The sequence below is a fragment of the Calidris pugnax genome, unplaced genomic scaffold (assembly GCF_001431845.1).
Source record: "Calidris pugnax isolate Ruff unplaced genomic scaffold, ASM143184v1 scaffold44, whole genome shotgun sequence".
NCBI lineage: Eukaryota > Metazoa > Chordata > Aves > Charadriiformes > Scolopacidae > Calidris > Calidris pugnax.
Genome location: NW_015094506.1, coordinates 33056666 through 33128141, shown reverse-complemented (window position 1 = coordinate 33128141; position 71476 = coordinate 33056666). Strand labels below are relative to the sequence as shown.

Below are 71476 nucleotides of genomic sequence, written 5' to 3'. Positions count from 1 at the left end.
TTTTCCTTCTGTGTCTCAAAACCCATCTATCACCTGTGATCAAGTTATAAAACTGCTCTTCTTAATGACTTAACAGCCAGAAAAAAAATCCACTCCCACGCACATCGTCTGTGGTAAAAACCTGCATAGCTTGTGTCATTTGGCATATAAAGAAGAAATTATATTCTATCTTTATTATAAATGCTGGATTCTGTGATATTCTGCTGATATTATTCTATAAAAGTAGATTTTCAGTATTGCTGAAAATATCCTGTAGTAATTAACTAATTAGAGATATTTGAAATCTCTCACTGACATTCTAAAACAGCCAAACCTCACTAATTAACACTAATGATCAGGGGGATCAAATTAGTGAATAATAGAACAAATACATGAACAAAGCAAGGTAATGTATCAACCAAAGGTGTTTGTTAATTTATTTGTCAAGAACAGTTTCATTTCCTATGCAATGGTTTATGATTTGAGTCAAATAGAATTCTTTTTTATTACCTTGGCAAAATACTTCCAAAGTGGCAAATGCCGGTCTGTTAAAACTGGGACATCCTTGAGAAATGTCTGACCACAAGAAAAACACTTAGGGAGGAAAAATACATGGATTCCTAGATCTTTGGCATCCTGCCAAAGGTTACACTGCCCTGTCCAAACTAGTGTCAGACAGAAACACTGGTTCTGTCTCCAGATAATCTGGCATTCCCATACAGCAGAATTCAGTGTTATCCGGATATTAGCTTGGGTCCTCGATGCGGTACCCACCAGCCGATGCTTGCGTGAGTGAGCCTGGGCAACGTGGAGTGCCCTACCCGTAGTGCTTTGTGGTCCCAAGCTGGCTGGTTCAGAATGGCCTTGTGATGTACAGTTGCACGCCCAGAGACAACCAGCAGCCTGGCAGCTCTCAGGACTCCAGCAGAGATTCAGGAAAGCTTGAGAGAACCTTCTGCATCCTCTTACTGTAAATATGTACATATAGTGATGGCAGGATTCCCCCATCTCCATGCTGGCCCCATGTACTGTCCCTGGGGCTGATCTGGACTGCTCCATTCACTCTAAAATTAGCAGAACAACTAATTTCCATTTTTCTAAACTAAAAATTTAGTTTAGAATTCTTTTTCCATAGCAACTGTTTAAAATCCTTTTTTTTTTTTTAATTCCTGAAATGACAGAATTTCAAGAATTGCAGTACATGATAAGTTATAATGGTAACAGTACACCTAAGCCCTAAAGCTCAAACTAAAACTTACCATTGTAGAAAACCTGAATTTTCTTAACATGCCTGTGGTCTGAACTTGCTCTCATAGGAATGTCTCTAACTTTATCAGCTGGACAGTGAAGGATCTATTGGAGCACACAACAGCTTGCATCTGGCATAAAGTATCTGTGTTACCTTTCAGACAGGGTAATTATTGGAAATATGTGTTCCAGAGGGATTTGATTATGAAGGAAATTTAGAAGAAAATTCATTTTTATGTAAAAATTGTTATTTATGCAAAGTGCAAGTTAGTAAAATTTCACTTTAACACTTCTTCCCAAGACATGATTGCTAATCTGGTGTGATAGTGAAAAGGCAAAATAGAGACCATACATATGAAAATAGTAGGACATAAGGTGATAATTAAATACAAATATTGAGTTGCTACAATCACTGTGTAAGAGAAGTGCACCACTGAATTTACCTGCTCTTCCAGCAGTTCTATCATAAACCTATGCTGATTTACAGCCAAAAAAGGGAAATTGATGGTGGAAGTTGTGCCCATGGAAGCTGAACAGAAAGACAGCTGGAGGATGTCTAGACAGATGGGCAGGGACTGTCTACGGCTTCTCTCCCGTGCCCTAGCACGGAGCCACGAACAGCTTCACCCCAGGAACCACACAGCTGTATCTGTGAAATGCAGAGCTGTGGGCAGCCGGAGCAGACACGGCTGTGCTGTTCTAGACAGGAACGGGACCCCAGCCTGACCTTCTGCAGAGATTTCTCTGCTGGGTGACAGCACCATGTCAGCAAAGCAGCAACACCTTGCCTGGGGTCCCAGCTCACCCAGTGGTGCTCCCCAGCCTGAGAAAAGAGCTCCTACACGTGGCAGAGCTTCACACCAGAGATGAATTAGCCCCCCCGAGCCTCACACCCCTCTCTTCTTTATTAAATGGGGCATATGCACGGACTGTAAATAAACAAATTCACCGGGGAAATTACTTTCTGTGTCACTAACTTTCCTACAGCCTCTCCTTCCAGAGGCCTGATAAGACTGGTACTGAGAAAACAGGCAAAAATAATTAACCTCTCTGCCCTTCCAATTTATTGGCTGTGACCATCCTCCCTTTTCTCTGGCTAAGAGGTATAGGTTTGTGAAACAGCTTTTCTATAGTTTACCACTGGTCACTGCATGAGAAATTATGAGATCTACTGATGCAGAAAGAGCTTATAATTAACTATCTGAGATGTTCAAAAAGCTGAGCTAAGGGGTCAGAGGACACCTCAGCCCTTATCACGTGTCCAGGGAAAATGACCAGCTCAGTGACAGAGCCCAGCCTCCTGCTGGCAACAGTCTACTCTAGAAAGATCTAACCCTTAGCCAGTAAAGTATTTTGCATGTGGAAATTCTGTTGCAATGCTCCAGTGAAACTTGCATTGAACAAATGCAAGTTTGCCCTTCTAGTCAACCAGACGCAGAGCTTTATAGATATTCACAGATGACGCGTGACACAGCTCCCAGAACAGCCATCTGCCTCTAAGCACATTTTACCATTATTTATTCAAACAGGTGTGGAACTTGTTCCAAACCTGTGTTACAAATAATCCTCTCAAATAACACAATTCCCTCTGTACGCAAAGGAAGACATGGGCACCTTTGTTCCAAATCTTCCGTAGATTGTGACCAATGAATTGTGGAAATTGTCAGGAAGAGTTCTACAGTAACCGAGGGTTTCGTGTTGAAGTCAGTGCTCTTCCCCTTACAGCTCTGTGCTATGCCCTAGGCTGATCTGCTGTATCTCTATTTTTCCTCATAATTACAAAACCAACAAGAACAATAGCTCCATGCTTCCAATGGTGGTATAGGAGTTCTTGTTACTCTTCCACACCTGCTTTTTAGCCAGAGAAAAGACAGAAGAGATCAGAGGGCACCCAGGCTGCTGTGATGCTACTGGAGTTGTGCTCAGTGATGTCACACATCACACAAGCAATGACAGAACTGAGGGGTTTTTGGAGGGGGAGAGAGGAGCTGCTGAAGTGAAGGGGGAAGTGGAGCCTCACTGGGGTTCGTGGGTGGCACTGCTTTCTGGAAGCAGGAGGGGTGACCACAGCAAGTGAGAGGCTTGGTCATCACCAGGTGACCAAGGAGACTGCTTTCCTGCAGGTGTATCGGAGGTACCGTCTGCAGATCTCAGGACGATGCTCTTGGAGAAAGAGACAAGGGGAGTGCTGATTTGGAGGATCTAGGTTGTGTGGCTGCATGTAACCCAGGCAGGGACAAAGGGACCCATTTCCCAAATTATCGCAATGAAAACAGGACGGGTGGCCTGCCTGCTAGATCCCAGAGACTGTGGGGACCAGAGTAACCCCACTGGTTATGCCTGCTGGCTCTGTGGACAATGACTGTTCATACTGGGATACTGACTGGTCTGGGCGTTCTAATTCCCGTTTGCTCTGACTCACTGAGTTTCAAAGCCTACATTCAGCCTGCACCCAAATGCTCTGTGTCTGAGGTGCCTGGGGTGTTACTTCAAAGGTGACCAACCTTGAAGAAGGTTGTTCCCTTAAAACGCAGAACAGTTCTGCTTAAGGTGGAAACACAAACTTACTGCTCCTCATCTTTACAATAAAGACTAATCCAAATGACTAACATTTTACAGACTGTATTTATTGGTCTCTTTTAAACATTTTTGTATTGAGTACCCCGTATCCAATTTCCTCTCTTCCAGTTTCTTTTTCTTCATAAAGCAGTGTGCCCAGGTGGCCGAGAAGGCCAACAGTATCTTGCTGGGGGACATGGTTTACTGATATTTTTTGTCAGAGTGAGGTTGATGGCTGGACTAGATGATCTTGAAGGTCACTTCCAACCTAGATGATTCTATGATTCTATATCTGGTTTTGTCTGCTTTCTTTAGACTGGCACAGCTGGTAAGTAACTTCTGTTGCCAACCAGCTGAATTTGAACATACAATGCACAATATAAAATGGAGTCCAGTGTTATTAATCCTAAATAATCTGCTGTACAGCTAGTTATCTAGTGAGACACAATTACTCCAGGGCTGTTTGACAGACATAGCACAACTAGCAGTTCAGTGGCAGATCATAGTCACTGGAGACCTGTGCAAAAAAATGCATCAGGAAGAAATCATTAAACTTGTATACTATACTGAAGCCTACATACAGTACTTTTGTGAGAAAGGAGAAGTGGTCAGCCAAGTGAAAACCCAGGAAATGCTAAGATGCATTAAGCTGATACTAAATATATGGTAATCTAGTAGTTCTTTTGTAGACGTGCAGGTTCACCTACAGCTGCAGGTCACTAGAACTTCAGAAAGCAAACAAATGCACAATATACAAACAAAAAAAATATCTGGTGGGAACTAGAGAAATTCAGTTACCTAGCTGGCATTCCTACTGCTAGGGTGGGATGTGACTAAGGCAAAGCTTCTTGCAGACCAAGTGCTGAACAAGGCAGACAAACTCTCCCTAGAGGAGAGTGACAATAATGGTGACATTTTTCTTTATTTACTGTGGTCAAGCCTGGAGACATATTGCTGAGATGAAGTAGGATCAAGCCTGAAAGTAGGAAAGTAAAATGTATCACATTTCTCTAAAAAGATTATTGTTTCTTTAAAAAAACAAAACAAAACATATATCCGTAACATCTTTCCTTGGGGACAGACATGATCAGCCTGGTGAAGAGGCTGACAATAGCCATCAGATCCCTGGGAACAGCACCAAGGCTCACTGCTGACCCCCTCTCCGTCACTCGTACCTGCAGAGTAGAGCCTTTTGACATGTAATAGTACTCTAAGATGGATGCTACCTGTGATGAACAAGGCACTTCAATCATCCCTCTCTGACTTTTATATAAGAAAAAATCCTTCTTTCTCTCCCTCTTTCCTCCAACTTGGAACAAGGAGAAAAATTATTCTTTTCTGGATTTGATCTTTGCTGAATTGGAATCAACTATTACAATACTGAATTTGGTTTTTTGTGTGGATTTTTTTTATTTTTTTCTGTATAAACAAAAAAGGAACAGAGATTTTTTCCCAAGTAGTTTACAGCCACAATTCCTCTGAAAACAAACAAGGTTTATATTCCAAAGCTAGTTACACATTTTAAATAGCCTATCAATTGTATTTTATATACATACTTACTCAACTATATTTGTGCATATGTATTATGTATATAAAGCAAGCCACAAATAGTGCAAGGTGTATAAAATGGCTACTATAATTTGAAATGTATAGCAACAGGCAGGGAAAGCTCCAGTCTTTGTAATAAAGAAGAAAATCATTGATCTGTGATTACCCACTTAAAAATCTTGTTAGCAGAAACTAACCAGACAAAAAAGTATATAGATGGCATAACAGTGGTACCCAGAGACGGAACAAAGAAATGCACCCAGTTATTTCACATCATTTGTAAAATACTTTTCTTAGACAATTAATATTTTCATCACCAAAAGTAATCCTTTCATTAGCTCATGTAAAATTCACACCCTGTATTTTCTTTCATTAACATAACATTATTTAGCATTATCTGCAAATACAGTAATCAATGTTTTTAAAAAGCTGATGCTGAAAAATAAACTAAATCTACACTTTCCAGTTTGCATACTGCATGGGTAATTCTTTTCTTATCTGCCTTTTAATTACATTGATAAAATGTGATGGCCAATTGCAATCCTGCAATCTGGGGGAATGTTGCACTATCTTTCATTAGGCACCTTAGTATTCGTTGCTTATTTATCTCTTACTCTAGTCACTGAAAAGACAGTTGTCCTTCCAATAATTACTGGTAGGTCAATAAAATTATAAGTGTCCCTTTTTCCAGTTATGGGTTAGACTTGTATTGGGACAAAACCTAAATTATTATAATTGTACCATAGCAGTGGAACACAATGCCTTCTTCAGCGAGTTCTGTACAGCCATAGCAAGCCAGTTTGCTATTTAAATATGAAATGAGGAACAACAAGTGCTTATAATAACTGAAAAGATGGGGAAAGGTGGAAACAAAGAGCTAATGGCATTCAGCACCTTATCCAATAGCAAAACAATCAAACACCAATAGAACAGTAACTGTCTAGCTCTAACAATAACAAATACAGCCGGCTGAGCACCCGCCGCAGAAGAAGGGTTATTTTTACCATTTCTAGTTACTCATTTTAATCTGTCATAAAACAGCCTCACTTCAAGAGAAGAATTTGCCACTTCTTTATATCACTCCTAAGGTACGTGACAGTTTCTCAGCTTCTCTCAGATACTTAAGAGACCATTATCAGTCAATGGCAATGAATGAAGGCTGAGGCTTAAACCAAAACAAGGTTTAATGGTTAAACGAACCTTTTACTTTCATTCTATGATATTGTAATTTTAAACTAAGCAGCTTGAAAATTATTTATAAAGGAAAATTATTTTAAGAGTATTGTAAACCAATTTCCTTGGACAGGAGAAGAAGCTGAAATTTAATTGCAAAAAAATCCCCCAAATCTAAACATCATATGCATAGAGGCTTTGATACAACAGAATAACACTTCAGTCAGATGGGAAAACTTCCAAAGAGAAGGTGGAGGTAAAAGAACATAATTCCTTAATCACATCACACCACTTTAAAGATAAAGAAGGCTCTGCCCCCAGCTTGGCACACTATGTAACCATGTCCTGCAGTAAATAAAACAGGGCCGATAATCAGGAAATTTGGCTTCCTTACTGGGACTATTTCTGTGAGTAATTATGTAACATTGATTTTTGTTGGGCTCATTATGCATTAGCACATTAATTCTTTGACTATGAAAAATTACTATCTCAATAATAAAATACACATTGAAGGTATCTTTGCTATTGCTGTTTTCTCTCTTTCTTTGCTAGCTTTCTTAAAATCCAGCTTAAGTTCTTGTCTTGCACTAATAGATTTTTAGAAATAAAACACTTGTCCCAAAAAGAAGCATGGAAAAGACATTATTTCTTTATAGTGTGCAGCATTTGGGCTATGACTACTCACACCTCCCAGATTCAACTGGAGTGGTGAAGGACTTTTCCACTTCCAGCTGCTGATTACTGGCCCACTGTCAAAATTACTATCCCACAGCTGGGTGTAAGCAAAAGTTAATTTTTGCCAACAGCAGCAAATATCCCCATCTAGAGCTATTACCTCAAGCCTGAGGATTGTTTTGCGGAGTACTTCTTCAACTGGTTCAGGCAGAATCCAGTCGACCGTTTTAAAAGGGAAAGTCCACCAGGGAATGCTCACACGTACCACAGAGGCAAAAGGCAACCTCTTTCCTTCCGAGTGGAAGGCAAGTGCAAGCAGCTGGAGGCGAGATCACCCTAAATCACCACAGATGCTTGCTAAACAAACATCTATCAACTAGACATCTGGAAACCGTGTACTAATTGGGCAGTAGCCATCTGTGAGGTTTCCATAGGGGAAAGCAAATTAGCAGGCTTCACACAAGGGAGAGGTGAGCCACGAGAGCTCAGTGGGGAAACAGCTCTGTAAGATGCTCATCAAATGAGGTGGGATTAAGGAACTGTCCTCATGACATCCTAGTGAACAGGGTGAAGATATTGTTAAACAAGCTCACTTGCTTATGGGAGCAATATGGTTATGGAATCATAATCTGATTATGCTAAGAAATCCATCATACCATGGAATGTAGATCTACCTTAGTTCTCCATCTCCAGTGCAATGCTGCTTTGAGCTCTATTGCCTTTGACTGGACTGTATTCTGCAGAGTGTTTCTACATCTTGGGAAATAATGTCTGCCTTGGAGCAAAGAAAAATGCATTGTCAAAAAAGCCTGCTTACCAAAGTGCACTGCACAGCACTCTTCAGACATTATAACCTACTGGAGAGTACTTCAGTGGAGGCCATTTTAGTGTTGTTCTGCAAGATTGCTCCTGAGTATAGTTCCAGTAAAGCTGTTTAGATAAAGGATCACTCCAAGGTCACTACTCGAGACATCAGAGCATGCCTGAAACATGCCACAAATAGCTACACTTTATGTCATGTCTACTCCTGTGTGCAACATCTACCCCGAAGCACCTGGGGCATAGCTGCTATGGCCTTTTGGCAGCTACCACCCATGCTGAAGATTGCTAGTAGTTGCTTTAGGTCTCAGTACCTCAGCAGTAATATGGATCGATATTATTTCTATCATACTTGCAAACTGTGGGGGACTGTAGCATCCTTTATATGTGGGGTGAACAAAAGTAGGCCTCTAATTTCTGGATGTGAAAAGACATTTTTCATAGCTTCACTTCAGGAGCTAGAACAAGCCATCAATAAAGACAAAGTCATTTCATAAGACTCAGCCTGCTTCAAAAGTGGGTGGAAGCTCAGGAAGGTGGCCACATGCCGTCCCTACAGACCTGCAGGACTGCAGTTCTTTCAGTGAGTAAAATTCCTCTAAAGCAATTTGGCACTAGTGTCCTGGAGCTGGTTTAACTACCTGCATCCCCAACACAACTGCTGCATTTCAGAGACACAGCATACCTAATTGTGCTGATGGAACAAACACTCCCATTGAAATATGACTTTTCATTTTAGAGGTCCCTCAATGTCACCTTTCAGGATTCACCCCCACATCAGCAACAAGGCATCCACAGGATCACGAGGAGTATTTCCTCATGTAACTCCAAACTCCATTAAGCTTCAGAAAAGCACTGATTTTGAGCATTCCTGTAGTTTTACTTGACAGTGGATAATTCCCCCAGTCTGACTATTTCAGACAAAGCTAGTCTCCTGGCGCTTCATCACAGCAGTGATCGTTTGACCTTGCTGCTTGATGGCAAAGTCCTACAGCACTATTTTGCACCATGCCTAGAAAGTGTGATTTAAGAGGCAAACAGTACAACAATATGTTGCTGCCACTAGATGGCAAGAACTGCACATGGAAAGCTGCAAACACGTTTCTGAAAGGAAAACTCCAGTCTCTTCAGGCAGGGGTGTTCATTCCTTCCTGGGGCTGCACGGGCAGGAAGGTAACACGATAGCATCAAAGCCCTGTTTCAAGCATGCACTGTGGCCTTGGAAAAGTTGCATTGGGTCCCAACGCTGCTTAATTATCCACCTCCCTCTGCATTGAGCTGTGCTGTAAAACTAGGTCCCCACCAAAAAAAAATTAAAAAAAAAAACCAAACCCTGCAGCTGGAGCCCCCACAGGGGACATGGGGAAGCTTTGAGGACAGAACTCAACAGAGTTCAGGAGTCTGGCTCTAAGAGACTGTGAAGCTCTGTGGAGAATGCGAAACAAGGGGGCAGGGGGAAATCCTTAGCCATTTGTAAGGATTTACTCCTCGAAACTCCTTGTTGTACTGTGGAGTGATTATGGGATGAACCACAGAATGTGGACAGAGACGTAACCAACACAAAATTACCTCACCCACCCTAAACCTGGGGACAGACTGCGCTATGAGGGTCACTTGGGTAAACACTGGTACCAAACACTAACTACCACAGTGACAGTGTTATAAGATTTCTTTCTCAAACATACTGGGTAACAAATTTCCCAACCTATCTCCCGATCTACGTGGCACCATCTCCTTTGAACACTAGGCTGGGCAGTGATTCCTACTGCCATTGCATCTCTGTCCTTGGGGGCTGAATGATTGCAAGGCTCGCAAGTTACACGGCAGCAAGGATGCCATACATCCTGTAGCAGGTGCACTACAGAGGACCATATTACTGGTAAGCTTCATTTCATCTGGCACAGAGCACATTCATCCTCTTTTTGCACCTGCAAACTTTCTTCCCAACAAAATTCCCTTTCCATACTTCTTCGGCTTAACAGCCTTTGGAAGGTGTTGCAAAGAAGAATGACACAAAAAAAAGCAGATTGATGAGGACCTACTCTCACCTGCACTAGGGCCGTGCTAGGGCCACTACAGGCATGTCAAAGGAAAGACAGCTTGCGTGAATCTAGCTGCTGAGTAATAGATTTTAGTCCTTCACAGTACGTAAGGACTAAATCACACCTTCCTTGTGCTGACCCCTGAAAAACCACAAAAGTTCAGCCTTGAGCTTTCTACTCTGCGGCTGAGGAAGAGGACACGGGAACTGCTGGAGGTGGCAGCCCCTTATAGCATCCCTTCACAAACACCAGCTGTATTATGTCAATTAGGGAACTGTTCTAGCCTCTCACTATTTTCTCCACTCATAGCTGTACTGATCCGCTTACAATTATACTCCTTCAGCATGATGTAATTTCACATGCTGCTGCATTTTCATACACTAGCACCTTCTATATCATAGAATGGTTAGAGTTGGAAGGAACCTTAAAGACCATCAGGTTCCAAGCCCCCTGCCATGGGCAGGGACATCTCCCACTAGACCAAGTTGCTCAAAGTCCCATCCAACCTGGTCTTGAACACTTCCAGGGAAGCGACATCCACAACTTCCCTGGGAAACCTGTTCCAGTGCCTCACCACCCTCACAGTAAGGAATCTTTCCTTAAAAGCTAATCTAAATCTTCCCTCTTTCAATTTAAAACCATTACCCCTCGTCCTATTGCTCCACTCCCTGACAAAGAGTCCCTCCCCATCTCTCCTGTAGGCCCCCTTAAGGTACTGGAAGGCTGTTGTAAGGTCTCTCTGGAGCCTCCTCTTCTCCAGGCTGAACAACCCCAACTCTCTCAGCCTGTCCTCATAGGAGAGGTGCTCCAGCCCTCTGATTGTCTTTGTGGTCCTCCTCTGGACACGCTCCAACAGGTCCACGTCCTTCCTGTGTTAAGGACTCCAGAGCTGGACACAGCACTCCAGGTGGGGTCTCACAAGAGTAGAGGAGCAGAATCACCTCCATCAACCTGCTAGCCACACTTCTTTTGATGCAGCCCAGGATGCTGTTGGCTTTCCAAGCTTCCAGCACACATTGTCTGCTCACGTTGGGCTTTTCATCCACCAACACCCCCTCCCCCAAATTTGCTTTCAAAGCAAAATGGGCCAAGCTGCCCCATGGGCTGGTGGCCCAGACCATGCTGGGGACCAGCGGGGAACTGCTGCTGCCAGGTACGCCAGCACCCCCAGCAGCTCCACAGCGGCGGTCCCCGAGTACTCTGCGGGGCGCAGAAGCCCCCCAGGGCCCCCGCCGCGCTCGGCAGGGCCAAGTCCAGCTGCCTTCTGCCTCCGACCCGCCGTCACAGCCCGAGGGGGAAGCAAGCGACATCACCCACGGCTTGCCACACAAACAACTCACACGGGCGAACCAGCAATTAACTTTAATGTCACACACGCCGCCATCCCGCACGACACCCGCCCGCCCCGCTAACCGCCGCCGCCGCGCATGCGCGGACCCGCCGGCAGAGCGGGCCCTCGGCCCCCCCTCGCTGCGCCCACCGCGCCTGCGCGCGACGCGACGCGCCGTTCCGTTGGAGGCGGGGGACGCCGCTGTTACCGGGGGCGCGACCCGCTCCTCGGCGTGCCGGCCCGTCGGCGGTTCGCTCCGCGGCAGCCGTACCGGGCCCAGGCCGCTGCTGCGGCCTCCTCTCTCCTTCCCTGGGGCCCAGCGTAGCCCGCCGGGTGCCTCCCGCCGTAGCGCTCCTGAGGCGGGACCGTGCCCGCGTCCCAGCGGCGGGATGAAGAGGATCTTCGGGTTCGGGAGGAAGAAGAAGGGGCAGCCGCCGTCGGGCAGCGCCTCCCTGCCCAGCCCCGCCGGTGCCTACGAGCTCCGGCAGAAGGACCTGAGCAAGCTGCACCGGGCGGCCGCCAGCGGCGACCTGGCCCAGGTGCGGCAGGGGCTGAAGAAGTCCCGCATCGACGAGCGGGACAAGGCGGAGCGGTAAGGGGGCGGCAGCGGCGCTGAGGCGGCGTAGGGGGTCCCGGGACAGCCAGGAGGCCCTGGTGGGGCTGTGGCCTCCGGCAGGTCCGTGATGGGGGCGAACGGCCGCCTCGCTGCCGGGAGCGGCGGGACTGGCTCCGCAGCCGAGCTCGGCCCTCGGCTGGTGCGGGAGCGGGGCTTGGGCTGCCCCAAACCCTCGAGTTCGGCCCGGCGGGCGGCTGTCCCCTGACACTTTCTGTCCCAGTGCTCTCATGCCCGGAGCGGTGCTTCCTTGCCCGGGGGCTGCAGGAGCGGAGGGGAGCTGGCCGCGGCCTGGCCAAGGTTGGTGGCAGAAGGAGCCTCAGGGCCGTTCTCCAGCCACACGTTGAAGTCAGGGTGTGATCTCATCCATCACTGGGCATCTTTGAGAACTCGGCATCTAGGTTTAGCGGTTGAGCGGAGAAAGCCTCAACTGTGAGTAACTTAAGGAGAGGTTCTCCGCACTGCAGTTAGGAAAGAGTTACAGCACAGAATCACAGAATAACAAATAACATAATTATAGGGGTTGGAAGGGACCTTCAGAGATCATCTAGTCCAGCCCCACTGCAGAAGCAAGTGCCCCTAGAACAGGGTGGACAGGAACACCTCCAGGCGGGTTTTGAACATCTTCAGAGAAGGAGACTCCATAACCTCTCTGGGCAACCTGTTCCAGTGCGCTGGTACCCTCAAAGTAAAGAAGTTTTTCTTCATGTTGAGATGGAATTTCCACTGTTCTAGCCTGTGCCCTTTGCCCCTTGTCCTTTCATCAGGCACCACTGAGAAGAGTCTGGCCCCATCCTCTTGAAACCCGCCCTTTAGATATTTATAAGCATTGATGAGGTCCTCTCTCAGTCTTCTCCAGACTAAATGGACTTGGATCTCTCAGCCTTTCCTCATCAGAGAGATACTCCATTTCCTTTGTAGCCTATCATCTTTGCTCCATTATCTTTGTAGCCCTCCACTGATCTCTCTCCAGTACTTTCCACTCCTTCTTGAACTGTTGTTTCATGATGCTGCGTGCACAGCTGCCTGTTGTGCCTTTTGTGACTGTGATGTAGCAGCTAAAGCAACAGTCTGATTTTAGGTGCCATTACTTAGTTTTTTGCTCCAAGGCTTTGGTACAGCTAATCGATACCTTGGATTCGAAGATCTGGACAGTCACTTGCAGGAGAAGCTGCTTCTTCTGGCAGGTGTTATTGTGTGGGCTTTTGAGTCAAGCACAGATGCAGCATAGTGATCCATCGTAAGCATAAGGGAATCAGCTGAAGTTTTGAGGTTTTGTATGTGTCAACCCTTTAATGCCTTTTCTGAAAAGACTCAGAGTCAAAACCTTCATGATGTTCTGAAGAGATGCTGGTTTTATCAAAGTAGCCCAGCTTCCTAGACTGTCTATCCTGAAGACCAAACTTTTGCCAGCCAGCTGACTTATTGTCCTGAAAACACCTAAAACCACCTAGATCTGTAGGAGAAGCAAGGAAGAGCTCAGTAAGCATGCACTTCAGTGATGTGGGTTGTGTGCCTGAGTGTGGCCAGTCAGTATTTACTTCTGCAGCTGGAGATGGGGCATGCAGTTTTAGATGGATTGAGTGCATTTTGTGCGTACTCCAGCTGCCTGAATCAGGGTACGTAAATGTCAGGAATCAGACATTTATGGAAATAGCTGCTGAATGTTTATCTTTTTTTCTTTTTACTACCATCTCTTTCACAGTTGTTGATTCAGTCAGTCATCAGGTCTTAGCAGACCCTGGCATGAAACTTGCCTAGTTTTTGCATTTGCAGTTCATCTTATCCAGAAAGTTTATTTTCCTCTGGAAAGGTTTCCTTCTGTGTGTTATGCTTTTATCAGTGTTATAACTGGGGAAATAAAGTAATACAATGTAAAAAAAAAAAAAAAAAAAAAAAAAAATTCAGGTTGTAGCTTACCATTTCGCTGTGTTCAGGGAAGGATACTTACATTAAAAAGTAATTTGAAATAAAGAGATCAGAAAAAAAAAAAAAAAAAATAAAAAAAAAAAAAAAAAAAAAAGAAACACAACATAAGAGACAAAGTAGTTTACGTATGATATAGAACTGCGATGCTTTTGGCATGACAATGCCCAGTGCTGAAAAGCTTACCTGAGAGGGATTCAGAGGACAGAATCTGCCTGCTTGCTGCAGCCCCTGTGTACTATAGCAGCTATGAGGGTTGCAGGCCCACCTATGCTCTCTTAGGGCCTGTGGGTGTGATATGTGTCATGAGTGACCATGGGATGCAATTGTGTTTCAGAGCTTCATTGTGTCTTCCAGGGACTGGAAGATTTGTCATCATTGGAAATGGATGTAAAGAATAGGAAATGTGGCTGGTAATGGCTAAAATGTGTGCATTGTTCATATGAATATCTCCGTTCTGCTCCTGAGGATTTCCAAAAATGAAACCCTGCACGTGGCAAGAATCACACCTGCAAGTTCCTTGCATAAAGTGGGTCCTGTAGTCCACAGGACCTCCAAAAACATCAGCAGGAGCTGATCAGTGGAAATAGCATCAGTTAGGAGCAGGCAGCCTTTCAGAGGTGGACTTAGCAAAGCTTTCAGCCTTGCAGAAAGAGATGGGCAAAACTAGCACAATGCCAGCTAGTCATGAATCCAGGGTCAAAGCTAATCGCTAAGAGATTTACCCTGTCAGCTGTCTGTCAGAGTGAACTCTAGAGCTTTTCATTGCTGAGCTTGTAGCTGCTGAGTCGTCGGCTCAAGTGCTGTTGGAGGTGCGTGCGGTCAACCTGCTGTTTCCCCGTGATCTCCCAGTGGGACTGTTTTGCAGCTGCTCAGGCATCAGCAGTCTTCTTCTGCCCCGTGGGTGATCAGCATAGGATTGCAGCAGCAGGAGCAGCAGAGTCTGAGCAGGGTTCCCAGGGCTGGGGGGCAAAACAACTCTGGTGTTGCTGGAGGCCTTTTGCACGTACAGGCAACTGTGAACACAGATGTTCTCTGCAAGCCTGTTACCTGAAATGGATCTTCTGTGGAGCTAAACAGGCCTTGCTCCTTTCCTGTTAGCAGACTGAGAGGCTTGGTTGAGGAGGACAGAACTGAATCTGCAGGTTTTCTGATGGCATTTCCATTTGCAAAGCTGATAGTGATTTCTACAGGTTTGTCATGTTTCCTAGTGCTTGGTAGTAGCAGCTTTTAGATGATCATGGACTCCATCATAACCAGTTCTGGTTAGCTTTCAAATGATCTCAGTCAGTCATTTCTTCAGAGATGAAGGATCCTGCATACTTACAAGGGAATTTATCTAAAAGTAATGGTAGTTGCCTTTGAGGTACTCTTCTGTTGAAGCTTCAGTCTGTTCCCTGTCCGTAGCAAGACATTACAAGTTCTTTGAAATTTTGTGTGGTTTTGTTGTCCTTGTTGCCATGGAGGAGACTCATCAACTGCCCTGTAACAAGAATTATCCGCATTACAAATTGCTGTGGTTTTGCATCACATTTGTTTACCTCTCACTTTGGGTTCCCACCTGGCCAGTGAGCCCCTGTCTCTCAGCAAGGTATCAAAATGATTGCAAGGTTAGTTGAGCTTTCCTAAATATGGAGAAGGACCTACACACAGTGATGTGGTTAAAATTGATGCTGCCATCCTTCTCAGTTCTTGAGGAACTGTAGAATTTTTATTGTCTCCCCTTCAAGGGAGGAAGATTCCAGCTGTTTTCTAGCTTATCTCCTGCTCTGTTGGGACAGGTGTCCTGCAGGGCAGCAGGTGCCTTGCCTTTTGCACAGAGCAAGTCTTGTGCTGCTTTGTGCCTGTCATTTAGGGGGAAACATACACAAGGACTTTATGGGTGATTGTACCTTTGGGTACAAGTAGGCTGATTAAATTGATACCAGACCTAAGATATTCTGTGGTTTGAAGGAGCCCTTGTCTTTCTGGCTTTAACTTGAACAAAAAAAAAAGTTTCCTTTTCATACACTGGTCATGTATTGTGGATACACAGTATTCCCTCCTTGTAGAGGACTTCCTCTGTAGTAGGCTTTTTATGACTGTGGTAGTTATACATATCAGGAAGGTCAAATATTACTTTCCTGTGGTCAGGATTACAGTGTTCTGCTGCCTGGTTTGCTACATGTTATCAGAGGTGCTTTGGTGAAGTGTGTTCTTATGCTTGCTGCAGAAGTAAACAAGCTACAGAAAAAGCAGAAATTCTCAAAGTGCAGGGCAACACTAATCTTCTTGCTATAAAATCCATTTGCTACATCTCTGATCTACTCCTGACATGTGGACGATCATGGAAGAACTTAGAAGTTTACTTGCCACAGTCCTCAGGTTCCCAGGCTCTGATCTCTGTTGCTGTGGCATGTGTGTAGTCCTCCTGGAGGCAGTGACCAATGCCTGGCACAGGAATTTGTTTTTGCAGATTCAGTTCTACAGTGAAGGAAATCTCATCTTAGTTATCAGATTCTCTGGGGAGTTTTTGCTAGCCAGCCTCAGGCATTTGGTGTGCAACTGCTGTTACTGGTGATGGAATGAGAAATCCTTTCTAAAGCATGCTTTTTGCAAAGTGAAACTTGTGGCCGTATCCATTTATCTTAGCCTGAAATGATTTCGTTAGTTGCCTGTCTGTGCTAATTTAATATATTTAATTTCTAGGACACCTCTGCATCTCGCTTGTGCAAACGGTCACGCGGATATCGTTACATATCTAGTAGAAAACAAGTGTAATCTAAATCTTTTTGACAATGATAACAGATCACCACTGATGAAGGTATGTGGAATAAGTTATATTCTTGCAAGTGGAGCTTACATATTATTTCATGCATAATAAATATTTTGCAGGATTCTTTACTTAGACCCATGCAGAAAATTCATATTGTAATTAGCATGGAATAGGAATACACTAGCTAATCTTTGAAGGTGCTCTTATTATATTTCTTTTTAGCATTGGGAGGCTGAGGGAATTGTAGCAGAGTGGAATGTGAGTGCTGGAAGTTTTTCCTTTTTTTCTGTGTTGTTCCCAGGCAGTACAGTGCCAGCAAGAAAAATGTGTGGCTATTCTGCTAGACCATGGTGCCAACCCGAATCTGGCAGATGCTGATGGCAACACTGCCCTTCACCTGGCTGTCGTATCTCCTAATACATCTATAGCAGGACTGTTACTTGAGCATAATGCCAGTATCGATGCTCAGAACAAGGTAATATTTTATATTTGTTAAGGAAGCTCTTTCAAAGAGTTGCATTAGTATTTCTTTTGAAGATTTTTTTTACTTTGATTTTTAACTTGGTTTATTTATCTGCCCTTTCAGGAGGGATATACCCCGCTTATTCTTGCTGTCTCTGAACATCAAGAAGAGATGGTAGACTTTCTCCTTAGAAAAGGAGCTGATGTGCATGCTCGAGATCAGTGTGAAAGGTTAGGTATTTGTCAAAACACTGCATCGGTGTTTCTAATATTATTTAGGTTAGATTGAGAGGTATGGGAATGAGCTTTAAAAAAAAACCAGGGAGCCACAAAGAAGGAGTTATTTCCACGTGACTTGTGAAAGCAGGTCTGCACTTGACTGCTGTCATACTTCTGTAGATGCTTTTCACATTAAAGATCGCAAAAAGGCATTGTGTCTGGTGGCTCTTCTGGCAGGAAATGTGCCCATTAGCTCAGCAGTATTGCCTCAATTCAAAAAACCCTTTCCTGCATAGCAGCGTAGTTTGTAAGTGTTGTCTATGTGGAAGCTTTGTCTGAAGATTGAACACATGGTTGTTACGTCTCCCTCTCCCATTTTATCGTCGCTCTTAATAATGAATATTGCTTTGTCTTTTGTTCATTTTAAAGTAATGGGGGAAAATACTTTTTTTTTGAGAGCAAACAGGAGTAAAAATAATTACAGTGTCTGTGTAAAATAATCTATTTTATATCATATTTTGGATGTTTCAGAACCCCACTTATGACTGCTGCCTCTGGTGGGGAACTTAATTTGATTAAAGTTCTTCTTCGGTATGGTGCTGATGTTTCCCATAAAGACACTAATGGATGGACAGCTGAGGATTATGCTGTTATTCATGGATATTCTAGGTGAATGTTTTACTTTATCATTAGAATAAGTTGTCAGTTATCAGTATGGCTTTTGAACCTTTTTGGTAACAGCACCAAGGTTTAATGGTGTGTTGAAACCTGTCTTGAAGCTGTGCTCAATGATTATTCTGATATTTATCACTTCTGTGTCCAGTGCTAATTTGGAAATTGAGGAAAACTTACACCCAGGTTTCTCTGTGAGATTGCAGGCTTTGTTCCTAAGCTCACGTGTGCCCAGTATAAACTCTAAAAAGTGCCTGAATCCTACAGTTATCCGGAGGTGGAACTTGGCAAACTGAAATGCATGTAAACCCTGTCCCCAGACCAGCACCCTTGTCCTCACTGATGTCCACTATAATGACCAGGAACTACAGCCTTTTGTTTCAGAGGAGATCAGACTGATACCCCTTTTGTTAAAATCTTGAGCAGTTTTACTCTTCTTGTGCATAGCTTTGTACCTGTGGCAATTCCTTCTTTAAGGTGGTTACGTATGCTTAAAAGCTAGGCTGAAAAAGATGTACCAGGCAGGAGTTAATAACTTTGTAGGTATGAATATGCATCTCTAGAATGAACATGACTGTAGTGAATATTGAAGTGTGTAACAGTCACACGGTAGGTGCTGTGTGTATTACCCTTAGCAAATGCATATAAGTGTATAGATTCATATGGCTATGAATATGTATAGGATGGGTAAAATTGGCTGTTCTGTTAAATGTTATATGCAAGCATGTGGCTATTTTTACCAAATATATTTCTTTTTTTCTCGATATAGTCTTAGTAAACAACTGGCAGAATACACAGACTGGGAAAACACAGGAGAAGGTTCTGCAGGTGGTGCACAAGGCACCACGGTACTGAGCACTCCTCGCCGGGTGGGAGCTGCTGGCTTTACGTTGGGTGCACCTGCCATGGACAGAGGAGGTAGGATCCTTAACCATGGAAGAGCTCATGGGGAAAACCACTATGGCCTTTTCTTTAGGTGGTTTGTATTGTTAAAGCTTATTGTGTCCACTGCTGACTTTACCAGAGGTGTCAGATGGAGTAGCACAAGAAGTTTTGTGAATGTCCTTATTTGTTGCTAGTTGGCAGTGCTTCCTGTCAGACTGTGAAGGCAGTTGTGATGTGTGTGCTATGTGTCCAGAAGGTTGTTGCCTTCTGCCTGTCAGATTGCCCATCTTTATGGGTTTTCCTATAGAAAGAGAGAAGGGGCACAAGGAGGGAACTAGATAACAGTGGTTTGGTTTTTCAGGTGTGTACTTTTTACCTATAGATGGCCATTGAGATTTTTGCAATTGGATTTTCACAACAGTAGTTCATCTTTCTGTGGCTGGGAAGTAGCAGATGAGTTAACAGGAAGATACATGTCTTGTTGATTTCCACTGAGTTTGTGTGTCTTTGTTTTAATATTGCTAGTTTCACATGCCCTAAAGTCCTTCTAGTGAGTCGCTTTATTTGTCAGCATCAGTTACAATTATTTCTGTGAAGGTGCTGTAGAGACATATTTATGAAAAACTGTGTTGGAAAAGTAACTTTGTAGCAATGACAGTGTCGTCATTGCAGCGTCTGTGTATGCTGTATCTTCTTGGGCATAGTTTGATAACAATAAAAATACTGTTTTTCTTCAGCTTCTAGAAATTTTATGAAGTAAACTTTAAAAAAATCCATACTACCTTGTGATCCAGAAAAAACAAATTGCTTTGTGATCAAAAAATTAACACCTTCAGTGAGTTTTTAAAATCCAGGCTATGCTCACATAGTGCTAGAGGAATCTTGGAAAAGTAATATTTTAACATAAATGAAATTGTTTGTCTTGTACTTTGCTTCTCAGTCCCTACAGTGGGAGGTTTTATTCTTTCTTGTTTTTAAGGGTGTTACATCATAACTATGTGGCAAATAGGCAGCAGACAGTGCTCAAACACAGTTCATTACTCCTTCTTTAAATATGTCAAGAAATATGAGCAAAACTTGAGATATTTTTCCTCATTGACTTTTCCCAGATATGGGAATTTGGAGTCAAACTTCGTTCCTTTGACTTGTTGCTTTGATCTAGTTGGAGGTTTGTAAGGTTTCTTGATAGATTTAAGGAGGATTTTTTGGTTGGTTGGTTTTGGAAGGTTTGGGTTGGTTTGATTTTTTTTTTTTTTTTTTTTTTTTTTTTTTTTTTTTTGCAAGGTTGGTGTATGTTGAGAGGGAGAATTTGCATCTCTACTGTAGAAATAAAGCACGGTTTCACAAAATATGACTTTATCATGTAATATTTGCAGAAACAGAAAGTGAAAGACGTCTGCTACTCTGACTTGTGTTTCAGCTCATCGTTTACATAGAATTAGAGCTCTTGTCCACAAATTGAGGAGAAAGTACATAGTCAGCAGGCACAGTGGGTGTCAGCACACACCTCCACGTGCTAAGAGAGAATTGTCCAAACAGCATAATTGCAGCTGATGTATGTTGCTTTGGATCTGTATTATTTTACAGAATTAAGAGAGTCGTCAGAAGAACAGCACCGGTAATATACAATACCTATCTTAGTCTTTCTGCCTCTTCACTACATGCTCCCATTAATTCCAGCTCTCCAGACTCAAATCCTGAGTAGTTCCAGGACCACATTTGTTTCTTCCTGTTTCCTGATTAATTTTTTGGGGGGAGAGTTGAACAGAATGGTCTACACGAACACCCCCATGGAAGTCTGGTAAATAAACAGGCAGCCCTTCTTCTTCTTCTTGCCCTTTTTTCAGTTCGCAGATATAAAAAGGGGCTTTCTTCAAGGCTGTGCAAAATTTTTTTTTTTTTTTTTTTTTTTTTTTTTTTTTTTTTTGAAAGGGCTTGGTGTAGGTAGTTTAATCAGCAAAATGTTACTTCCACTTAAACAGCATGCTCTGTTATTGCTGTCTGTGCATGTAGATAATTGCTGTGGTACCACATTGTAATGGCTGACAGACCTGGGTTATTTTAAAATATGTGGCTTGAAGAATAATACTGTTGTGTTATTCCAAAACTGACTTACCCTCAGGGAAGTGTGGGTTCTTGAACCAAATAATTTGCCCCGTTCCTTGAAAATTATAATACTACTAATATAAGCTCCAAATATTATGGGAAATCTTTACTTATTGTCCTCATTTGGAGAGGCATAATAAGCGTGAAGAGAATGTTATGTGGGTTAAGGACTTGGGAGGAGAAAGAGTATGCTCTGTTTTCAGGCTGTTTCTAGGGGGCCTTGGTTTTCTTCTAAATAGTATGAATCCTTTTCTCCTCCTGCTCGTTCTCTTAAAAGATGACCGCAGCATGTTGAGCGAGGGAGATCAGTAGCATACAGGGAACATTTATTGGCATTAATTCTGCAGTCCCTGGCTTTCACCCACAAAGCACAGGTGCATCATGAGAGTCCCTTTGATATGTTGCAGTCACAGGCTTTGAAGCCTCTGTTAGAAGGGAAGCTAGGATGATCTTGAGAGACCAGAGAAACACCCACTTTGGAATTCTTTCTTTTCTTTCACTCTCCTGAACTATTTTTCTGGGATCTTCAGTGTCGTCCTTACTCCTTTTGCTGCTTTTGCACTTGTTGAACAGGCTTCAAAATATTTTCCTTTAATGAGCAAGTCAGCATATTTAAGAAGTTGGCTTTTGCTTATTTGATTGTTTACTTTTTGTCAGAACATGAACCTTTTTATTAATCACAGACAGGTTTGCAAAAACCTCCACATGAATGGCTTCCAGCCTTAACATATTGAAAGACAGACTATTGAGATTTGAAGTTGGAATTTCTTTGGCAAAAGCATGACAATCATGCCATTTTTCTAAAAGCAGGGATTCAGGTTTCTAGTATGTCTGCGGTGGCACCATTTTTTTGGCTATTTTACTGCATATTACCATATTGCTCCTTTAGTATTTTCTTAAAAATGATGAAAAGAAACGAGGGCTTCAGTGTGAGTTACATCATCTCACATTGTTCCTCAGGAAAAGTTGTTTTATATCACCTTTTAAGAAAACTGAGATATGTAGAAGAGATCAGAAACCATCTTGAGGTCCTTTCTTAACATTTTAAGTGTATATTTTTTTAATAGGAGTCCTTTTGCCGTATCCATTCCTTGTATTAGTGGTAAAATCAATATGAGCAGGACTCCCTTCTGCTCTGAGACAAGTCTTATGGCCTTGTCACGAAGAAATTTGGTGTCGGGTAGCTGCAATAACAGAACCACACCATTCATTGACTTAGTAAATTTTTATATTTTAAGCAGGATGGGTAGAGCAGGCAGATAGGGACTTACATTCTAAAACTTCTGTTCCACAACACACAGACGTGCAAGTGGACACAGATGCACATGCTTGACACACCATTCAATGCACCCATGTTTGGTCCATCTGTGACCTGCTGTATAGTGCTGGGGGAACAGCGCATTCGTTCTGATGGCTTGTCACATTTGCTTTCTGTCTGGTGACATAGCTTCTGTATGGTCAAATCAACATAAGCAGTACTCTTTTCAAACTGAAGTAGGAGAGGCCCATGTTTGCATCAGGCACCAACTGACACAACTTTTAAGGTGAGACAGTTAAGGCAACAGGTTGCTGGGTTGTGTTTCTAAAGAGGGAGAAAAAACATGCTGAAACTGTACCTTGAGTGAGTGTAAATAACATAATGGCTAGAAGTTGTGTGGTAGTGTGAGTACTTCGAGCCAATATTTCCTTCCAAATTTCTGAATAGTGTATCTCCAAAGTTTAGTTGTTGACACCTAAGGATTTTCAGGATGTCTAGAGGGAGGGATTTTAAGTGTGCTGTGTGTATAAAGCACTCTACAAATATGAAGGAATTGCATTTGCAGTTTGTGCTAAAAAAGTTGAGGGAAATGCAAAGTTGGCAGTAGAGTAAATTTCTGATAATCTGTTTCAGTATTTCAAAATATTGGAATGTGGGTATTCTATGTGGAGCAAGTAAATTTAAAATATGCTGTTTGACACTGTCCCTTAAGAGTGGAGTTCTGTGGCTTGTGGTTGGTTTTGTTTCCAGCGTTTATAACTGTAGACTAGGCTGATAGTCACAGTAGCTGACAGTCCCATTGCTATAGCTTTGTTTGTGTACTGCTTATGTTTTCAAATATCTGGAAATTCAGATTTATTCTGATGTCATTTGTTTCATCTGTCCTTTCCATGCCTGTTCCTAAATGGATATAGGAATGCAACAATCTCCTAACCAGACATCAAGAACAGGAAAATCAAGGAAAGGTATTCTGTACAGTAGCATTTCAAATATGAAACATGTTGTATGATATACAAATATTAACACATCTATGATCCTGGATGTCCCTAATTTTGATAGTTCTGGCTTTATAAATTAGATTTGAGAGCAGGCTTTGGGTGCTTTTTATTTGTTTGCATGTTTTGCATGAGTGCTTTATTATAGCACTGAGTGTTTGCTTTGTGTCATTAGTGACAGTAAATAATTCTTTTTCAAATATGTTCTTCTGTTACTCCAAAATGGAAATGGACTTCAGTTAAAGTGGAAACAAGGAATCCCCAAAGACTACTTTTCTGGATCCTATTTATATGGTAGAGCATCAAGATCTGTCTGAAAGCCTAGCTCGTGAACTTCCTATCTTGCCTTCTAAAGGACAATGTGACCTGATTTTGATCATTGCTTAAAGTTACTATACACTGAAAGCAAAAGTTCATATAATTTGCTCAACTGTTTTGATTAATTATAAGTGTACTAATTGAAAACGTCACCTGTTATGAGTTTATAACTGACTGCTCCATGCTATCCACCCAGTTCTAAGAAACAGACTTCTATTCAGCTTGGGAGGTTAGCGGGTAGATTAGACTGCTGGTACCAAGTGAGTTAACAGGAAACTGTGGTATGTAAACTAATTAATATTTTTTAATATTATGTGTTTGTAATAGGAAACATTCAAAATCAGAGACTGTGTTAGTATTTTAACTGTTTTAGCTTGTCCTCACACTGGAAGTTTCAGTGTATTTTTTGTCTACGTGACATGTCTACACTGAACATGTACACTGTATTTCATGTTCAGGTCAGAAGATGCACTCATCAAAGTTCCCACATAAACACTGTCTTTAGGACAGACAAAATTTCCATGATCATTTGTGGTTTATTGATACTAGAGGAGATGTCTTCAGGCATGATATGCCTTTGTTTCCTTTTCCCTTTAATGATTTTGTCCAAGATCTCAGTTCGGTTGTCTTCCGGTGACTTTATGGAAGGTCACTGATCTCTTGTTTATAAGCAACTTCATTTTTTTATGATAGGTAACAAAAATTAATTATTGAGAACTTGAAAAACACTGAAATAGCTCCTATGTGGAGGTTATATTTGTTTGGGTTTTTTTCCCTTCTTCTTGGGAATTGAAGAGCCCTTTTATTTCATCTTAGTTGTTGGTAGTTAAGAGGCTTTAGTGCTCTTCAGGCTGGATTCCTCGCATTCAGATTTCATAAGTACATCAGTGATGTGCTAGAGCATACTCTCATCGAGTTTGCCAATGCCTTGTATTGGGGGGATCAGTAAATACGCTTCAGGGCAGCGCAGCCATTCAAAGGGACCTTGGCAAGCTGGGGTAAATGGACTGTTGGGCCTGTCTTAAGAAAGTCAGCGAGGGAAAGTGCCAAGTCCTGCACGTGGAAAGGAACAAGTGCTTGCTACAAAACATGCTGGGACTGCCTGGCTGGGGAGCTGCTTTGCTGAGAAGACCCAGAGGGTCTTGCCAGAGAATGAGCTGAGAATGAGCCCACAGGGTATCCTGGCAACTGAGAACTTCAACAGTGTCCTGGGCTGTGTTAAGAGCAGCACAGCCAAGAGACTAAGGAACGTGGTTGTCCACCCCTACCGGGCACTCACTGGATTGTGTCCAGCTCCCTGGGTATAATTTTAAGCCCCCAGTGCAAGAGAGATCCTACAGTGAGCAAGTTCAGTGAAGGGCCATCAAACTCATCAGGGGCAGGAGTACTTGCCCTTTGAGGAGAGACTGAGGAAACCGGGCTTCTTTGCTTAGATAAGAGGCAGCTTTGAAGGGGACCTAGCAGCAGCTTCCAGTACATACAAGAAAGACAAAGTCAGGTGCTTCCCAGTGGTGCATGACAGGAGGCAGAGATGCAAGGGGCATAAAACAAGAGAGTTTCTAATTGGATGTGAGAAGCTTCACCATGATAAGGACAGCAACCATGATAAGCAGTCTCCCTCCTTGGAGGCGTTCAAGACCAGACTGGATAAAGCCCTAAGCAACCTTGTCTGACCTCATAGCTGAGCTTGCTTTGAGGCGGCAGTTGGCTAAGAGACTTCCTGAAGTCCTTTCTGACCTGATTTATCCTATGATCCTACGTGCAAGTGCCTTCCTAACACTGATGAAAGCTTGGAGTGTAGTACAGAATGCCCTGCTTATGCCTCTTTTTGTCTGTTGAATGTCTTTTTTTGGTGCAGTGTAGAAGACTGCTGGTGATTCTTCTAGATGAGCATAAGCTTTAGATCTTGATTATGCTTTTAGACTTTATTTACCTTTTGAGAATAATCTGTAACTGAATAGAGCAGCAGATAGTGTAGTATATAGCATAATGTTATACATAATTCTACATAAAATAGTAAAATCTCGGCCCGTGATTTCTACTTGTATCTGTAATATACATACTTCAGAGGTTCATTTACTTACTGTCTTGCTAAACCACCACCATTTTTTGAACTGTTTACTAACATAGCATATCATGCTATGCTATTTTTTTTAGTTTAGAGATGTTTCTTAAACTTCTAGGCATAAGAGTCCAAAGGACATATAATTCTCATCTTGTTTTTGTTTGTTTGTTTTTTTAATTCAGTATGGCTTGAAAAAGCAGTTGTTTTGGAAATGCATTTATTCATGCTGTCTTGTGTTGAACTGACTATGCAAAGTTTCATTCTGTTACAACCTGTAGAATTGTCCATGTGAAGTGTTTATATGTCCTGGTTAATTTTTAGCATGCCAAAACTAATTTCAACATATCAATTAATGTTTGAACAGCAATAGATGACTTTTCCCAAGGAGACTCAATAAGGTGAGACTTTAAAAATACCTAACGCTTACCTGAAGAATTATTTGAGAGACAAAGTACTCATTTTGTTTTGCTTTTTAAGAAGCTCTGAGAAAGAGGGGAGTGATGACAGTTGGCATACTTCTGAGGAAGAGGAACTTGATTTTACCCCCAAGGTATGGTGCCTTTACAGGAAAAATACCCTGTAAAAAATAAGTGATTTGAAGGAAGTTTTTCTGTGGGATTGAAAGAAACTGCAGTTCCAGCCAATATTGTTTTCTCCTTAGAAGCAGTCTTTGACCTGCCAGGCTTTCTTATGCTGTGAGTTTTTCCTAAAAGACCTGTAGCTGTGGCAGAGCATGCAGTAGATTTGTGGTTTGGGGCAAAAGAGCAGTAGGTGACGAGATAAGCAACCACGCTGTTTTGTTTGTTCTTCTTCATTTGAGTCAGATTTGCAGACCATAAAAGTTCACGATTTACTGTTATAACCTACTCTGTTCTCTAAACATTGTTTCCTGAGAATTTGATGATAGAATCCTAACTGATAAAGAAAAAGTATTCATCAAATTCTACTGAAATTCTTCATCACCTAGTTCTCCTTTCCTCCTCATCAGGTTCCTCAAGAGCACTCAATGGATGAGTTACTCAAATGGGTTTTCTTTTTTCTTCTATGAGATGGCATTCCATGCTTGCATGTAATCTCACACTGCATGTTTTCCCTCTTTTTTTTTGAATGCTCGAGTAGTATTCTTTTTGTCAGCTACAAGCTCTTGCGCCTACTGTTTTTACTAATATTTTGAAGGATTAACAAGTTCTGCAGTGATGTCTGGAGCAGCTGTTCTGTTGCACTGGGATTCTGCAGTGATGAGGAACCTGAGTGTGGTAGTTAAACCCACTCTGTAAAGCTGGAGATGCAAGCATGTTTAGTTTGAACGTGATTTCATTTTCTTGCACTGATTCAAATAGAAAAGGTGCATTTTTCTGGCATGATTTTGAAATTTAGGGGTATTTAACTAAGTGTACTTGCAGAGACTAATTTATGCATTAAGTCTAGGGATCTTAACAGTTACTTGCATTGTGCACATTTGCAAGTAAGCATCCTGAAACTGCAGCCTTAAATATATCTGAATTTTACTTAAGTATTACAAATACTAAAACCAGATTTTTAGAACTGTTACGCATGTAAACATAGTTTTGGAAGCGATTTGCAGAAGGGTGCCTGCACAGTGTTTTGGGGCGAAATACTCACTGAATTGCAAATGTGAGGGGTGTTTGTGTAGTTAGAACTGTAGGATGGAGCACCAGAGCACTATCCAAAGGACAGCCTGATTACATTTCCTGATCTGATGTGAACAAAGGATTTGGGTTTGCTACTGTTTTAAAATAATAATTTATTTTTTTTTGCTTAAATAAATCTTTATTTACAGAAGCTGCAGAAGCCCAACTTGACACTACTAATGAATGCTTCCCAGCAGTTCAGGAAAAACAGTAAGCTATTTAGAAAAGATTGCATGACATACACTGATATATAAAAGTAGATTTGCTAAGTAGTTTTTTAATACTTTTTTTTACTATAGTAAATGACAAAAGTAGCATTTGAAAAGATGGCACTTTTTCTTTTTTCTCTGAAATGACTAAGTCATATCATCATGAAGATATTAATTTCTTCCTAAGCCTTTGTCCTCTGGTCAAGTCCTTTCTCCATCCTGCTCATTCCTTGCCTGGCTCCTTTTCCAGACATTCCTAGGTGACTCCTCTAATGTGCATTAATCTGGTAACATGCCTATTGCTATTTAGATAACTTGTTTTGTTCACATGTATTTTCCCTTTTCTTCCTTTAAGATGATAGTGATGGTTCTAGAATTGAAAATCCTAAGTCACCAAAGAAAACCCTCAAACAAAGAACCCCATCAGATGCAAACCTGAACAAAGGAGAATGTAGAGAATTGTTGAATCAAGATGTCTCGGATGCAAGCAACCTGGAAGAAGAAGAATTGGAGGAGGAGGAGGAAGATGATGAAGAGGACAACGGAGATGATGATGAAGATTATGAGGAGGAAGAGGAAGAAGAGGAGGAGGATGAAGATCTTTCTCAAGATGAAAAAGAGGAGGAAGATCTGGAAGATGAAGAAACTCAATCTAATGACATACTGGAGGAGGAGCAAGGGGGGAAAACAGAACCTAAAGGGGAAATTGATCAGAAATTGGAGTATTTTAGTAATGCTAAGTATGAAGGAGAAGCTCAGTGTGGAACTGGAGTTGTCTGGGATGATGATAAGATTAGTAAAGAACTTAATGAAAAGGTGGAGGAATCTATAGATACTCCTGTGTCTTTTATAGCTGGGTGTTATGAAAGGTTGCAAGAAAATATAACTGCTATGTCTCCAAAGAGAATGAATAATGAAGTATCTTACAAGTCAGTACCAAAACAAGCTGTCTTTCAGAATCTAAATAATTTGCAAGACACACAAGAAAGCTGGAACAGGAAAAGCTTGATTCAAGACAAGTTGACCACAGATAGTTGTGGTCTTAAGGAGAAAAAGTCAAGCTCTGGTGATGGCTTTGAAAGTGATAATAATTCTTTGTCAGCAGCAAAAACCCCAAGACTTGAAAATCAAAGACCGAGCTTTGCCAGTCTTGAATGTGTGGATGATGAAGATACTGAAGAAGAGCAAGATGAAGTAGATGATAAAGAAGCACTGAAACAAGAAAGTGTAAACTTGCACTTAAATAAGCGTGAAGAAAATTTAAGAGCAGCGTTTCACTCAAGCACCAAAGTAAGTATATAGGGTTGATTCAATCACAAGGGTATTTTTCTAAGGGCGATATAGGTAAGAAATAGATGGTAAACTGGATTTCTGTTAATACTTGCTCTTCACATATATCCATCTTTTGATCATCTTTTTTTGGTATTAGAAAATGACATGCTCCTTGGCAAAGCAGTTTCTTAGGTATAAGAATAATATCAGGCAGTATTTTCAATATTTTTTTTCTATTAGCTACAGTGGTTTTGCAGGAAAAAGAATAGACAGTAGACTTTTTCTGGAATCAATTAAAATTTTCTCAGTTGTATGTACAGATTTTATCTGTGAAGATTTACTGCCATTTAGTAAAGTTCAAGGTGTGATGTCTGAAAGCGAGGAAACAAAAAGTAAGATTGAGAGCAGGAAGCTGCTTACTTTCCTTGCAGCCAAGTACAGGGAAGAAAAGGAATGTGTTACAGAATGGTGTAGCTTATACGAAGGTAGAGTTACACTGATACGAGGAAGTGTTTCTCAAGGGACTTTGCAGAATCAGTGATGAGATTTATGATATTAGGCATTGCTGTCTGCTCACATAGATTCCGTTGTAAACGCCTTTGTAAAACAAAACTCAACAAAGTTTCCCTTTTCTCTTATACAAGAAAAGTATTTTTGAAGTTGTTGATGGATGATGAAGCAGTTGCTTGTTTCTGCTCTTTCCAGCTGTTTTGGTCTATCTCTTTTAGGAAGAGTCATCTGAATGGGAAGAGGAGGAGGAGAAGGAAGACGCTGAAGAGCTACAAACTGCAGTTGTTGAGGATCTGAAAAATACTATTTGTAATGACAGTCATCAAGTCCATGATGCTTCAAAAGACAATGCTGGTGAGAGAAATGCATTAGTAAATACTGATCCCAATTCTTCCTCTATAAATATTAATACACAGTAAATGAACTGAAATGGTGCTTGACTTCTGAGATAGGCAAGGGAAAAATTTGCTGTGAATCCTAGGGGGTGTTGGCAGAGAAGGAAAGTGGCTTTTGTTCCTTTTCATTCATTCTTAACTGAAATTGTGGCAGTGGATTCCAAAAGATGCTATATGAAGCAAGTGCCATTGTTGCTTTTGTTGCTGTGTTCGCCCTGAAGCAATCTGAACAAAATGCACAGATGAAAAAGAGAAGGAGGCCTAAAGCGTCTTGGGTGAGACAGTAGTATTCCCCTTTCTGGCCCATCCTGTTGGATTGAAAAGCTGTGATTGCTCTTGGCTGAAGTGTGGGAAAGATTTGAGTCAAGCTGAAAGCTTTTCTGTTCCAGTGCCTCACCTTGTCCAGTTTTAAAATGTAGAAGGTCTCTCCAGTGCCACGTTTGTGTGTGCTTGAAAGCATTACCAGCTCAGTCAGAGTTGAGCACTTTGGTACTTATCTCAGGTCTCAGAGCAGGATCATTTCCTGTCTTGAGTGTAGCTTGGTGTGGTAGATGTTACCAGAGAATGTGTAGCTGCTGATCAAATGCTACACAGGGGGGCTGACAGAACCCGCTGTATTCAAATGTTGTGCCTAGACAGGCTCTTCTGTCTCTATGCATTTTACCATAAGCATGCATTTGGCATAGTGTAAGTAGTCAGAGTTTAGGTTGGAATGAGCAGTTGCCCTCTTCTGGGATGGGTGCCCTCACAGGTCCCCAGCTCCTTCACCCTTCTTTATGTACATGCCTCCACACAAGTGAATTCTGAATCAGTTTTACTTTCTATAGCTAAAAACAGAGAAATGAAGGTAGTCTAATCTGGCCAGGAGCCCACTGAGACCAAGCCTTAGAGAAGAAATTTGGATGTTAACTTCCTGAGGTAGAAACGAGTTTTATGCATTTGAGGTGATTGTTTGAGCTGTAAGCCTCTACTGTATTTTTTAAATGGCAATGCTTAGCCTCTGGGAAGGTGCAGGGTAACAACTCCCTATCAAGGAAGATCTTTCCTGGTAGCACTACAAAGGGAGTATTGTTTCTTGCTGATGTTACTGTGAGGATGTTTTGCACAGTGTTTCCACAGTACCTCCCGTACAGTGGAAAGTGGCAGTAAATGCCAAATTCTGGAGCTATAGCTGGAGAGCAGGCAACCTAAACTCCAGCATGCTGGAGTCTGTTCCTGAATGTTACACAAACATGTGTTGGGTGTTGCTTGTAGCTGTGTCACCTGCTGTGCATAGCCATCTTCTGCTGGAAAGGACGCAAGAGAAGGTGGGGATATAAAGGAAATACCACGTTGTGGCTGGGTGTGAAGAAACCCTGAATAACACTCACTTCTTAGTTTGTCCTCAGCAATAGAGCCACTGCTCATCTTTTTGGATGTGAGGCTTGACTAATGGGGAAAAGCAGAGTGAAATATGAACACTCAGAGTCTCACCTCTTACCTTGTTTGTAGGTACCCTGCCAGCAGTGGGAGCAGAGGAAGAGGAAGATGCGGATTCACCCTGGGATTCTGAGGTACTTTCTGTGAAGGACACGGGGGTTCCCACCAGAGGAGATGGGGAGGGAGAGTAGAAGTAAGATCCAGAAGCACTTGAGAGCTTGCTTTTGACTTGAGCCCTACCATCGATGAGGCTTATTTCCTCTTTTGCTATTTCTGCAATATGTTTGTAACTGGAGGCCCTTGAAATACTACTTTTCTAGGCCAGCTGTTCAGTTAGGATTGGGATGAAGTTAGGCCAAGCTAACAACTTGGGTCTCATAGCAACTGACCTTTGAGTTTGGTTTCTAGTATTGAAGCAGAGAAGTTTCTTGCTGCTTACTGTTAAAATTCGTGGGCGCTGGCAGGATTGTTGCTTTTTCACCATACAGCTCTCTTCTGCTGACCTGGCCAGTGGTTGCCGTGAGGGTCTGCAAGCTAGACGGTTAGCTGTTGCTGAATAGATCCTGCTACCTTTTGTAGGTGTACTTCAGCCCTTTTGAAGGTCACGTTCAACAGCTATACCACACACACTGTCTGTATTTTCCCTTTTAACTCTTTCATCAGTGGTAATGGGCTAGAAGAAAATGAGAAATGAGCAGGGTCTGTAGCTAACACTCTCTGGATTTTCCTGTGAGGAAAAACAAAATCTTCCCCACCCCCTTCTTAAAAATACAAGATTAAATTTTTGTTTGTTTGTTTTAGGTAGCCTTATTTTCTGTAAGCTTTACTTTGCTAGTTTTTGTTCAACACATATCACCCTTGTGATTTGGAGTAGCAGTGTGTTTACTCACCACTGCAGGATACACGCCTAGGGAACATAAGCACAAACTCAAACATCCAGGTACAGGTTCAGTATAAGTGTTGGATCGCTACAGACCTGCAGTTACTGATTCACAACCCACATCTGGAGTTACTGTGTTAATTCTATTTTGTGGCTGTCCAGTTTATCAACTTGACAGAATAGTTTAAATGAGTTGTGAACTTTTTCCCTGAGATCTCAAAATACACACAACTGCTGTGGTTTTCCAGTATACTGTGTCTTGATGTGTCCTTTCCAAGGGTCACGGAATCATCTAGTCCAACTCCCCTGCCAAAGCAGGATTGCCTAGAGCACATCACTCAGGACTGCATCCAGGCGAGTCTTGAAAATCTCCGGAGAAGGGGACTCCACAACCTCCCTGGGCAGTCTGTTCCAGTGCTCTGTCACCCTCACCATAAAGAAATTCTTCCTCATTTTTGAGTGGAACTTCCTATGTTCCTGCTTCTGCCCATTGCCCCTCGTTCTATCCCTCGAAACCACTGAAAAGGGTAAATAAGGTCTCCCCTCAGCCTTCTCTTCTCCAGACTAAAGAGCCCCAGCTCTCTCAGCCTTTCCTCATAAGGGAGATACTCCAATCCCTTAAACATCTTTGTTGCTCTTTGGTCCTATCAAAGGTTTTTGTATCTCTAACATACTTGATACTGTGCTATGCAACTTGGCTTAGCAGGAGCTTTTTGCATAGAAATGAGTTGAAAATGTATTTGTTTCAATTCTCATGCATGTGTTCTAGATTATACAGACGGATTCTGAAAGTCTGAGAAAAGTACCATCCAGTGTGTTACTCCCGGCTGCAGACAGACATGGAACATACTCACAGACTGTTTCAGGGGAGCGCGACAATGGTAACTTCATGGTGGACTAAGTGTTTGTCTGTAAGCATTTATAGGCTAAAGTGAACTTTTATCAATGTCTGTCTTAAGAATGCTGCTATGGTGTGTGTGTGCGCTATAGCAATGAAGTGCTTATTATTTGTTAATTAACACCAGTTATCACAGCGCTTGCTGGCCATCGTGTAAAGGAAGTTGTCTTGTTTGCATTGTATGTTCTTTGGACGTATTTGTTGGGGTTTTTCTACATTCAGGTTCTTGTTGCATGGTGATGAAAGTATATGTGGTTTAGGACTGATGTGTCTGAACGTTTAATCATTCTTGGATGATAATGTAGGTGAAGAAAACTATCATCTGACTAAGGATTTTTTTTTCCTAGCTTAATTTTTGATAGCTTTCTGTTGTGCTTTGACTAGGTGCTAAAATGTGAGTAGATGTCCAGGTTTTGTTGCTAAGGGTTTCTGCCTGTAGTTTGTGACACTGTCACTTGAGCATCTTGAGCGTAGGATGGCAGGGAAGTTTTGCTATTGGGGTAGAAGACTTTTCTGATGGATTTTGCCTATAGCAAATAGTTTGTCAGTCCTCCTTGTAGTAGAGGTACAATAGAATGGCTGAAGAAGCTCATCCAGTTTTAGTTTAGTAAGGTGGAAGCAAAACTTTACAGGCTCCTGGGAGCTTATTTATCTACTTGTTGAGTATTTGTCATGGAAGTCTACTTTGTATGTTTCTACTAAGATAAGTTTAAAATCATTGTGAAAAAGGAATAGAAGGTGATGATGGTAATCTTTGGAAGGTATTTTCATACTGCTAGACCACCTAGTTTACTGAAATCAAATACTATTTGATTCTTAATGATTTTTTTTTTAATATAAACATTTTGCAGTGGAGCCATTCTTAGTAACATTTCATATACTTCTTTCATTCTCTGTGCCACCAATGGAAAGGAAAATACTTACAAACATAAAACACGTGTAGGATATCTACGGTCGTAGTGCTGTTGGACTGTTTTATGATCATTCATTACAGCAGACCAGCTTTGACTTCTGAAATAATCCTTTGGAAAGCAGGATTCAGCTCCTCAAAAGGACTAAATATTTTGATCTTGTTCTGTTAATGAGCATGACCTTATTGCTTCACATGAATTGTCATAGTTCTGTGATTATTATTCTTTTAAATCTGAGGTGCACAATAGGAAATATGCATTGTCCATTTCTTATATACTAGTGCAAATGCCCTATGGTGAGGTAAATTAAATGTTAGATATTGTACTCTTGATGAAATAAAATTTGTAACTAGTACTTAGTTGCAGAAACTGCTGATGTTGAATGGATTAAAAAAATAACATCAATTAAATAAAATAACATTTTCCAAACCATTTTTTGCATCTAGGCTTCTCGGAGAAACCCAACAATTCCCAGGTAATTCTTTATTCATGTTGTTGACTACTTGTGCTCATTAAATAGTATGTAGTTAGTTTGAATTTGTTTTTTTTATCATTGGATTGTGTCTTTCATAGCTGAAGACTCCTGAATCTGTTTTGGAAATGAACGAAACCTCTCCTGAAAGAAGGCAGCAGAAATCAGGTAATGTTCACTTCATGTAGTTCTGGGTTTAGCTTCATAATCTTTCTGGATAGGAGTATTTAGTTAAGTATATGACTTATTTGTTTTGCAGATCTATTGGAGGAATTTGGTTTAGGAGATGCAGAGGATATTGAAGGTATTTGTAACACTCTTTTTGTAGTGTTCTTTTATGGATAGACACATTGTACTTGCAAATTTTGTCCTAATATTAAATTAATGGTTCTAGCAAGGTGTTCTGGGAGCAAAAGGTCTACTGAAATATGCCTCTCTGCGGGTATGTTCTCCCTCCTCTAGTCTGCCACTCAACACTATAAATATCCTTCTATGATGTAGGCCTCCTCCACCATACCTGCCATCATTTCCCCTTCTCAGGCAGTCCTCAAGTTGGCTTTTCTTCCTATTTCTCAAAAAACTCCACCCTTCTTATTTCTCATAAAAACCTTTTCTGATATTTTGGGTTCTCTGAACATGTGCTGTGGCTGATTTCAGGCTAGGGATCTGGAAGCTAAGGTGTCCAGAAGCAGCAGGTGAGACAGAAAGGGTAATTCTTGGGCTCATGTTGTAGCTGCACTTCATATGAATTATTACTTTCGTGGCTTTTCTTTACCTGTCTTGAAGTTGTTTTTAAACATGTAGCAAAGACATTCTTCTGAGGCTTCCATATGTTATTTCACGGAAGCTGACCAGCAGGTTCAGAAGTAGGGGAAGGAAGTGGAGAAGAGACAAGGTGGGAGGAAATGAGTGTCAGCATGTTGTCAGGAATTCTCTTTTCTTGGAAACAAGGCTAAAAGGGAAGTAACTGGCTGGTCCACTGTGTATTGGAGAGAGGATATATGAACCTTAATGTTTTTTTACTTACTTTGTTCTAGCATGTATTGATTTGCATATTTGTTATTGAGATGAGAAACAATTCCCCATTCAGGTTTTAGGATTTCTACAATGAGCTATTGAAATTATAAACCAGAGAGAGGTGAACAGATAAGTCGGTAAGTGAAGTAGGTAATTGGAAATAATTTTTTAAATTATTGTAACTTCTAAGTGTGGAATACAAATATTTCCAAGTTTTTTGGCATCTTTGTTTTAGGGGATAAAACCCCTCCACCTTTGTTCTTTTGACAATAATGGAGATTAAACTTCTCTCTTGGAAAAATATCTCTCTTCTTTTTGTCCTCTTTCCCTTCTCTCTCTCATGTATTTGTAATGGATAAGCAACAAGAGGTCCTATTTTGCCCTTTATTTTGTGGTGACAGTGTTTTTGTAAGATGCATAGAGGTTTGTTGAAAGTTGTTCAGTTAAAACACAAGGTTTGGGATTGTCTTTATTGCACAGTAATGTGAAATGTAGCCCCATAGTGGACCAGTATCCTATATTATTCCAAACAGAGAAAGACTGCCTTTTCATAGCTGGTTTCATTTTAGCTCTTTTTCTTTTATTCATTTATGTTGTGTTTGGTTTTATTTGTGTTATCGTGAAGATCAGGTATATATATGAAAATTTCTTTCAAACTTTTATGTTGGAATTTGGCTTTAAGCAATTTAGATTGCTTCAGCAAAGCATCATGATTCCTGCAGCATAAATATTTCTAACTCTAAAAGGGTCGAACGCCACCTTTCACAAGCTTATTTCACAAATCTGGAAAACATGTACATTACCTTGTACAAATAAATGTTGAATGAGAGATTAAATTTTCCATTCTATTTACTTTGTTATTGACTCATAGGAATAACTTCTTAAAACCTATTTTTGGGTCAAAATTAAGTAGTAGTGTTCTCATATTTTCTGTATAGAATAGTAGCTACTTTGCATAGTAATCTGGAAAAAGTTATGTAAGACAATTTATGAGGAGGGAAATCTCAGAAGAGAGAGGAGAGATAAAGGCTAATTGGAAAGAACAATAAAAGTCATCTTGCGATGCTCACTAGAGAACAGAGTAAAAGGTGGGGATTTGCATCTTCTGTATGCACAGGGATTTCTGTTTGTTTAAGCACAAAGCCAGATTCATCTAGCCCTGCTGCAGATATCCATTAATAAAAATACATGCTAGTAATAAATGACTGGCAAAAAAAATGGAATTTCATTTATTCTGTGATTTATATTTTTTTAAATGTCATGTTCTTCAGAAGCTTCAGCCTTAGGTTCTACTAATGTTTTAACTTAAAGTTTCTCCCTGTGTTAAAAGTGAAAAAGTCTTGACAAGGAGGGATCATTCCTCTTTCACAATTTTGACAGAAGCCAGTAAGTCAGAAAATAGATTCATGAATTATTGGTCCACAAAGAGAAGAAAATTTACTTACAAAAGCTAATGGGAGTAGTTCCTTTTTTTTTTTTAGTTATGTTTTTTAATTATTTTTCCAGCCACTAGAAAAATAATGACTGACTAGAGTTACTGACATGAGAACTGGAATTTTGCAGATGGAAGAATATTGTTGCCCTCCATCTTTCCTGCCTCTTTCCTTGTTTGGTACAGAAATTTTAATACTGATTAAACCCTATGGAAAAGAAATCTTATGGGCTCCGAAGATCCTAAAATCTTATCTAAAGACTGAGACTTTAGATGGGCAGGCCCATGATGGGCAAGACTGAACAGGAGTTTGAGTTGCTTTTGATGATAGCAGTATGGCACCTAATTTTCAAGTGTCTGGACTCTGAAACAGAATCCAAAACATTAAAACACCTACATACTTTGAACAGTGTGTTGAGAAAGTGCCTTGTGCTAAAATACCAAAAAATTCAAGTTTGTTAAAAAATTGTAGGAAATTGCACCCACCAGTGATTGAGGTGGGAGGAGAAGGTTGTTATTTCACACTGTGTAACTTGAGGTTAGAATTGACCTCTGGAGACCTGTATGACTGTCTGAGGAGCTTAGGTTCCCAATTCAGACATAGGAGTTATAAGCTTATATCCAATGTAATCCCCTTCAAGAAATGAAAGCTTGCAAAACGAGTCATCTAAACCAGAAAATGCCAGAAGTGAGGTTGGCCGTGGTTCATTAGTACTGGACCCTTTTATATTTTTATTATGATATCTATTTTCTCCCTGTCTTGCTACACTTTTCTTGTAGGAAGAATAGAATGTGTCTCTCTTTAGCAGTGAAACTTTCTGTATATAAAGGCTATTGTGTAGAAACTACAGAATTAGGGAGCAGAAAAGGAGATAAGGAGTGATTATGATTAAAAGCCTCCATCACTGTTTTTAGATGCCACACTTAAACTGGGACTTATTTCTTTCTGAATATTTGATACTTCAAAGTGTTCAGTGTGCCTTCCACACAAACAATGACAATGAGTTGCTGCTTCTAAGTTGTAGAAAGTATTTAGAGTTCAATTTGCAGATGTAACAGAGATTCATGGTAGGCACCCCATAATAGGGAGTCTGAGTGACTGCTTCTGAGGAGTTTGTGACCTGTCCAATATTACTTAAAAATTCTGGAAGATGAAAAGGCGGAATCCAGTTTCCAAGAGTACAAATGAAATGTATGGGTCATGGGTTGTTTCTCAACATTTCACAAGCCTGCCTCTCAGTGTCCATCCATCTCTTCTGAAACAGATGAGGCAGCAGTTTGACTGAAATACTCAGTCCAGATCCGTGCGTGGAGACAGATTTGTTTCATGCATGCATTAAAGCTGGGGACTTAAAGATTTCAAGCCTGTATTTCTTGGTTTTTATGATTATGCACAACATATAAGGAAATTAAAACTGCTGGAGGAATGTAGCTAATTAGTGCATGTCACACCATGTGTCGGAGAGAGACAGAGAGATATCACACACCTTTAAGAAACAGGAATGATTTATTTGTGAGCATTTATAGTGATTTTCAACAAATTTCCTTTATACATTAAAAAGTAAAATGTCCTGAAAGAAAGGAATTCACACAGAAGCATCTTAAATCTGTATTATGATAGTGTTCTCTTCAGGACCTCACAAATGTGAGAGGATCTGTTATTTTGTGTTAAGATTTTTTTCCCACAAATATGATTTAAGATGCACTCTAGGTGTAAATGGGTAGTATTAATTCATGCTGCTTATAAAAATATATGTTTTTCCCTGTAGGTGAGTACTCAGGATCTACCTCTCATATGTCATCATCAGCTGAAAAAGAAGACATCAAAGATGCCATTGTAAACTATGGGGTACAGGTATGTAAAATCAAGTATTTTGAATTAGGGTCTGAATTGGTAAATTGTATTATACACTAAGGTAAAAAAGCTTACCAGTCAGTGAATAATGCTGAAGGGAGAGTCCTGTAGATGAAGGCTGTATTATAGTCTGAAGTAAAATTGGACACAATCATCTTACAGTGGGGTAAAATTCTGTCATTATGTTGGATACTTATTGTTATTCTGATTTGTCTCTAGCTGGTTTGCTTAAATTTTGACCAGTGTTTTTCATTTTTTACGGTGCTGAGATACAGTGTGGCCAAATGTATTTTTTTTTCCCTATGCAAAATGCCCATTCAAGTGAAGAGAAAGATTTGCCTATAATATCCTGATCTTTCTGATTAAACATGCCTCGTTTTCCTCTTATAAGAGAAAGATCAAACAGCAAACCTTGACATTTGTTGACCTTTCTGATGCTTTCTCTGCCTCTGCAAAATAGTGCTTGTTTGGCCATGTTAATAAGCGTTTGAAAAGGTGAGGTTTTTTTTCAGAGGGCAATCTAGAGGAGAATAAGGCCGGCATCCTGTTTGTGTTGGGCATACAAGACAAGGCTGGATAGAGGGGTCTAGAGTCTTCTATAATACCTCAAGGGACAGCGGAGCAAACTATTTCAACCCCACACTCAGGCACCGTGAAGGAGGGACGGGCTTAATTTTAACAGGTGCAGCACAGAACTTAAACCCATCAGAAGGTGGTAGTAGTTGGGCAATGAACTTGGGAATGAAGAGGCCGAGACAGATGTTGGCTAGCTGAAGTGCTTCTTCCCTGCTCTGAATGAAGGAATTTTTGCAGAGAGCTAGCGAGAAGAGATAACAAGGAGTTGCATGGTTGTAGCCCATTGGCTGCACCACCAAGGCTGCAGGTCCTATTTAGAAGGAACCACGAGCTAGAGTGACATGTGGGGAGGGAGCAGGTTAGGAAGAGTGTGACACTTGACAGGAGCAGTCAGAACTGTTGAGGAACACAGCATGGGGTCAGGGGCATGAGCAGACTGGTTGGGTTTGAGGCATGGGATGGTTTTCATACAATCTTGGGTTCCTGATTTTTGAGATGAGAGGAGGAATGAAGAGGTTTCCCTAAAATTTTTTTCTTTGGAGCTTGGAATGGAATTTAATATTTCTGAATATTTCGTGAAGAAGGATTCTTAACTTAGTTAATTTTCCATGTGGTGGACAGTAAAAAGCTTGTCATGTTTATTCCCGTTGTACTAGCTTAGCGGGCAGCGGACTGTAAAATGCCAGACAATAGAAAACAGTAGAGGAAGGAGCGTGAGAAAATGTAGGCAGTTGTAATTAAAAATGGTATTTGAGTAATAAAACATGAAAAAATGAATTGCTTTGTGACAAATGCCACCAGTTACAGAAAGCAGGCAGACTAAAAGGTAAAAGCAACCCTCCTGTCCAGAAAAATCTAATCCAAGAAAAGCTGTTTTTGAAGTCCATTCTTCTGTTTTTAAGGAAATGATGATTCAGTGAACCTTTAATTTAGTATCTGTTGATTTTTATTATGAAAATTGTTTTCAAAATGTTATATTTCTATTATTTCTTTTATATGATAGGATGAGTTTGCAACAGAAATTACCTAGATTAACTGTAACGTCCTTTTTCTTGGTAATCTTTCTGTCTGTACCTGCTTACTTAAGGGTAAATATATTTTAGAAACTACCAACTTGATAGGAAAAACAGCACATGAAAATCAGACTGACAAAGCAGAAATTTCACATCAGGAAGCCCTAGGAGAAAATGAGGAATCGCACAGTGCTGACAAGCATTTAAGTCCAAAACCTTGGGAAGAAAGATATGAAAGAATGTGGGTTGAAAATGAGAAAAGGGAATTGAAAACAAATTTTAAAAACATTACAGCAGAGCTGAAGCAGCTTTTTGGTGAAATTAATGAGACTGAGAAAACTGCTTCGCTTGTGGGAGAAATGTCAGAAGGTGGCTTCAGTGAAGAATTGAAGAGTTCTCATGTTGCTTCATCTCGTGTGACAGAGTCAAGTAATAAGTTAGAAAATAAAGGTGAATCTGGAGATATTAAACCTATGCTAGGTGGAAAAGTACCCAAAAAGGAAATTGTAATTCCGAGTCTTAGTGTCCTTCCTGATCAAAATAACTTAAACATGGAATATACCTGGAATACAGATGAAGAAAATAGCACAAACGATACAGATAATACAAAGGTGCCTCTAGCAAAAGAGAAAAAGAAAATGCCTACTATGGAAATGGAAGAGAGTGAAAATGCAAGTAGTAGAAATGTAGAGGGAAGTCCTGAATACTCCCTGAGACATAGCTTGAAAACAGGTATTTTGGGTGACATTTCTAATATTCTTCCTGAAACAAGACCTGTTTCTACAAGTGATGACAATGGACTTCTTGCAACAGAAAAGAAATTTGGAAAAGACTCTGGATTTAATGGTGATGTTCCCAGGGACTGCCTTATCGACAATAATAAACTAGGAGAAACAGAAATTGAAAGTCTTTTTGCAAATGCTCAGCAATCATGTGGCATGCTGAAGAGAAATATGGATGAAGAACTAAAACAAGATATGGAAAGATTTAAGAGTAAGGTAGGAATGCTGCAATTAGTATTCGTGGCTTTGGAGAAAGAGAAGGTACAGCTGCAAAAAGAGGTAGAAGTTCACCTGCTAATCCTTATTCTTTAGTCTTTCTCCACATCAATGGTCCTGTTCACTTTAGCTATTCATCATTAAGGGAAGATGCTTTGTGCAAATCAGGCTTTGTTTTAATGGAAATACATTACTTACGAATAAAGAGAACAGTGGAGAGTTGTCCTTTTCCCCATTTTTGGAAAACACAGAATACATTATTGTTCTAGTTTAACAGTAGGTGGCACTCAATTCCAGTGTAAGTAGTTATCACTTCATTGCCATAAAAAGAAATGCACACAATTACATCAGTTCTGATTCTGAATCAAAGAATGAAAATAGCTTCTGAACAGGGTCTTGACTTATCTATTCATTTGCTGTGATTTCTGCATGGCGTGTCTTCATTGTCCTTCACTAAAATTCCTGTTTGCTGTGAAAAAACTTCTGCTTGTTGGTTTGGGATCTTTTGGTTTTTTTCCTCCCACCCCCTGTCCATCCCCCACAACACTTTCACTCCATTTTATTTTTTTCTGTGTTTACAACTAATATTGTGCAGTCCTAACTCTTGGTCCATCAGTAGTGCTTTCAATTTTTTGTTGTTCATGGTTTAAGATGCACTATTGTTTTCTTTCTAAGGGCTATGGTTTTTTTATATCTTTAATCATGAGTGAATTCAAAGTACTTTCAATGACTTAATACACTTTATAGTGTAATTTAGTGGTTATGCCTCTCTATATGAATTAATTTTTTTTTTTTGCACTTCACGTTATTTTAGAGGTAAACCCTGAATTATTCAACCTTGGATATTGTGTTTCTCTCTTCTAGAAATACTGATAAATATATAAAGTTTAACTTTCTTTTTGTAGGTTGAGAAGGAAAAAAGCAAACAAATATGTTTCAAAACGCAGGCGGTGGCTGAACAGGAAGATCTTGATAAATTAAATACACCAGCGGGCAATGTTACTGATCATCAAATGATACAAAAGCCTACTCTAAGGAAGAATGACAGTTTGAAAATGGGAAATGAAAGCACTGTAGAAGAAAAAGACAATAAGAATTTTCCATCTGAGGAGAGATCAAAATTGATTAAAATGCCACTGAAAGGGTAAACTAAGGAAATAATCTCTAATTCTAATTTTTAGTACTACTTAAGTATTTTTTAGGTTTTCTAATGTTGTAGTCGTTGCTGAAAGCCATACTAGGTAGTGCACTGCTTCTCAAATATTTAAGAAAAACAAAATCTTTAGAAAAAAATAATCTCATAGTGGAGGTTAAAATTTAGTGCTTGCTTTAAAAAAAAAAAAAAAGAAAAAAAAAGAGAAAAAATAAAATCCTGTGGATTTCCTTGTCAGTACTAAGGTAAAACTCATCTTCAAACCCAAGTTTAAGACTGAAAAAAAACAGTTATTTTTGTAGGAAATGGCCATAAAGAAAAGAAAAGTAGGAACTTGCAGTTTACTTTGCTTTCTCCCTTCTCTGGGTGATTTTAGTGATCTCCATGTAGTTGATATTTTTCTTTTCATTAAGTTCAGATGCTCTTTGTCAGGAAAAGGGAGCAGGTTACCAAACCAATCTCAAAAGTCTGAAGAAGGCACAAATATTTTTATGTAACCCTAAGTAGGATTTTTTTCCTCTCTGTCCTCAAAGGAGTCTCTACTCTAGATCATTAGATACGTTCCACTTACTTGAATCTAGCTCAGGTTCTGCATTTTCCCCTTTGTCCCTAGGAGGTTTTGTAAATACTAGGGTATCTTCCATAATCTTCGGAGTCAAGTCCATGTTTTATCATAGATATTTTTCATCTTGGTTGTTTCTGGACTTCGTCTTAAGTATGTCTGTTTCACAGAAATTTTTTCTGTAAAGCTGCTCAACTGGTGATGGTGGTTTTTTTTCTTTTCTATTTAATGTAGTAAATTTGCCCTGAATGCCAAAGTCACAAAGAAAAATAGAAGACAAACTTCAAAGCAGAAGGTTAATCAGCAAACGAACTCTTCCAGTGGGAATCATTTTCAAGTACTGGATGACAGCACTTTCAGTGAAACCTCTCAAGATGAAGGAAGGTACTGAATATAAGCAATGTTATAAATCAAACTTGCGTTATGATAAAAATTGACCTGAAACCTAAAGGTAAGTTTTGTAAACCTGATGTGAACAATGATTCTTGTTCTTTCATGTGACAACACCACCCGATGGCCTTTGTACTCAAAAATACTTCCATTTTGCTTAGAGTGCTTTGAACATACTAGTAAACTTAATGATAAGGTCAGATGTGCGCAAATTCTGAATAATTACCTGAGTGTGGACATGTGCATAAATATATATATATATTTTATATTTTTTATAAGGGAGGGGGAGAGACTTATAAAAGATAAAAATTACTCTTTCACTGCAGGCATTTCAGGTTTTTCTGCCTTTTTTTTTTTTAATCCCAGCTGTGTCCCCTTCTGACTTCTTGCCCACCCCAAACTTACTTGTGTGGGAGGCAAAGTGAGAAACAGTAGGTACTGCCACTGTACAAGCACTGTTCAGCGATTGCTAAAATATCGGTGTGTTATCACCACTGTTTTGGTCAGAAATGTAACCTGCAGCACTGTGTGAGCTGCTGTGAAGAAAATTAATTCAATCCCAGCCAGGCCCAGTACACTAGAGAATCCACAATTATGGTTCTTTGACCTGTAAGAGAAGGATTCTCAATACTGAGAGAGTTAAACTTCTAGTATTAAACAGGGAATGCACATAACTCTGTGTCTGTGTATCTACATATCTGTAGCTGTAAGATACCTGTCACTGTGAGCAAAGTTATTTCAACTATTTGCTTAATATTTTGTGGAAAAAGTAGCCTCCCAATAGATGTAATAGAACATACGTTTTTTCAGTCATCAACTATATCTAATGAAATTTTTATATTAAACTTGAGTTTAATTAACTTCTGAAATTAAGTTTTCAGATCAACTTTAGATACTGTTTATAATGTGATATAAACATTCCAGTACTGAAATATATTTCTGTTTTTCCAGGCCTGCAGCAAAAACAGGGAGTGAAAAGAACAAGGTACTGTAAAACTAGTTTCTTGATAAATAATTTGTAAAAGCTTTTAATCACTTAAATGGGAACAGCATTTATGTAGTGATCAAACAGAGACACAAATTGCTGTTAGTATGCAGCTTTATCATATTTCAGCTAAATCTATGGGCTGTGAATGAGAGAATTAATCATTCGTGCATTTGTAATGATCTATAATACTATATAGTTGTAAACAGAAAATACTGTATTGCTTGTAGGTGAGGATACAAATGGATGTAACTGATGATCTTGATTTAACTCACTCATCTGACACAACTTCAGAGGATGTCGAATTGCCAACTTCAACCTACAAAGAGGCCATGTTGCTGTTAGAACAGCTTAGTGTGGATCCTACGGGTATGTTTTCAGGTCACTTTGTCTTCAGCTGTTACAAGTTTCTCTTTTAAAACATGACTTCTTTGTCTGCACTCCTAGGTATTTTACTTTTGTATTTCAATCTAATGTTTCTTTATGATTAGAGATCCCCTTTGAAAGACGTGACATTATCTCACCTAACCTTAGATGCCTGCATGTATTGTCTGCTACAATGCCTTACTTTACCGTTGGTTCTCTGTTTAGTCAGAGCTGGAGAAGCAGGTTCTTGCAAAGTACAGTTCAGCTCCCTCTAATGCGGTCATCAAAAGTTAGCAAGAACTTCTTTTTCCTCTTTGTATCCCCTCAATAGCTAATGAGAAATAGTGCAGCAAAATTATGGCTTTGCTTAAATACATATATAAAAAATCAACTGTCATAAGATGCTTGTATATATACACAAAACGGTATATAAACTTAAGCATCGCTCACTGTGTTCAATAAACTGTCCTAAAATTTCATTAGACAAGGGTTAACCATGGCCAAAGGCCAAAATCCCACCCAGCTACTCTTGGGCCAAAATCCCACCCAGCTGCTCTCTTGCTGCCCCTACTCTACAGGACAAAATAGGATGAAAAAGCTCCAGGACCAATAGAGAGGCAGGGCTGTCACAGGCAAAACAGACTCCAGCTGGAGAAACTTAATTTGTTACCAATTCAACTAGATTTGAATAGTGATAAACAAAGAGACAGAAAATTAAAAGAACACCTCCCCCACCACCCCCTTGTCAAGTTCAACTTCAGTCTTTCACTCCTTCACTCCCAACTCCCCTACCCCTCCCCAAACAGCACAGGGAGGCTGGGGTCCCGAGTCAGGACATCACAATTTCCCTCTGCCACTCCTCCTTCCTCACACTTTTCCCCTGCTCTAGTGTGAGTCTTTCCATGGCCTGCAGTCCTTCAGGGAAAATCTGCTCCAGCCTGGCCTCTCCATGGGCTACAGGTCCTTCTGGAAATATCCACCTACTCTGGCATGGGGTTTTCCACAGCCCATCACTGTGGTCATGCTCCAGCATGACCCTTTCCAGGGGCTGGAAAGTATTTGTGCATATGTGCAGCTTTGTGTTTTTTCTATCTCAAAATAGGTTCTACTGTTTTGTTGAAAATTCAAAACATACTTCTTGAATATGAACAGATAATAGAACGTGAAAGAAGTAGGTACACAGCTGCCTGGAGAGAAGTAAAGAAATTAGAAAGTGAAAAGGAGTCATCACAATTAATAGCGGAAGAGACTCAAGATTTGAAATCCATGTTGGCTCATCAAGAAGTTGAATGGAAAAGTGACATTGAAAGCCTTAAGTATGTAACCTTGCATTCTGATAATGCCTTATCTTGTCAGTGTTCACGTTGCAGAAGATGATGATGGTACAGGTGATAAAATGAGAAGTTTCCTGTCTTTTGGGTCTGGGATTTTTGAATCCCATGGGCAAGTTATGCTATAAAGGGCATAATGTCAGGGGGAAAAAATGCTTGGGTCTTAGCTCTGTGTAAGGTCTTTTGGATGTTGTTTTAACTTTTTATTTTTCTTTGGTTTTTGTTTTTTTTTTAAAAAAAAAAAAGCCAGATCCAACTTGCTCTGGATTTGACTCAAACTATTTTTCAAAATTTTCAGAAACCTATTGATTACAAAGACTTAATATTTTCTTTCTAAATAAATTCTCAAGGCAATATTAAGTTTACACTTATAAAAGCTATACTTTTTGTGAAATTACATTAAAATTATATGTACAGATTTTTCTTTGCCATAGAAACCATTCAAATACTGACAGTCTTTCAAAGAATTTATTCGTGGTTGCTGATACTTTTTTTTTTTTTGGTGGAATTTCTAAAACAGATTTTCAATTGGCAGCTCTTTCCTCAAGTTAATGCTTGATTTATTTATTGTTGACCATTGAGAGATATCAGGAAAAAATATTCAAAATAATTATCAAACATAAAACTGCTTTCTTTTTTGGATACCATGGACCATTTTCTACCATGTTGGTGCTTGCTCCTGATTGTTTCATTTAGTAAAGAAGTTGGCATTCCCTAAGGCTTTCATTATAAAATTGCTTCAAAATTAAATTGCTGTTGTTTCTCCCAGATGTAGTTCCGTTGAGGTCTAAAACTATTTTTAATTGTATTAAGTTTAAACCCTATGCATTTCTAAATCTATTTTTGAACAATTCTCATTCTTTAGTAAATAGAAACTGCTTGCTCTTCCTATGGTCAGCAGTTGTTTCAGATTTACAGATGGCTTGCTAAAAAATTATTGGTTCTGTCACAGATAAGGGGTGTGCTATTTCATCATTATTACCTGCAATCACTGAGTCCATAATATGTAGGCAATGTTCAGCATATTATGGAAATGTATATTAAACATAGTAAAGTTTCTGGTGCTTTGATCTGATAAGACAAAGAATTCTTTTTGAATGAAGTGTCTTTTTGAATGAAGATGATTTATTTTTTTTTTAATTATAGAAATGGGCATGCTACTATGCACTTACCTATGTAAACTTATAAATAAATGATAAATCGCTCAGTTTGTTTCTGTATCTTGTACAACTGATACTGTGGATAATGGAGAGAAGTTAGAATTCTTTTAAAAGTTAAAAATTACAGTAAAAATATGAAATCTAAAATGATTTATCATTTTTATGGTTTGTGTTGTCTGCAAGTTCATAATGTGGAATGTCTACTTTTTATATCAGTGATTTAGTCTCTCATATTCTGTTAATTCTCAGATTTACTTTGAAACAAGAAGAGGAAAAGAGGCTCAGAGTAGAAACACTATATGAGAAAACACGAGAAAAACTCAGAGGGAAAGAAGATCAATATTGTAAAGAGGTGGAGGAGAAACAGCAACTTGAGTTACGCTCAAGGAATTTAGAAATGGAGTTAATAGCACTGAGAAAGCTCTTGAAACAGGTATATTAAGTAATGAGCTAAACACTTGTCTTATTTTCTTTTTCTTCTAATTTGCATTTTATTCCAACATGCCTAAAGAAGGAGGTACTTGTTCATGGAAGAGACATTGGATAAATGTTGAGAAATTTTGAGGATAGATGAGAATGATTGGTTCACAAGTGGTCAGTTTTTTTTTTTTTTTTTTCCTTCTTTGCAAGTTCATGATTCATTTTCTCCTTTTTCAAAATGTAAGCTTCATTTTTATTTCAGGCAAAACCTGACTTAGTTATTTTTCTAAATTATTACAAAACATTCTGTATTTCTTAATTTTTCAGAAGAAAATTAAACTTTATTATTTCTAGGTGGATTATCATAACTGTGGGGAAGCAAAAATATTTGCAAGAATACAAAGGAGAATGGGAAGATATTTCTAGCTATGATTTTTCTGAAGATGCAAGTAGTTTAATTGTATTACTGTAGGTTGAAGAAGAGCGTGATGAAACACAGAGACAGCTTTCTCAGGAAAAGAGTGCCAGAGCCCTGCAAGAAGGAATTTTGAACAACCACCTCTGGAGACAAAAGGAACTAGAAGAAGAGACAAGAAGAACTATAGAAAAAAATTCAGAGGTAAGCAGATTTTTTTCTAATTAACTAAATTTCACCATTTTTGTTCTAAAGTCATAATATGTCTTATATAACTCTTTTCTGCTTTTTGATGGATTTATTTTATCAATGTAGCTTAACTGTGTAAATACCTTTTCTGTTTTTCCTTAAGTCTTTAAAAGTTCTGGACAGCAACATCAATCCTGTATGTACCTGAACTGCATGTGCAAGTAGGAACCTAATAGAAAACACTACTTTTCTTAAGCTATCTGTTATTTTTAATTTCATAGACATTTTATAATCATTTTTTAAGATTTATAGCAGTGAAACACCTAGCTCCCTGTGTCAAGGTTGACCAGGAAGTTGGTTGACATTGACTCTTGGTGTTCCCAGTACTTGTTTTTTTTAATTACTTATTCCCATATCAAACTTACTACAAGTTTGCCTTTCTTTTTCATCTCCACATACTAACATTTTATGAAGGAATATCAGCAATTAATTAAATTTTCTGTAGGAGTTGGAATAATTGGAAGAGAAAAATCAATCGTAAACAATGTATTAAAAAAAAAATCTTGAAAATGTTTTAGTGTTTTAGTGACTTTACTAAGAATGTGCAGTTTTTGGAAGAATCATTTGTTCTTGGCTGTGATGCACAATAAACATAGGGTTCTTGTGGAAATATGGAAACTTTTGTGGAAAAAAGTTATATATATAATGAACAGGAAATATACAAGACTTGCATTCCAGGGATGATTGAGTTGCATAGTATTTGATTGAGTTGCATACAGAAGGACGTGTTAAGAAGACACTTGAGAAGGAAAATACCCTTTTTAGCCTTGTTTTTATCCTATTGGTAACACAGCAAAATTAACCTTAAAGGCATGCACATAAAAGAAGCACTGTCATTTTTATACTTGAGATATTTTAAATAATTTTATTATTTGGTTGCTGGTTTAAGAACAAAAAAACCCAAAGGCATTGTATATTTGGAATGTTCATTTAGATCTTAAGAGTGTGTTGTTCTTCCATTGTGTGCATACATTGTACACGTGCATGGGTTCATAGAGTGCGTTATGTTCTACCTGAAATTTCATTCTCATCTTTGAAGCCATGTTTTGATATTAGAAATGTTGAAATGCATTTTAGTGCTGAAGTGTTCTTGTAGATTTGTTTCCCAACTGGCTATTTATTCATGTTCCCTGCCATTCAGGAATCTGACACTGAGAGAGAAAAGGACCTGTTGTACAAAAATCAGTTACTACAAGATGAGATTGCTGTGCTAAGACTGGAACTAGATCAAGTAAGACTTAGGCACCAGGAGAAAGAAGGGAAGTATTTAGAGGAAAATGAGACCTTGAAAGAAAAAAATGAAGATCTCAAAAAGGAACTTAAACTGAATGAGGAAGCCTTAACACAAACGGTTATTCAGTACAATGGGCAGCTGAACTTACTGAAGACAGAATCTGCAGTGTTAACTTCCAAACTTGAGCAGACAAAAGAAAGCAAAGACAGACTAGAAATAGAAATTGAGTCATTTCGTTCCCGCCTGAACACTACTGCTCAAGAACTTGAACGTCATCAGTCATCAAAAAGTGACGTGGAACGAACATTTCAGAGAGAACGTGATGAATGGCTTCGCTTGCAAGACAAGCTCCGTCATGACCTCTCTGATGTGAGAGAAACCAACAAGAGCTTGTCTCAGCAGCTGAGTAAAGCTGAAAGCAAAGCTAATAGTCTAGAAAATGAGCTTCACCGGTCGAAACAAACGCTCAGAGAGAAAACATTGCTTTTAGAAATGACACAAAAAGAATTAAGTCAAGCCCAGTGTCAGGCGAAGGAAAGCGATCACGCTCGACAACTTGAGAAGGATCAAGTGAGCAAATTTATAATCAAGCAGGAATCCATGCAGGAGCGATTGGCCCAGCTCCAGAGTGAAAACCTTTTACTCCGTCAGCAACTGGAAGATATGCAGAACAAGGGGATCATCAAAGAAAAAGTAGTGAATGATGTGCAGGACCGGTTTAATGATATTTTCAACAAACTCAGAGCTGATACTGAAAAGCAAGTTTACCTAGTGGAAGAGAGGAACAAGGAATTAAATTCCAAGTGTACTGATTTAAGAGAACAAGTCTTTAAATATGAGACTGACAAAGTAGAGAGAGAGGTAAAGTATACACTTAGAACAATGTAAAGTTTGTCAGTTCTTGAAATTATTTTATGTTTCTAAGACGGAACAGGTATAAGTTATATGCGTGGAAGCAAATGATGCTGATTTGTTCTGGTTTTCCTGTTTCTGTTGGAATTGTGGAAGGTTTTAGCTGTATTGGGATGTTACTGCTCAGATACAAGCAGAGAACAGGAAAAAAAAGTATCCAAGTCTAAGCTGTGATCAAGAAAGGTGATTCTTCTCTAGAACTTTTTTCATCTTTTACTTAGTCCATTTTGTTGCCCTCCAGAATGGTTTTATGTATTTGATGGTTTTTATATATGTATTGCACTGATGACACAAATAAGAGTGGGATAAAATGAAGAGCTATCCAATATGCTAAGGTTGAGAAATGAAGATGCCAACAAGTGAAGTGATTTATGTTAAGCTCCTACAGAGAAAAAAAAAAAATCACTTCTCCATAAGTTGCTATCAAAATTGAAGAGCATTAGTAGTGTCTAGGTGTTAATTTATGTCTGTATTTTGGGACTTCTAGGGGGCCTTCCTGCTCCTTGAGAAGTTCATTTTGGACACTGCCCTAAGCTTTATTTTCTCTAGTTTATGATGTATAGCCATATTTAAATGTGTTCTTTTTTTTGTGGCTCTGAGGCAGACTAACTGGACAGGAGAACCAAGTGTTGCTCCCATTTCTGCCTGTATGTGGTTTTTGTCAAGAAAAAGAGTGGAAGAGAATAAAGGCAGGGGTACAAGTGAGCAGTAGGCAGACAGTTGAAAAAGCTATAGGTAATGGGAGAATGCATTGTTATGAGTTCCTAAGAGTATGTGTGAGCTGACACAGGCGGGATGCAGGAACAACCCCAAAACTCCAGATGAAATGCAAAGAGTAAATTTACCCTGGTTCACAAGGTATCCAGGTTATCTCTGAAGCAGGACCTGGGCAGAGGCATGCAGGCAGGAACGCAGGCATCGTGGAGCTCGGTCCTTGCTAGAGAGAGAGTCCAAACCTCCTGTTCTCGCCTGTACATCAGGGATTCAAGCAGGCATAGTTTTCTGCTGTGCTTTGATCTGCTCCAACAGCAGGACAGGCATCTCAAGCATGTTTGATAAGGTGCCTCTGAGTCTGTCACAGGCTTATGTTACCTGAGTGCAGATGTTCTGCTTGTCAAGCACACAAGACTAAACAATAATTAGTGTGATACACGTGTTTTCCGATACCCCACGACCAAGTTCAATCCAAATACAGGGCCAATTGTATAATAAGTAAGTTAAAGTAAAGGCATCTTTCATCGTCTCACGACGTTCTTCATGCCCATTTAACTGTTTCATTAGGGCATGGTCAGACAGCTGCAGCAGGAGCTTGCCGATGCTCTTAAAAAGCAATCGATGTCAGAAGCTTCACTTGAAGTTACTACGCGCTACCGCAGTGATCTGGAGGAAGACAAGCTGCGCTTACAAAAGGAGTTGGAAAAGGCTAAAACCAAGGTACATAATGTCTGTAATTACATTAATAAATCTGAGGGCGGCTGTTGAAAGCAGGAGCAAATGTTGTCCTAAAACCCTAGAAAAAACTTCAACGGGATAGATTTAATGATGCATGAATGAATTGCACTGATTTATAAACTTGGTGTCCATGTCTTTGAGGAGAAGGCTGAACTTTTAAATCTGCATTTTCAACAGAGGAACAAACAAGTGGATATAAAGAGTGTTATGAGACACTTGAAAGGGTAGGAGGGGCAGTGTCAGTACTTGGAACTGTGCTATAGGAAATCAACGTAGGATGGGAGAGGCCAGTAAAAAGGATCATGAAGTAAGACAGTTTAAGTTCATTTACTAGTAGAAATTAAAGTTTGAATGTATTTGAAATGATTACAGTTCTTTGAGTAGGGGTATGCACAGATATATGCAGTACCTGATTTCTTCAGCAGCAGTTGACTCCTCTATTAAAGCTCACCTGACTTCTGTGGATTCTTACTGTGATTTTACAGCTGCGGGAGCTGGAAGAACAGCATCTTCAGTCTGAGCATTGTGTTCATGACTTGAAGACTGCCTTGGATAATAAGGAAAGAGAAGTAATAGCGTCTTCCCAGAAACTGCAGGACCTCCTGTTGGCATCTTCTGGGACTAATACTACTGTAAAACAACTGGAAGAACATGTGCAACGGTAAGAGAATAGTGAGGCAAGATGGGGTTTGCCTTTTGGGTTTGTGTTAAAACAATAGGATAGCCTTGTTGCATCACAGCAAGTTGATACATGATTTTGAAGGATGCTTTTGTTTCAGATTATATTATTTCACACCGTTTTTTTTTTTTAATTTGTTGCTCTAGTAGATTTCCATAATAAAAGCTGTATTTCTTTTTAAGCCTTGAAATTGAAAATGCCAGATTGGAAGCCACAGTCCAGCAGCAAAACAATAGGATTGAAACCCTTCAGAGAGACCTGCAAGCCTCTGCATCAGTAAGCTGGTCATAAACTTCCGTTTTTGTGAGCTCCTCAGCCTAGTTAGCTGTTTCTGTGTCGTGGTTTGACCACACAGCCACTCAGTCACCATCCATTTTCCATGTCCCCTGAGAAGGACAGGGAGAAGAGGGGGGAAAAAATGCAAAAACTTGTGAGTTGAGATAAAGAGAGTTTAATAGAACAATAAAGAAAAAAGAGAATAACAAAATAATGACACAAGTCACTCTCACCGCCCAGTGAATTGTCACCATCCCAAGCAATGGTCATGGACCACCACCCAGCCAACCTCGTTTGTATACTGAGCATGTCTATGGTACAGAATATTCTATTGGCCATTGCATTGTTCTGTCTACATTTCTTCTCGGCTTCTATGGAAAGCTGAAAGTCTTTGAAAAGCTTAAACATCACCTATCAATGTATCATTGGCATTCCTTTCACATGGCAATCACTAGAAAGAAAATTAACTTTCCCAGCTGAAACCAGGATGCTGTGAGCAAATTTTTAGATGGTCCTCCCCCTTTGGTTATACAGTTGTACAATGCATGGGAAAAGCTACTTGTGCCTGTTTCATTGAAGATTCTATCTCACGTGGTGTTTTCTCACCTTGAAGAATACAGTAGAGGTGATGATTGCTAACAGTTTTCCAGTGACATCAAACTAAGGCCATTTTAATCATCAGTGCTGGGTGTAAATACTATAGGACTAAAGAGCTGAAGAGGTGTATGTAATACTTTTTTTTTTTTTGTAATGAGGTGTAAACTTTAATCTGGAAAGTCATAGTTTGTCTTCTTGCTACTTTCAATGCTTCTGTAGGTTCATAACCGCCTGGAAGAATTGATAACTAGCTTGCAGACAACACAGGCAGCTGCAGAGGACCACCACCATAAACAGGTACATGACTGGCTTCTGTGAATGACTAGTGTATTCTTTGAATTTTTTGTGTGCAGGTAATTGCTGAAAAGATCAGGGGGGCTGTGTAGGCACAGTTCAGGTGACAAATACCCTTCTGGTTTTAGGGCAAGGCACCCTCAAGGAAAAAGGCTGTAAATTTCCTCATTCCCCTGCTGCTGTGTTTTGTAGCTGTGTTACGGTGAGCAAGATACTTTCGCTCATCAGCATAATTCATCTGATGAATTCTCTTCCCCGTCCCACCAGGGGGGAGCCAATGGTTGTGTGTTGCTTAGCTGCCTACTGGAGTTAAACCACAGCGGATGATGGATAAGATGGATGTTGTGGGCAGGGAAGACATCTGTAGTTGAAAGATAAGAGAAGAGACTAGATTTGGGAGATCCATATTATCTTTGCAGCTTTGTCAGAGCTTGCCCTTGAGACCATGTTGGCTTCTGTCCTAAGACCCGGCATTTCACCTACTCTGTAAAGACACTTGAGAACATTGTACACCTTAAGGACTTTTTATCTAAACCTTTGTGCTAAGGTTTTCATGACTTCCTGGAGATCAGTAGACAACTTAGATTTAATGGCATTCTTTTAGGGAAAAAAAAGATCTAGTCAATTTGCATTCTTTATACTTGAACTGAACCAGCAAGTTCTGTTCCACTCAGATGCCTCTGTTAGGCAAATCTTTGTCCCTTTGGATAGAAGCATAAATAGCATTGCCGGTTTGAAAACATTTTCTTCCTCTCAGGAGATGTACAGTTGTTACAGAAGCAGTGAGGGTAGGGTATTTTCTGTGTTAAGCATTAGAGGAATTATTATGTTACGAAATATGTATCCTTATGAACTCTGGAACACCTTTGGAAGAAAGCTGTAGGGTGATTTTGTGTGTGCGCTACTGCTTTCGTTTGCAGTGCTCTCTTTTCAGTCACCTTAGTCTTTTTATTTTGCCACTGTTGCTTTCACAGATGCAAAATCAGAATCTGCTGGGTCTGATATCGAAGGACTCGCACAGCATGTGGGAAGAGCACTTAAAGTCAAGATTCCACCTTGAAGAGCGCGTCGCTCAACTTGACAGGGAAAAGGCTGAACTCTTGGAACAGGTAAGCCCAGAAAATTCTCCAGACGCTTAGCCAGTACCCAGGAGAACCATGTTCACCTTTTTGTTGAGTTCTTATGTACTTGGCTTTTTCTGTTATCCCTGCCATTCAGGCTCTGAGTATCTTGTCATTTGGGGATCATCCAGGAAGCAAATGAAAGCTAGCTGGGTATATTTGTGTATATTCTGGAGTGGAAGAGTTCCCAGTGTAGTTTGCTCAGTTGAGCACATAGAAGTGGGGAACTGCAGCCTTACTCATTCTTGGATTCCTTCTGGTTGTCTTCTGACCCCTTGGTTTCTGGGCAGGATTAAAATGCTTCATGTTTCCAGTGGAATGTATGGAGGAGCTGTTGCATGTTTTCAGGGTAGCAGCAGCTTAAAAGATTTGCAGAAGAGTGTACTGAAGGAATTCTGGGCAAATGAACTACTGCTTGGGAAACAAGAAATTGCTGCTAGTTTCCAAGGGGCAGTCTTTCCCTTTTCTCCTTTTCTGTAGAGGAAAAAGGGAAGTACAAAGTCAAAACAGCTGCCAGCTCTCCTCTAGTTTGGCTGAGAAAACACCGAGAGGAAGAGCAGCATGTGAATAATTAAATACCCACAAAGAAGATTAAGGTAATGGCAAAGGGGAATAAAACATCGAAGATCTTCAAAAGATCAAATTCCTCCACAAGCCCCTGCCTGCTGGTCATTGAAGCCTGCCTGAAAGCTTTAGATTAATCTATGTTCTCCCATGATGTGCCTATCTACGTAAAACCTTCTATGAGCTGAGGAGCCTCCAAAAGTGTTCTCCAGCATCTTTTCCACCTTTTTGCATTAAAGCAATAGAAGAGGCTGGCTTTTTCTTCAGTGGGGATATTTGTTTCTGTAGTTGGGTATTGGCCAATGTCAATCCTGAAGTGAGGAAAAGTTCTCAGGAATTCTGTCCTTTTGCATTCTGTGAAACTTGGCTAACAGGTACAGACATACTGCACCTCTTCTGTGGAGAATAGTAGCTGCACATAGATGCTGTTCCTGTGCTGTGTGTTTATCATGTATCTTTTCTATTTTGAAAGTGTGAGAGTGAAAGAAAGAAAGTGAAGAAGCTGGTAGAGTTGAAACGCCCGGTCGAACTGCGTCTGGACCAAGAAATGAAAAGAAACATCGAACTGCAGAAAGACTGTAAGAGGTATGGCTTTTTAGTATAGCGAAGAGGTATCCCTCAGTAGAAGTCAAGCTTTATTGAACTTTAACGTAAAAGTATATATGTAAGTATGTAACTGTTTGTGAGCAAATTCAAGCCTCATGTTACCTCTTGCAAGGCACTTCTGTGCCTGAGCCTATAGTTTTCAATAGCTGCCAAATGAACTGCAGATGCAGGTTGCCCTGAAGTTCTCCTTGGAAGGAAGTCATTTATTCCTCTTTTCAGGTGAAATTTGGACCCTCCAAGTGATTTGTGGCACAGGAATGCTGTTTTTTCTCAGTAATTCCTGGTGTATCAAGCATGTTAAAGGTGAACCAAGCCATGTCTGCCCTGTTCATTTTACAGTATGTGAAAAAGGCTGATAGTTCCTTTGCTTCATTGTTTTCTTGACTAATTTGTTGTGTAGGTTGAAGAGGCTTCTGAGCAGAGCTGTGAAGAAACTAAGGATGTGTGAGGAGAGAGAGAGAGAGTCCCAGCTTAATTTGCAGGGAGAAATGAAGAACAGGTATTCTGAAATGGTCAATGAAGTTGGTAGATTAAGAACAAAGGTAAGCTCTGGTTTGTTTGGGTTTTTTTGGTGATGGTGTTCTTTTGAAACCTGTGTTACTCTTTCCCTATACTGCTTTTCATGTTTTTGATTATTTTTTTTCTTGGCTATATATTGGAATTGATTGCCATTTCTTGATGCTTCTTCTACAGTTAGAGTAGTAGGTGACTATAATACCGATGTGCTTATCATTATGGGTAAAGATGAAAACATTATGTGCAAAGTAGTATCTCCAAGGCCACATCAAGGGCAGGCTGTTCTGTAGAGGAAGGGCAAGCCAAGAGTCACAGCAAGGCTGGCAGAGTCTGTGACCTTACAGGCCAGGGAACAGTCCCACAAGCCATCACCAAGAAGAGCAGAACAGGTCTGGGGACAGTAAGCAGGTTCAGCCAAGAGTGCAGATCGCCAGGCCAGTCCAAAGGGCAGGTCTGCAGTCCAACCAGGATGTCACATCCATGGGTGAGGGTCAGGGCTTTGCCCAAGATCAGCCCTTGAGCCCTGTCTCAGGCTTAAGTTGAGCAGGAGGCACATCAGGGTTTGCTTTTCTAAACAGTGTCGTTGCTTCCCAGGGCACAATGCAGTGAAGTGATGCAGAAAAAGTTCTGTAACTTATTGCTCACTAGTAGCTCCCTTGTCACGAGGACTCAGAAGTAGAGTTCCCAGAAGGTTTTTGAGGTTGCTCTGGCTGTTTGGTAGCATGTAAACTTTTGCCTACTTCTCTGCCCATTACTCAGATTTGTTGCCAAAGCAGCCATATTTCAGAGCTATGTTTATACTAAAAAGGTACTGCAGAATGACTCAACTGCCTTTGCAGTGGCTCATTTTTAGTCCAAAAGTTGGTAGGATTTTGGGGTTTCTGTTAGAGGAGTTATTTTGAATGAAAGGGAAGGGCATTACATTAGGCGTTTGTTAATAAGTCTAAAGTTTCTACTTTCTGTTAGAGACTCTCTCAAGTGTTTACTATGCTAGTTACCTCCACACTGTTTTTTAATAAAAGACAAGACATCATGTTTTATGTTCAGTAGGTATAGAAAGGTATTTTTCTGCAGGGGGGGAGAGGAGAACAGAGCTGTACTTGACCTTAGGGACCTGCTGAAAGTCATATTTCTTGCAAACTTTTGAAAATAAACTGCAGCTTTGACCTAGGGAGAATACGTTTTCTGCCACCACTACTGTAAAAGCTGTGTTCTGAACCACTATTTAGACATCTTTTAATGTAATGGAAAAAACCAGAGTATCTGTTTCTTGTCTTGTCAGTTCTGTAATGAAGCTTTGACTGTGTTGACAGCATGGAAGAATTCTTCCTAAGCGTCCTACATGTTGTTTCTGATGAAACCAGAAGGTGGCTGGATATGCGTGTGCTTGATAGTCCATGAGCTTATGAGCATCTCACGGAAGAGTAGCCCTAGTGCTTTTCAACTTAGCCCTATAGGTGAAATGCTGCTAGCTTGGTACCTTTTGGTCTGTGACCTGAGCAGAAGACCTGAGAAAGGATTAGGAGCCTGAGGAATCCTATCAGAAGTTATGTGAAAGCTGTTCTTGTTTTAAAAGAAGAGCCTAGTTTCACTTTGTTTTTAATACTGATTCAGCAGATGATAAATACTGTCTCAGTGACCAACACCTTTACCAGTTCTCACAGAATTGACCCATTTTGTATCCGAGTTCCTTTTTTTTTTTTTTCTGTCTACAGGTTGGTGAACTTTCTCAACAGCTGGAGATAGAGTCTAAAAAATGCATACAGCTAGAAACACAAAATCAGGATTTGCGAGAAGAGTTGTCTACCATGCGTGGGAACCATGAAAAACTGGAGAAGAGCAAATGCCAGCTGAAGGAAGAGGTGGCTAACCTCAAGCATCGTTTGGAGACTAACATGGTGGATCACAGCCAAATAGAACAATATAAAAAAGAGATGGAAGAACGAGCTGGACAAGAAATAAGACAAAAACTACAAGAAGTCAATCTATTTCTGCAGGTAAGTGAATTGCTCACATCTCTGTAGTCTCTATTATATACTTTTGTTGTGGTCATCATTTTTTAAGGTTTTTTTTTTGTTTGTTTGTTTTTTTTGTCCCTGGGTCCCTGATTCTGTGTGTTAGTGCTGAACTTCTGTGGGTATAATGTGCCTGCAGGTTCCTGAAGCAAAAGCTTGCCTGAGGTAGATTTCCATTTTGCAGTTCTTGGGGGAAGGGGGGCATCGCTGTCCCCTGGTCTCGTTCTTGCTGTTCATCCTTGAATGGATATGGCGACTTAGAGTTGTCGTGGCCAGACATACAGGTCCTGCTTTGTCATTGTACAGGGAAAAGTGCTCAGAAAAGAAGTCAACAAAGTTGGGGGGTGGGCAAGGGTGGAGACGAGGAATCCTTTTCTCTATGTCCTGTTCTAGAGAGGCAGCAGTGTTCTTTCGTTAGTAGCTTTGATGAATAATAGTGCTAAGATGGGGGGTTCTTTCTGAATTTAAAGAATTCTGCCTTGATTGTTGATGGCAGTGAGGAGGCATGGTTGCCTCACTGAGTAAAGCTGCGTGCTTGAAATTGGGTATATGCAGTTGACTTGTGAGGAGAGTTCTCTTTTTCTTTGCAATAGTTGAAAATGTATTATCTGCTTCAGACGCAGGCAGCTTCCCAGGACAGATTAGAACAAATAAGAGCCAGTCATCATGCTTCACTGAGAAACCAGCTAAAACACAGAATTAGAGATCTTGAATGTGAATTGGACAGGATAAAAAATACCCAACAAGACAGTATTTTTCAAAAAGAATCCACACAGGCAGAAGTGGAAAGATACAAAGAGCTGTATCTGGAGGAAGTAAAAATTAGAAGATGCCTAGCAAATAAACTGGAAAGGTAAGTCCATGCTTTTTTTGAGTGGTAATAAGATACTGCTTTTTCCTTATGCATTTTCCTCCTGAAATCCCTCTTCTATATCTGGGCAGCATTATGTATGTAAGCATAAGATGGCATATTTGTGAGGAAAGTACCTTAAGACCCTTTCTCTTCATTAGAACTCTCTTCATTTGTCTTTACTGTTCCAGTAGTAACAGCACTGAGCATGGTATTAATAGGGTATTTTTTAAGTTGATTGTGTTTCAACAGGCAGCCTTTTTGCTAGTCTCTAAAACTCCTCATCTTATTCCGTGTATGGCAGAAAAGATAGATTTCTTTTTCCTGTATTGCTTGAATAGGGATAGGCCCTTCAGGGAACAGAACTTGATCCTGCCAAGCAAAAAAAAAAAAAAAAAAAAAATTTTTTTGGCTTCTATTTTAGCCTTGTGTCTAAATTTTGAGCTTTTCTTGGGAAAGGGAAGGTAGCCCAGAGTTGTTCTGCAGGTGAGGTACCTTTCAGAAAAAGCCATGTAAACACATGGCATTCACAGATTCCATTCACAGAAGTGTTGGTAACTCCTGCTGCTCTTTACATGTAGTGTGACTTTTTAGAAATAAGTTTTCCAAAAAACCTCAGATCAAGTGATGCTCTTGTTTTGGACGCTGTTAATCCCTTCCAGTTTCAGAAGTTGGATAATAGTCAAGGACCTAGAAAGTAACTTTGCAAAAGTGTTACGACCAAAGATAATTCTTGTATGCTTCTGAATGTTTCAGAGCTAATGAGAAAGTAGCAGAAGCCAACGCTAAGCTCCTTCAGGAGCGCCATAGGAGCAAGTCTCTAATTGCAAGCAGCATTGTCACTGGAGGTCTGACTGCAAGTCCAGTTCTGTATTCAACTGAACTGGGACACCTTGGCAACAATTTGGCACTGAACAGAAGTCTAAGTCTAGGAGGAAGCTTCCTAAGCCCAGCTGGGAACGCATTATCGTCAAGAAACAGGGTTGAAGCCTATGTGGCCAAGGTAAGCATTTTAAAATATTGTTCCTGACTATTGCTAAAGAGTAACCATAAGCATGGTTATGCTTTTTAGCCTAAAGTTAGAATCCATTTATAGTTCCAAACCATACAGTCTAATATGCCAAAAACAACTGCTAATCCTCAAAACAGTACACAGCTGTATGTGGTAGGGGTGAAGACTTTTGCTCATCAAGGTTGTACAAATTTCCAAGAGTGCTCAAATCTAAAAAATACTGACATCTAAATAATGAACTGTGTAACTACATCCTTTTACAAGAGAAACTATGATGAAGAATACCGTGGCATAGGAAGCTCCCAGTGAAGCTCTTCGTTAAATTTTAGTGTATAGTATATATGACCTATTTAAAACAGCTAACTTTATGATGGATGCAAAATCTCAGCAGGCATTTTTGAGACACCTTTTCCTTCTCCACTTGTCTTCATTCTAGCAGTTTCTTCACTGGAACGTGTTTTAGTACATTAATACCAACAAAGGGATGCCTCAAAAATAGGATGATGTGAACGGGATCATGTAACTTCTTCATTATATTCCTGTGCGGGGTGTATGCTGTGCATAAGGAGGCATTTGGTTTTGTAGTTCCTGTTATGTGTTATGTGAAAAGGTAAATTTAACTACTTGGGAAGTCTTGGGATGTCTCTTTTGTTTTTGTGGCTGGACTCGATGATCTCAAAGGTCCCTCCCAACCATGAATATTCTGTGATTCTGTAAACCCAGCTGCACATCCTTTCCTGATATTTCTTCCTGTAATCACTAGTTAGGGAACAACTGAGATTAATTGTAATGGAACTGTCTGTAGCCTCAAGTCACTCAGTGTTCAATGTATGCAGGAAAGTCTTAAGACCTGGTCTTTTCTTTCAGAGTCCTTCAGAAAAAAGGAGCAGAGCTCTCAGAGGTGCAGTAGTTTCTAGAGGACATCTAAGTGGCTTAAGTTTCCTCAACTGTGTGCAGAATGTTGTTAACAGTGTTTGAAGCCATACTGTAGCTCTGAGAAACAGAAAGTACAGGATTCCTGACATATTCATCTAAAAAAGAGGATTAAATTGGAAAATAAGGCTTTAAGTCATGAAGTAACAAAAGGGACAACCAGCTTGTATCCCTCTGCATACAGCAGTGGGTGGTGAATCTCGATCAGTTTCCAAATGCAAAATTACCAGATGCACAGTCTGTGCTGTCGTTTCTGCAGGAGTCCTGTGTCATCCAGTAGACAACTTGAAGTATGAGGAAGGAATTCAGAGATGACAGTTCTAGTCTTTTTTGAAGTACTTTTCCATTTGTGCTGCTTAGTACTCTGCTGTTCACCAGGTTATTTAAAGACGGAAGAGTTTCGCTGACTAAGCCTTTTCTTCACTTCACTGTTTTCTTCATTTATGCCTCAGATTTTTTTCCAGTAACCTGGTTCCCTTCTACAGAATTTGTCTTGCCTTTGAATTCAAGCTGAGCAGTGCTTTCTTGGCTGGAGATTACAAATGCTCCTGCCACTAAAGCTCATAATGACAGGGAGTTAAGGAGCTTAAATTGCAGTGTGCCTCAGGTAGTCTTCTTTCACTTCTTTTTTTAGTCAAAGCTCTCTGTGCAGAACTGTTCTTGCAGTTGCTTCCTCAAGGTGAGAAAGGCTATTTGAAGTAGAGGAAGTGCCATTCTGAAGAGGAGGATGTTTATGCAAACTTGGTTTGTGCAAAAGCTTTTAAATAGCTTCAGGAGCAAGAAGGTGAAAATACCTCACATTGCTGTTATTCAAAGTGCTGGTATTCTTTGTCCACACAACTGTTGGAAAAAAAATTGGTAAATGGTGCTGACTGCAAACAAGAGGAAGAAGTGCTCCTCTGGCAAGTGGACACAGTTGCTTCTTTTACACATAACTAAAAAATTTGGAGTTTTAAGGGCTTGAAAGATTTCACAGTTTTTCTAAAGCACTAGCACTACTTAACGTGAGAAGTGGATGTCAGTGATGATGCATGTAGCCTTACATTTTGAAGATGGTCATGCTGCAAGCTCAGCAAAAAATGAGCATTTTATTTAAAATCAATAAATAAATAGGTAAGTTCCATTACAGTATAAATCCTTTCTGCTTATCAAATATATGCCACAGAAATTAATAACCTTGAAATGGAAGTACAAAAGTATCTTGAAAAATATAAAAAAGTTCGTATTGAGACAAGCTCATTAACAAGTAAAATCCCAATCACATGCAAATGTCTTTGGGGTTTTTTGGTTGTTTTTATTTTTATTAGAGCTCCAGTAACAAGGAAGAAATTAGCAATAGTGCATGTAATTGAAAACTGTGACTGTAGCATCTACTAGTTCATTATATTCTGGAAGGACATTGGCTGAAATATGGTAGGACTTGTCATAAGAAGGATGTATGTGTGTAGTATTGCCCAACCTTTACAGGAGTAAAGATATCTTTGACAAAGTCGTCTTGAATTTTTATGATCTAGTCTACTGACTCCAAAATTGCTCATGAATTGGCATGTAACTCTCCAGAACTCAATTAAATCAAGCAGGTGAAACAAAAATATGAGATACTATTAGTGGTATCTGTATGATAATTTGGAAACTGCTGACTTAGTCCATACACTAAGGGAAGGAATGTCGGCTGCAAGTGCTGCGGGGAGATTTTGGGACTGGAGTCCTCTTGTTAGGTTTAACAAATGTCAAGCTTAAATCCTAACAGCTGTGCCAAAGGCTAGTGAAAATGAATGTGGGTGTCTTGACACAGAAAATAATAGTGAGCTCTGCTCACTGCAACCAGTGTGAGTTAGTGGTTTTATGAAACCAGTTTTCCTACGTTATGTGAGAAGAAATGTCTGCTTCCTACTGTATCTCTCAATTTCTGTTCCTTTTCTGCTTTTTTTTTTCCATCTGCACTCTTGTATTGTAGCAGTCTTTGTATTGTTCGCTTTTTTACTCACTTCATTTCCATATAGGCCATGTTCTTATTTCTCACTGAAGACCTTTGAACTTAAGGCCATTTTTCTGTCTTCTTCAGCTCCTTAATCAAAAATCTGTTCTTCTCTCTCTTCTCTGCAGCCAGATACATGACAAGGTTTGTAGCCAGTATTGTTTAATGTTGGGTGGTATTTTATGCTGGAAATGTTCTGTCTATTCTTGCTTTTAGGTTTTGATTAAAACTTACTGATGCATTCACATTTTCCTAATACTGCAAATACTTTGAACTTGTTAGTTTGTCCAAGTGAAAGAATGACCGCTGCCGAGTCCTGTCATGCTTTATGTATTTGTGATGTTATGGGTTCTGTGGTAGTTAACCACCTGTAAGATGACAGTGTACAGATTTAATCTGTTATAATGGAACTTCTTTAAACTATAGAAGTAGGCTGGTTTACCCTTGCCATTTCTGATAACAAAAAAGTTCTTGGTAGTGAGAGTGGCTGTGTCTGGGGAGCCAGTGCTGTTCTGAAGTTGAGGTCCTAAACTCTAAGTATCCCCTCGTGGAGTCTTATAGGATCCAGATTACAGAGGATCCACAGGATCCATGCTCAAGCAACCCATGTGGGTAAGTAGTAAGTCAGCACCGCTTTCTGAAAGAATTATTGAGAAGGTGATTGCTGCCAGGGAACCCAGTATGTTAGTGCCTGAAGAGATGCACAGTGGGATGAGAAGCTCAGGAGGTTTGGGATAGTCAGCTGTGATGCCTTTTCCAGGGGCCTGGGGAGAAGGAGAACAGTGGAGGCAAGTTATAGTCTTCAAAGGTGTGTTTTGCCTGGCTCTTCGTTCCCTTTTCAGAAATCAGTGTGTTGGCTTTACTTCCATCTGTTTTTCTTTCCTTAGGCATGGATAAGAATCACACAGATGGTCATGGAATGCATAAGAGGAAAACAAGATCTTTTTCTTCTCTTGATTCATTCACACGTGTTGCAGAGGGTCCTCTGGACCTTCTGGTCGTTGTGAAGGCTCCAGAAACCAGGGAAGGTGGTTTCTTCTAACACCTCAATTACTGCTGCTTAGAATTGGTCCTGGTTTGGGGTCATCTTTTGGTCTAGGCATTAGTTTGCCTGGTTTTTCTCTGTTACCTATGTCTTATTTCATGTGTTAGGGGGTCTTTTCTCCACAGGATTTTGGTGCTGCTTGTACCAGCTCTTAAACAATTAGAGGTTTGGGGATTTGGGGGGTCCTTTTCTATTCTTTCAACTCCATGCTCCCTTCTTCTAGCTGTGAAGGCATAGACTATTCCAACAAAATACCACTGAGTGGTGGTTCTTCTGGAGGAGCTGGTGAATTTGGTCGCAGCTATCCCTGCAGCCCTGGAGAGAGGGCCCTTCTCTCCACTTTGGTGGTTTATGGTCCTGCTTCTTTGGCCCGTGGATCTATTGCCAGTTACTGCTCCTCTTGTGAGGGCATGCAGAGGGCTTCTCTTCCTGAGGCTCTTGCTCTCTATGGTGTGTTGAGTGCATTGTGCAGTGTTTCAGTTCTATTTTGTAGCTGGTGTGGTGGTGTGTTGCTAGGTGAGCCTGCTTGTTTCATAAAATAGATACTTATTCCCCCAGGCATTCAGTACTAATATTGGAGAATCACAGAATGGGTGAGGGTGCAAGGGGCCTCTGAAGATCATCTAGTCCAACCCCACCCCTGCTTAAAGCAGGGTCAGCCATAGCAGGTTGCTCAGGGTTATGTCCAGCCAAGTTTTGTGCATCTCCAAGGCTGGACACTCCACAACATTTTCTGGGCCACTTGTTTCAGTGTTTGACCACACTTACATTTAAAAAAAAAAAAGTTAAAAAAAAAAAAGTCTTCTGTTAAAATTAATTTTCCTCTATTGCAATGTGTGCCTATTCCTCTTGTTCTTTTACTTGGCACCACTGAGAAGAGTCTGTCTCTCTCTTCTTTACTCCTCCCAGCAGGTATTAATACACATTGATAAGGTCCCCCTGAGCTTTCTCAGTAAAGAAACAGTGGCAGCTCTATCAGCCTCTCCACATGGTCCGAGCCCTTCAGCATCTTTGTGGTTGTCATAGGCCTGGAAGCTGTATGGTGTCTGTTTTGGAAATCACTTCTGTGTGTCGCAGGCTTGATGGAAAAAATGTAGGAGTCACAAGTATCATCAAATGTAAACAACAGCATATAGTACTTGGGCTACAACTCTTCAAAAGATCTGATTTCTTATGAAGATTTTGAAGTCAGAATCATAAGTGAGAATAATGTTATTGGTAGCAATAACCATCTTCTAGGGGAGAAAGGAGTAAGTGCTCCTTTCTGGTGATCCAAGCTGGTTTTAGTTGCATAATGAAACCCACAGCACGCGCTGTGTCAAAGCTGTAGTTGTTGCCATCTGTTCTTATTACAAAGTTCACAAGAAAAAAAGTGTGTGTTTTTATATTTTTATATATATGTGCCATGGTATTTGCAGTAACAGTAAAGAAAAATCTTGGCGTGATCTGTAGGTGCTCTTTGAATTTTCCATCTCAAGTTAGAGAAAAGAAGAATATTGGTGCATGCTGTTTTCTATATTATGGTATATGTCAAATCTTGCAGCAGCTGCTCTTGCACCTCTTCTTTTATGAAGTTGCAGAAGTCAGCCTGAATTTGTCCTTATGGGTGGCATCTGTGCTTATCTCACATGAGCAGAGGGTTAGCTAAATGGTATTTGATGATAAAATTTAGCCATACCTTCGCTGTAATAACTTTACTGTGCTTTCTTCCTGTATGTTTTTTAAATGCCTGGTTATAAATCAGCTGGTGAGTTACAGATTTTGTGCTACACTTAACGTTGCTCAGCAATGAGAATACTGCAGCCTGGCTAACCAAGAAGTTCTCTTCATTAAAAATCAAGTCCTAAAACAAGATGTTTCTCTTTGGGTTGATCTTTTTAGTTTTTATGACATGTTATGTGTGGGTTTTAAGAATGTCTTAGAAGGTTAATATTACAAAAATGTAACTGTTAAAATATTAACTGTATATTTTCTGTATAATTCTAGGTACGGCGGGAACTGGATGAAAAAATCACTAAAGAACTTGAACAGGGTAATGTGTTCTTAATTAATTACTGTTCTTAATTCTTGAAAATACCAGTTTGAAAGCTGTCAAGTTCCTGTGCTAAGCACAGGGGGTTCTATGCTAGCTTTCTTGAATGTGAAAAATTCCTTCTTGCCGAAATATTGTGTAGAATGTTAAGCAGTTGCCTGAAAAAAAGCAAGCGCAAAGAAAACTAACCCATTTTTCCCCAACACATGTGCATGTGGCTTAAGCTGAAGTCCTCTTTCACTAGAATTAATCCTCAAGCATGAACATAAAACCAGAAAAGTCCTAAGATAAGATGTTTAAGGACTTCAGCCATCACTTCGCCTTCCATGTACATTGATTGCATTCAGCACTAAACCATACTGTACACATTCTCTGCTGTTAGTTCTTGATTTTTGCTATGTCTCTTATTTGTTGCTTATATTTGTAATTTATATGTTACAGTCTTTTTGAATGAGCAAGAAGAATATAAGCAGTGACAAAAGGTGTCCTTTCTTTAGGAAAAGATAATTCAGTAGTCTTTAGGGAAACATGAGTTGAATGCTTGTAAAACATAGCATAAATCATGCTCTATAACATGTCAGGTGTCCAAAGTAGAATTCCATCTATTCCATGGTAATTGTTCCTTCCGAGTCACCACTTTGCAGGGACTGGTACTTTTTCAAAGCAGGTAGCCCCTGAGTGCATTTCTTTCTGTTCCTGTATGTTTTTAATCCTACAGAGTGTTCACCTGCAGCTTGATAGCTCTTTCTATGTGTCTGAATGGACACAAAGCCATTGCATTGCACTCGTGTGCATTCTGAACATAACTGCACATCTGCTAGGAGTCATAGAGTGTGTTTGGTTTGGGGACATTGTCGGAAAGAGGTGACTGGAGAAAGATGGCAAAGGTGGGTTTGCTTTCATTGAGTATGTGTTCTCATGGAGGAAAGAGGGTTTTGCCAGAACGAGTTATAAAGACGCCCCTCAGAGAAGGTGCCAGGCTGGAAAAGTTGTCCTGGCCTGACTGCAAAGGTGTTTGTGTTTTCACAGACAGATTCTTTTAAAGTTTCTCACAGCAAATGCAGATGCTGGTTTTTAGGAGTAGTGTTCCAATAAATCACTGGTTTGAACGTTTAAGGAAAACAGACACTTGAGGTTGAAGAGGCCTGCAGGGGACTAAATTTAGCACTGGAATAAGCAGGAGTCATTTGTGGATTCCCTGAAGATGTTCAGTGTGTAGCCTCTGGAATTTCTTTCACGAGCTTTAGAAATACTGTTGACTGATAAGGAAACGTGGAAAAAATGTGTTTCTTCCTTTGTGTCTAGCCCTTTCGGTGTTATGTTCCCTTGGAATTTTTTACACCTTGTTCCAGATTGCAGTCACTCCAGTTACCCACAATGTTTTTACAGTGACTTATTTGGCCCTGTCTACTGTAAAAGTAACACCAGGAATCTTGTCTCTCTTCTTCCCTAGCCACTGCTGAACTTGAAACTGGATCTCCTGGAGCTTCTCCCATGGTATCTACTGATGGATCTTCAAAAAATTTCCTTGTTGACCAAGATCCCCTTTGCAGGGCAATACAGGAGTACCGTGATGTTTTAACCAAAAATTATTTGATTTGAACAAAATACTAGGGAAAAGTTTGGAAGTCATTTTGTTTACATTGTGCGTCTATGGTTTCCCATCCCACAGTTCAGATGTGAAAATGTGTTTATTGCAGTCTGAATATAAATTCTAACTCAATTAAATGGATGTCAAGCACATTGCACTTACCTGTTTATTGATGCATAGTTGTTTTATTTTGCACTCACAATAAGAACCATATCTATTTTTTCTGAGTAGCAGATTGACTAATCTTGATTCTTGAGCTTGACAGAACTGTCAAAACGTTTCTTACTAAGGTAGATGCATTATTTTGCTCCGCTCGTGTTCTCTGTTTTAACAAAAGCATTCCCTTTGTTCTGTTTAATTCTTTCACTCCATGTGTTTTTCATGTTTCCAGTGTTATTTTAATGCTTAGGACATTATTTTATGTGCTTTGAGTCCATTGCTTCAATCCTGATGCAGTGAATATTTCTGCTGATTAAGCTTTACCAGTGTTCAAGCTGGAGAATGGGGCACTTTACATTGCTGTCACTTTATTCACCTTCGGTTTAAAATTACTGTGAGTGTATAGTAGTGCCAAGAAAGTTGTTACGTGGTCTTTTTGGCATGTTTGTTTTGTATCACAGAACCACAGAATGGGTGAGGTTGGAGGGGACCTCTGGAGGTCATCTGGTCCAACCCCCCTCCTCAAGGAAGACCACCTAGAGCCCAGGTTACCCAGGACCATGTTGGCTTTTGAGTATCTCCAAGGATGGAGACTCCACAGCCTCCCTGGGCAACCTGTGCCAGTGCTCGGTCATCCTTACAGTAAAGAAGCGTTTCCTGATGTTCAGACGGAACCTTCCGTGTTTCATTTTGTGCCCTCATGGTACCTCATGGTATTCATGTTGATTTTTGTATTAAAAATTGCTGCAACTTTATACCTTTGCAGTTCCTACATCAACACCAGTGGTGCACCTGAAACACTTTGTAGGGGGGGGTGGGAAAGAAGGAATGTTAATATATCAACTTTCAGTCTCCTCAGTACTTGTGAGATAGGACAGCCAATGTTTTTGTTGCTGCTATCAGCTGATGATATGGTGGCTGTAGCCCAAATGTTAGCCAGTGTTGTGGGACATTCGTGTCAACAAAACAAACAGTTTTTCTTATTTCAAGGGGGTACCTGTTGTTACTGAAAATCTGCAGTTGTCATTTCCTGTCTGCAAAAGTCACTAGCAATCAGAAGATTGCAGAAAAAGTCCCAATTCTGGGAAAAGTAAGAATGGTTGTACTGCAGTGAATTACGACTGGAAAAGTTTGGGGATTTTACCCACTAATTCAAGGACTTGAGTTAACAGGCGGTGAGGAAAGCAATGAATGCTGCTGTGACACTATTTTTATATGACTACATTTTTGTGAAGTTAATATACACTGTATTTAATTCCAGATATTCCATTGATATTTAATAAACTTTGTAATCTAGTACATGTCTTTGTTTTATTGTTCCCCTCCATGACTTTGCTTTCCAGCCTGTTCCCTGCTCATATAACTCTCCAGAGCTCTCCTCTGCTCACTTCAGCTCTGTTCATGGCTGCATCTTCAGCTCGTCCTGGGGGCCAGGATGTGTCTGTGCCTTTTTCATCCAGGGAGGCTTGGAGCACAGTTCTGTTAGGATACTGGACTAGAGCTGAGGTATTGCTAACAACCAGTTCCCAGACTCTTACTATATTTCAGAGCAGTCCTTCTTGTGGTCTGGGCAGCAGAAGGTGGTGGGTGACAGGGAGGAGTCAACATGGGTTTGCAAAGGGGGAAATCATGCCATGCCCATCTGATAGTCCTTCACAATGATGCGAGTCATTCAGTGGACAGAGGGAGAGCAGTTACCCAGCCATCACTGGCTTTTGCAACTTACCTGTACTTCCTTATGTCTACATTATCTTCACTGATTAACCCTTTCTTGGTCCTATAGTAGAACCTTTGTCATCTTAGAGGTTTCTTGCTTCATTAAGTTCCAAAGGCTGAGGTGGTCTGTGGCAGAGCACGGGCTTTCATAAATAATGCTCAGCTGCTTCAAGGCCCACGATGATGGAGGGCTTTGCTCTGGGTCCATCTGTGTGTTGGGAGTGTGGCATGAGCAGTGGGGCAGCCTGGCAATTCCCCTTCAGCAAAGGGCAGTTCTGCTGGCATCCGCACTTTGCTGTTGAAACTCAGAAAAAGTATAATTACAACCAAACCCCAAACTCCTGGCATACACAGTGTGGTTGTAGAGCATCAAACATGTCTTATCCACAAATAAAACAGCATGACTCCCAGACTGAAGTCTGTCTGTCAATAAGCCAACCTTCTGCACTGGCTGAAGCATAAAATTCAAAACTACTTGGTGGATGTTATAAACTATGCAAGACGTTAAACTCGTCTCTGGATAAAAAAGGGAGCCATCCCCTTCACCTACATAACAATCAGTGCTTAAATTATAACAATAGCTAACTCTACCAAATATTTGAATTGTTCCATTTCTCATCAGACACCACTTCAGCTCACATCCTGACAATTATCGAATGTGAGCTGACAACTTTTCAGGGTGGCAGCCTTGAAAGTCAGAAGTGCAATTCCAGAGGGCGATCCTACCTCGTTAGAGTTACACAAAAGAATCTTAACCCTGCCTTTGCATAAGACCTTGAGCATTTGCACTTCCTAGACTTAAGCTGCCCTTACGCCTGACTCTTGTATCCAGGATGAGCTGGGACAAGGAGCAGAAGGAACACGGCAGAAAGCAAGAAAGCCGTTTCCCTTTGGCGCTGAGGAGCGCGCACTTTCACGCGTTCTGCACTTGCAGTTTAATCATGGAAATCATCCTGCACACTCCTGCTGCTAATGACCTAATTGTTCAGAGCAAGGCGGGCCCCACTCCTATTGACTGTTTACATCTTAATGTGCCCTGGTTTTGAAATCTATTTCCAATCTAACTGAGGTTCTATTGTGTGATATTTCCTCCTCAGCATCACACATTTTCAATCAGCATCAGCTCCTCAGCCATTATCACTTCCTCCCTTGGCTTCTGTTCAGCGCTGCAACTCGCTGCAAAACTCCTGTAAATCCAGTCTGTGTACCTGAAATGGTAGAGATGAAGTGGTTTTTAGGTGGTAGTTGGCAAGAATTGGTTTTGTTCATTGGAAATGCTATAAACTGAATGTCAATAGGTTGTAAATAGCTGAAGTTTTTATCACTGTGTGTTTTTTCCTGATCTTTTGCATTCACGTTGCTTTGAATACAACTTTGACATTCTGTTCCCTATAAGCGAGGACAGTACATCACCTGCATGTTCCATCAGTGCAAACACTGCAGAGCCTTGCCACACGCCACCAGCAACTCTGGCCAGTTTGCAGAAACACCACAGCGTTCATCTGCACACAGGTTTCCATCCGCATCATAAGCAGAGTTAAGTCTGAAATTATATAACTGAGAATTCCCAAAGACTTCAGCACAAAAATCCAAAGCAAGAACCGTAATTGAAAAATACTATTTTAGGATAGGAAGCTTCCATATGAAATTCTAGTGTCTTAAAATAGTTTTGAGTAGAGAATGTTTTCTCCCAATTCCTCAGTATTT

At 40.2% G+C, this 71476-nt stretch overlaps 1 protein-coding gene across 6 annotated transcripts; it reads left to right on the top strand.

Annotated features, from left to right (window-relative positions):
• Positions 1-11617: 11617 nt before the first annotated feature.
• LOC106901295 (ankyrin repeat domain-containing protein 26-like) lies at positions 11618-69352 on the top strand. 6 transcript variants are annotated; one of them, XM_014963864.1, is made up of 39 exons: positions 11618-11965; positions 16601-16715; positions 16969-17142; positions 17254-17360; positions 17880-18017; positions 18790-18938; positions 23184-23234; positions 26012-26045; positions 26125-26197; positions 27449-27509; positions 27864-28798; positions 29509-29644; positions 31177-31238; positions 32754-32865; positions 34240-34268; positions 34367-34433; positions 34525-34569; positions 38484-38569; positions 40233-41156; positions 42062-42300; positions 43106-43255; positions 44213-44246; positions 44477-44615; positions 45715-45928; positions 47353-47536; positions 47996-48142; positions 49329-50282; positions 51615-51767; positions 52271-52446; positions 52647-52740; positions 53557-53634; positions 54606-54740; positions 55789-55901; positions 56323-56464; positions 58154-58435; positions 59071-59306; positions 60060-60306; positions 66258-66303; positions 67757-69352. In XM_014963864.1, the coding sequence occupies exons 1-39, from the start codon at positions 11763-11765 to the stop codon at positions 67903-67905; spliced, it is 7413 nt and encodes a 2470-aa protein (XP_014819350.1). In that variant the 5' UTR covers positions 11618-11762; the 3' UTR covers positions 67906-69352. The 6 variants fall into 6 exon arrangements, with proteins under 6 accessions (XP_014819350.1, XP_014819347.1, XP_014819348.1 ...); XM_014963861.1 differs by having other exon boundaries at positions 40233-41219; XM_014963862.1 differs by having other exon boundaries at positions 26128-26197; positions 40233-41219; positions 67757-67905.
• The last annotated feature ends 2124 nt before the right edge of the window (positions 69353-71476 follow it).

Excerpts from the sequence above, each read along its gene's own strand:
- LOC106901295 (XM_014963861.1), top strand. The coding sequence starts at position 11,763 with ATGAAGAGGATCTTCGGGTTCGGGAGGAAGAAGAAGGGGCAGCCGCCG. Across the intron at positions 50,283-51,614 it reads CTGACAAAGTAGAGAGAGAG|GGCATGGTCAGACAGCTGCA; the intron begins GTAAAGTATACA and ends CTGTTTCATTAG. Across the intron at positions 55,902-56,322 it reads CTGCAGAAAGACTGTAAGAG|GTTGAAGAGGCTTCTGAGCA; the intron begins GTATGGCTTTTT and ends TTTGTTGTGTAG.